General features: G+C 40.1%; 1 protein-coding gene, 1 long non-coding RNA gene and 1 pseudogene across 4 annotated transcripts; 2 read left to right on the top strand and 1 right to left on the bottom strand.

Annotated features, from left to right (window-relative positions):
- The first annotated feature begins 13,490 nt into the window (after positions 1-13,490).
- On the top strand, positions 13,491-16,171 carry LOC148791626 (uncharacterized). The gene is made up of 3 exons (XR_016075932.1): positions 13,491-13,625; positions 13,770-13,910; positions 14,655-16,171. It is a non-coding gene; the product is annotated as an uncharacterized LOC148791626 (long non-coding RNA).
- A 30,114-nt stretch (positions 16,172-46,285) lies between these two features.
- Positions 46,286-50,575, top strand: LOC104596903 (uncharacterized; annotated as a pseudogene). Its single transcript, XR_016076539.1, has 2 exons — positions 46,286-49,449; positions 49,985-50,575. The product of XR_016076539.1 is annotated as an uncharacterized LOC104596903 (transcript).
- Positions 50,576-52,713: 2,138 nt separating this feature from the next.
- On the bottom strand, positions 52,714-66,009 carry LOC104596778 (Mitochondrial transcription termination factor family protein). 2 transcript variants are annotated; one of them, XM_010258064.3, is made up of 3 exons: positions 65,633-66,009; positions 58,812-58,882; positions 52,714-53,585 (listed from the first exon to the last, which is right to left on the bottom strand). In XM_010258064.3, exons 2-3 carry the CDS (start codon positions 58,851-58,853, stop codon positions 52,992-52,994), a joined length of 636 nt encoding a protein of 211 aa, XP_010256366.1. In that variant the 5' UTR covers positions 58,854-58,882; positions 65,633-66,009; the 3' UTR covers positions 52,714-52,991. The 2 variants fall into 2 exon arrangements, with proteins under 2 accessions (XP_010256366.1, XP_010256365.1); XM_010258063.3 differs by having other exon boundaries at positions 58,812-58,885; positions 65,633-66,008.
- Between the last annotated feature and the right edge of the window lie 6,080 nt (positions 66,010-72,089).

The following is a 72,089-nucleotide window of genomic DNA, read 5'->3' as shown; positions in this document are numbered from 1 at the left end:
CTTCATATACAGGGTCAAGACCCGCCAGAAACTTGAAGGCTCTGCCCTCCTCAATCTGCTTATCATGCCCCTCCTTATCATTAGCATTTTCCCAATCCAAAATCAAATGGTGGTCAAGCTCTTCCCAGAGGCCTTCCAGTGTTGCAAAGTAGGTTGCCACGGACATGTCTCCTTGCCTTAGGGCTGCAATGTCTTGGTTCAGCCTGTAAATTCTAGCATTGTTCTTTTTCTGGCCATATGTCTTAGATACTTTCTCCCAAATTTTAGCAGCTGTGGGGAAGTGATGAACAGTTCTGGCCACCCTAGGAGTCATAGAGGCCAGCAACCAAGACATGACTGTGGCATTTTCCTTACGCCACACGGTGTATTCAGGACTGCCAATTTCTGGTTGTTTCTTGTCTCCATCCAAATAGCCTGTGAGGTCACGAGAGGTAATGAACAGCATTGCTGAGACAGACCACTCTCTGAAGTTATACTCATCTAGCAGCACACTTGTAATCTGCAAGCTGTGCAGATTAGGGTTTTCCAGGTTTGAGGACCTTGTAACAGGTCTGTTATCTCTAGAGGAAACTTCACCGGATAGTGAGGACATCTTGACTTCAGTCCAGGAGTTGTTCACAGTGCTGTAGTTGATTCTGTTTAGGACTGGCCGAAGTGGTTACAGTGTTCACCGTGCTGGTAGAAGTGTTCACAGTTCGGGTACTGAACCAGTTCAGTACTGATAACCGAAGTAGCAAGTACAGGGCTGCTAACTGAACCAGTTCACAGTGCTAGTAACTGAAGTTACTTCAGTTAGGGCTTGTTGTGCAACTTGAAGTAACTGTACAGTGCAGTAACTGAATCTGTAACTGAAGTTACCACAGTTCTGCCCAAGTCTTGCTGAGGCACGAAGCTGCAACTGTAGAGAAGGCTAAGTCTTTACCACTTGTTCTGCGCAAGTCTTGCTGGAGCACGAAGCTGCAACTGTAGAGGAAGCTCTCCCTCTTTCGGCTAGTGCTAGGACTGCTGAAATCAGTCCTCAACTAGGTCTGTCCTATACAGACCTCTCTTAGTAGCCCAATAGCTACTCTTTGCTGGAGATAATCTAGTAGGACATCTACTTCTGGGTCTTACTTCTCTTGAGTCCTACAACCAAGAGAAACCCTAGGTTCGAACTTGCTTTACTCTCTTACACTCCTAGGTCTTCACTGCAACAACCCAGAAAAGGAAGAGAGAAGATGAAAAGACAGCAAGAGAAGAGAGTGCGCCTGCTGAAACCAGGAAGGAGCTAATGCTCTGATACCATGTAATCTGAAGTGTTATACTCGAAGTAGCAAGAAAGAAAAGAGAATGACAGAAAAGAATAGAATGTCGAGCAGTACTAGCCAATCGACCAGTTCTTTATTTATAGATGAATATAGTACAAGGTACAAGAAATTACTGGGATGCCCCTGATTAGTGATGGAACACCCAGATGACTTAAATCATTAAACAGGATTAGGTCCATTAACACAAGCCCAGTTACAAGATAAGTTGAACATAAGAATGGACTAATAAGAACTCTTATCAGCCAAACATAACTCTAACATTCTAACATTCTCAAAGGTTCCAATTTGACATTTCAAACCACAAACTTCTGGTCTAGTGCTTCCTTCACTTAACTCCCTTATCTGGAAAATACAGAACAAACCCCAAGTGTTCCCTACCATCTCGTCTCATCCACTCTCAGCCTTCCCTTAAAATATTAGAAAGAGAAGCTAATATTTTTAATTTCAAGTTTTGGTCATTTTTCAAGATCTGAAGTACAAACTCTTGTACTGAGATTGAATAAATGAAGTACAAAAGAAACCATAAATCTTCTTTGAGAGATTGTTGAAAGAGATAGCAGCTAGAATTTTGGCATGGTTGGTGCTTCCATTTTCTAGCTTTTGGTTGGTCTAACATTGTCATTCATTGGGATATATTCCTGTCACATTGTTGCTTTTGTAGGTTCCTGGAAATTTCAGGTAGGACTGAGATTCCATCATCTCCATTTCCTATTAATTCACAATGGAGATCAATGTTTGACTAACTGCTAGACTACTCTGCTTTCAACCAGTCGTGCAGTGTTATACGTCTGCTCTGCTTTCTCAGAATTTACACTCAAATCGTTTGCACTGCCATGGTTTTGCATCAGTACAAATTTATTTACATAGCAACCAAACACAGCCTTGGGAACAACTACAATGCATTAAGGTTTTCATAAGAGTTACACAGTCATCAAAACTCATTAAAATAATCTATATGAACTGCTAATAATGCTTGCAAAACTTTGAGCATAGTGGAGTTGATCTATCTTTATGTGAAGACCTAGTGTTTGTTCAATTAAACACTCAATTCTACTAAAAATGACAATTCAGGATCCATGTTCATTAAAGTTTGGCAATAAGAACTAATGCTTGCTTCCAACCTGACACATCCCTCCAACTTTATCTGGGTTTGGGACAGCAGTGTAAGACAGGCTTAACAATGATGAGTTCTAGTTAAATTAAAAATTTAAACTTGACAAAAAGTACAGGTGTCAAGTGTGCTCCATGTGCAACTAGAAATTTAAAGCCAACAATCGCACTGAGAAACACCTTTCACCATTCTACTTCCAAAACCACTCATCCACCTTGCTTATATCAATTTCCTACCTCTGTAACATGTTCAACAACTCCAAACTTCACCAAACTCCCAGTCAAACAAGTTTCTTCTGAACTGAGGGGCCCAAACTATTGAATCTTCAGAAAAGACATGGGAATCAGCCACTGAGACATCTTGGTTAGTTGCAGAACGGAAGAGGAGAGGGAAGGCCTCAGCCAAGGTACTGTCCATACACCAAGGGTCTTAACCTGTCACCTTTACCTATCGTAAACCCCACCCCTTCATTGAAACAGGGAGAACATTTCAGGATTCCTTTCCAAATAGAACAACCCCAATTTGGAAAGGGGTCTTGAGAACACCAATCACCCCAGTTCACCCCAAACTTGGTCGCAATAAGGCTTCCTTACCAAGAATTCCTTTCAGTGCCAAATTTCCAAATCCACTTACTAAGGAGGGTATTGTTAAATAGTTTTAATTTTGTAATTCCCAGTCCCCCTTCTTCAATAGGAAGACAGGCTTGCTCCTACTTAATGAATAATGAGATGGATTTTCTTTTCTTCTTACCAACCTTTCCATAGGAAATTTCTTTGTAAGCACTCTAGCTTTTTGACAATTTTAGCTAGGATCAGGAAGAGGGAAAGGAAATAAGTTGGAAGGTTAGACAAAGTGCTCTTTATAAGAGTAAACAAAAAAGTTACTGACATCAGTGTGAGATTAGCATGCAGAAAAAACCCTTTAGCAACAAGGAAAACTGAAGTGCATTTGGTGAAAACAAAAGAAAGAAAAGGTAAATTCTTGTCAGCAAGATGAGATCCAGACTTAGCATCATTCCACAGGACCCAACAATGTTCGAGGGAACAGTGAGGAAACTGTGACCATTTAGAGAATTATTCTGACAATGAAGTATGGAAAGTGGTTATTTCTATCTGTGGCACAACATTTAAGTAGAACTCTTAAAAACAAGATGCAGGACACATACATCTTGAAGAGATAACCATACTAGTATATAAGTTGCAAGTAAGTTTGCATGCCTATTTCCTGTACATGATGTGAATTGACCAACATTTGTTGGTCCAAATCAGTGTTTTAAAAGGCGTGGGAGGCGTACGCCTAGAAGTGCACCTCTAGGCAAGGCTCCCAGAATGCCCTGAGGCGTGCTAGAGGCATATGCCTCATGTGCCTTATGCACATCTTATATAAAATAGACAAATACTGGTATCATGAGCAAGAGCATGGAACTTTAAATCAAAGTAGGACAAAATAAAACATGGGATTTGGTGCAAAAAGACAAGAGTACAGATGTGGCTTTGGCTCAATTTTCTGTCTTGTGATTTAAGAGCTCCACTATTAACTCAGCCTGTCATGTGTCTATGTATTGTTGTGCTTAACATATGTGTGACTGCTGACCTTTATGGAAAAAACTGAGATCTTACCCCAGATGTGTATTTTATGAGAACTGTTAGATCTAGCCGAATAAGGGTAGATTAGTCATTTTATTTCTGTTAAGTTATGTGCTTATGTGGCAGTTTTAATAGAGACTTCCTGTCCCATACTTAAGTGGGGGCAGTTTAGTCTTTGTACTACTAATTAGAGGCTAATCCATATTAAGGGTCGGCTGATAGGGTTTAGACTATCAAGTTCGACTGTTCTCTTCATCTTCTTCTTCTTCTTCTTCTTCTTCTTCTTCTTCTCCTTCTCTTCTCCTGGTTCGAACTACTGTAGCTACAGAACAAACATGGTATCAGAGCAGGACGTTGCTCTCTAAATCTCATCACAGATTTGTGACCTGCTCCTTTTTGTTCGTGACCTCATTTTTTTTCTTCTTTCTGGGCTGAAAAATGGATAACATAGATTCGACCTAGGTCTGAGAACACCTCAGTCCTTCTTCCTCTGCGCAGAACTTGACTGTTTTTCAAGATAAAAAACAACTTTAGAAGTGGATGGTCGACTGGAGCTCTCCATCGAAGGTTGGTTACCTCTTTTTATTTGTGTGCTGTTGGTATTTCTGGGTTGAAAGCCTTCAAAATCTGCGGGGACTGATCAGAACCTAGAGAACTAGGTTGTTTGTAGCCTTGGTTCTTGGAAAAAGATCCAAGAACAAGCTGTGTTTGCAGTGGCCGAATGGTGTAAGGGTATGTTTGACCCTTTTATGTTGGTCTGTAGTTGTTTTGAAGCCTTTGTTGGTCACAAGTGACCTGAATTGAATGACAGGTTATTGCAGTGGCAGTAGTTGATGTTTTCTTTGGACTTGTAGTGCCCTCTGAAAAGGTCAGACGGAGCTGTACCATGTGTGACAGCTATGGTTGTGTGGTGGTGCTTGTGATGCTCAATCTCTATTGAGCAGCTTCAAGAGGGCTTGTATGCGGTCATTGAGTTGCTGAATTAATGTCAGTGTAATTCATGGTTTTGTGAAATCAGTAGTGGTGTGAACAAGAACAAAAGTTTGTGTACCTATCAACTATGTTTGGGGACTGTTGTAGTGTCTGGAACATCAAACTCCTGACAACAGTACTTTGTTGGCAACTGGGAATTCAGATTAGAAGTAGCATTGGAAAAACATCATGGCAGCAATTGGAGATGGTCGTAGTGATCAGAAACCTAGTGTGGTGATTCCCTTTGACTATCTGGGTGTGCAGATGACTTCAATTAAACTTAATGGTGAGAACTATGTACCATGGGCCAAGTTAGTGGAAGTTTTTCTCAAGGCAAAGAGGAAAGTGAAGCATGTGAAGGAAGATAAACCACTTGCTAACTCTTCAGGGTTTGATGACTGGGAACAGGAAGATGCCCAAATCATGACATGGTTATGGAATAGTATGGAACCCAAAATAAGTGCCAACTTTATGTTCTTAGATACAGCTAAGGACATATGGAAACATGCCAAGAAGCTTTATCCTGGGTAGGATAATACTACAAGGGTATATCAACTCTATCAGGAGTATTTCGATCTGCAGCAAGGGAATAAAACCCTAGAAGAGTACTATGCCAGTATGAAGAACCTCAGAAATGAACTCAGTGTCTATCATCCCATCACTCTAGATGTTAAGGTTCAGCAACAACAGAGGGAACAACTAGATGTCACTAGGTTCTTAGTGGAGTTGAAATCAGAATATGAACCAGTTAGGGCTCAAATATTAGGAGGCTCTACTCTTTCTACACTTGAGGAAGTGTTTGCACAGCTTTGTAGGATTTCTTTGGGACCTACAAAGAATCCCACACAGTCTGATAGATCAACATTTGTGATAGTCAGAGGAGGTGGACGTGGTACTAAAGGGGGAGGACATGCCTCCCGAGGAGGTCGTGGTGGTTCCGTATTTGGCCATGGTGGTGGATGTGACTTAGGGGGAGGCCGTGGTAAAGGAAAAAGTAACTCTACAAGGAAGTGTATCCATTGTGGCAGGGACGGACATTCGGTGAATTTTTGTTATGATCTCCATGGCCCTCCTTCTACATGGGCCAATCATGCAGTAGCTGGTGGGGTTGATGTCAGTGATAACCAACAGGCAAATCTAACTCCTTCCACATCTACATCTGTTTCTGGGAAGGAGATGGTGAGTGTACCGCGTGATGAGTATGAGAGGTTTCTCCAGACTACTTCACAGCATACTACTGCCACCCTTGCCCACTCAGTATAGCTTGTCGGTCATCCAAACCCTCTCCTTGGATTATTGACTCTAGAGCCTCTGATCACATGATCGGGACTCCAGGTGTGTTCTCTTCCTTCTCTGAAACTTCCACATCTCAAACTGTTACCCTTGCCAACGGTTCCTCTTCTCCCATCTGTGGTGTTGGTAATGTTGACACGACTTCTCTTTCTTTATCATCTGTTCTATATGTCCCCAAGTTTCCATTCAATCTTATGTCTATTAGTAAATTAACCAAGACTCTTAATTGCTCTATTACATTTTTCCCTTCCTTTTGTGTTTTTTAGGATCTCAAGACGGGAAGAAGATTGGTGGGGGGCATGAGGCTGGTGGATTGTATTACCTTGACGGTGGTGGATCATCAGTTGCACTTCAGACTTCACTCACTTCTCTATAGTGGCATTGTCGACTAGGACATCCATCTCTCAAGGCACTTAAGATACTGGTTTCGTCTTTGAGTCATTTGTTGTCTTTACAGTGTGAGTCGTGTCAGTATGGGAAACATCGCCGTGTTCCCTTCAGTCCTAGAGTTGAAAGTCGTATGTTGAGTCATTTTGCTTTGGTTCATTCAGATGTTTGGGGCCCGATTAAAATAGAGTCTTATAATGGTTACAAGTATTTTGTCACTATTATTGATGATTGTTCAAGAATGACATGGATTTATTTAATGAAAGAAATGAGTGAATTATTTTCCATTTTTCAAAAATTTCATGCTGAAATACGTACATAATTTGGTATTCCAATCAAAGTTCTTCGTTCAGATAACGGTCGTGAATACTTTCTTACTTCCTTTCAACAGTATTTAGAATAGCATGGCATCATTCATCAAACTTCATGTGCATGCACTCCTCAACAAAATGGGGTGGCTGAACGAAAGAATCGTCATCTCCTTGAAACTGTTCGGTCTATTCTTCATCATATGAGTGTTCTTAAACGATTTTAGAGTGATGTTGTACTTACTGTGTGTTTCCTTATTAATCGGATGCCCTCCTTCATTCTTCATGGTCGGTCTCCCTTCTCTATTTTGTTCCCCACCTTGTCTCCCTTTCCATTAACACCTCGTATCTTTGGCTGTGTGCTTTGTTCACAATCTAAGTCCTGAAATAGACAAGCTGGATGCACGCTCTATTAAGTGTGTATTTCTTGGCTACTCTCAGACTCAAAAAGGGTACAAGTGTTACAATCCCATTACTCGAAAGTGTTATGTCTGTCCTGATGTCACCTTTTTTGAGTCTGTCCCCTTCTTCTGGGGACCTGAAGCATTCGTGTCTCTACCTTTGCTTCCTCTTCCTCTTCTAGTCAGTGGTCCCGTTCCGGGTGTTCCAGTTAGGGTTGACCCTTCACCTCCTCCAGTGCAGATCCCTATTGAATGACCACCGATCCGGCACGTATATACTCATCGACAAACACCGGCTCCTCCTTTAGCTTCTACCTTGTTTGCAGATCCTGTTGTTGCTCCTGTCCTTGAACCTTCACGACTTGATGTTCCCATTGCTTTATGAAAAGGTAAACGTAGTTGTACCTTCCATCCCATTTCCAATTTTGTTTCAGTCTCTCGCCTTTCCACTTCACATCACCAGTTTGTTTCACTATTTTCATCTATTTTTATACCTAAGAATGTCTGAGAGGCTCTGAGCTCACCTGGGTGGCGGCAGGCAACAGAGGAGGAACTCTCTGCCCTTCAGCATACTCACACGTGGGAGCTCACTACTCTTCCACCTAGTAAGCATGTTGTGGGTTGTAAATGGGTGTATACTGTTAAATACTTGCCAGATGGTAGTGTGGAGCGTTTGAAGGCCAGACTTGTTGCTAAAGGTTATTCACAGTTGTATGGGGTGGACTATATGGAGACCTTCTCTCTAGTGACTAAGATTGGCTCTGTCCGTGTCTTAGTTTCCCTAGCAGCTATGTATGATTGGCCCTTGTTTCAACTTGACATTAAAAATGCCTTCCTTCATGGTGACCTTATGGAGGAGGTATATATGGAGCAACCACCTGTGTTTGTTTCTCAGGGGGAGGATGGTAAGGTGTGCAGACTGAAAAAGGCAATTTATGGGTTGAAACAATCGCCTCGTGCTTGGTTTGGGAAGTTTAGTGAAGTGGTGAAGAATTTTGGAATGAAACAATGCCAGGTTGATCACTCGGTGTTCAGCTATGATTCAGAAGCCGGAAAGATTTTATTAGTGGTCTATGTGGATGATATTGTCATAACTGGTAGTGACAAATTGGGGATTGATAAACTAAAGGTATTTTTGCAAAATCATTTTCAAACAAAAGACCTTGGGACATTGAAGTATTTCTTGGGTATAAAAGTTGCTAGATCAAGACAAGGTGTAACCCTGTGCTAAAGAAATATGTTCTTAATCTGCTGGATGAAATAGGACTGTTAGGTGCAAAACCGACCGAAACTCCCATGGAGCCAAATGCTAAGTTGAGCAGTGATACAGGGGAAATATTTGATGATCCCAGAAGGTATAGATGGTTAGTGGGGAAGCTGAACTATTTGACTATCACGATACTAGACATCTCCTTTGCAGTCAGTGTGGTGAGCCAATTTATGCAGAACCCTTGGATACCTCACTGGGATGCAATTCTTAGAATTGTAAGGTACTTGAAGGGAGCTCCAAGCCGTGGATTATTGTACAAACTAGGAGGAAAACTTGAAGTAATTGGGTATACAGATGCAGATTGGGCAGGCTCTGTGTCTGATAGAAGATCTACTATAGGTTACTGTACATTTCTTGGAGGAAATCTTGTGACATGGAAGAGTAGAAAGCAGACGGTTGTGGCAAGGAGCAGTGCTGAAGCCGAATACAGAACCATGGCACACACTACATGTGAATTAGTATGGCTGAGAAATCTCCTACAAGAAATCGGGTTCTCCATGGATAGACCTATGAAATTGTACTGTGACAATCAAGCTACACTCCACATCTCATCCAACCCTGTTTTTCATGAGAGAACAAAGCACATAGAGATTGATTGCCACTTTGTGAGGGAGAAGGTCCTTACTGGAGAGATAAGCACAGAACATGTGGGCTCAGGTGATCAATGGGTAGATTTGTTTACAAAAGGCTTAAGCTTAGGGAGAGTGAACTATATATGTAACAAGCTAGGATTATATGACATATATTCTCCAGCTTGAGGGGGAGTGTTAGAGCTAGCCGAATAAGGGTAGATTGGTCATTTTATTTCTGTTATGTGCTTATGTGGCAGTTTTAATAGAGACTTCCTGTCCCATACTTAAGTGGGGGCAGTTTAGTCTTTGTACTACTAATTAGAGGCTAATCCATATTAAGGGTCGACTGATAGGGTTTAGACTATCAAGTTCGACTGTTCTCTTCTTCTTCTTCTTCTCTTCTCCTGGTTCGAACTACTATAGCTACAGGACAAACAAGAACTTTCCCTCGACTTTTTGTTTCTCTTATTTTCTATTAAACCAAATACAACCAAAGTATCCAAGTTTTAGCAGGTTAAGGGAACCCCCTTTTTGTGTATGGCTGCACAGGTAGATAAGGTTACCCTTTTGGATATTGGTCAATGTTAGGCTCAAGTTTTATCTAGCTCCTACTGGGGGTTTTGTTGGATCATGCATGGAGTGACTCACTTTCTTCCTCTGCAAGGGATTTGTTAGGATGAACTTGACCTCAAATTAAGTCACTAATCCTTTTTGGATTCAGTAAGCAAGAAGATGAAGCAAGTGTATTACCAAGAGAACAAGCTGAAAAAATGGAAGATTATACACAAATGTTCAAAACTGGTGGTTTGAACATCTTAGGAAGGGAATGAAACCTTTTCTTGATTATGACTGTAAATCCATGATATAAAAAAATATAAATTTGTGCTACTTAAATATATTGATTTAAAATATTAAAATGCCTAGTTAACAAGGACATATTTATGCTTTTGTGGGGTCCTTCAGAAACATTTGATTATATTTTAAGTACATAATACATTTTAGATAAGCTGTCCAATGTGAAATTTACATTCACATTGGCTTTATGTTGTATCTCAATGTGAGGACGAAAGTCTATCTTTTGGCATTAAAATGTCTCTGAAGTGGCATAGCTGAAAAGCTTATTGCTTTGTCTTTTAATAATTAAAAAATATCTGAAGTGGCAGATGGGAAAAGCTTATATTGCTTTGTCTTTTAATGAATTAAAAAAAAATATCTGAAATGGAAGAACAGAAAAGCTTATTGCTTTGTCTTTTAATGGATAACCTAATGGCTTTTCCTGTGTAGAGGTTTCTAAAGGAAAGCAGCTAGCAACCCATTTTGTTTTTAATTTGGTGTTGAAACCCTTCTTCTCATGGAAATTCCAAAACCCAGTCCCCAGTCCCCATCACTGCTAGGTACAGTCTTTTGAAAAGGTTACTGATAGCCCTCTATTCCTCAAAATGATGGTCTAACTTCTAAGCATTCAAAGCTCAAATAAAAATAGAAATTTTGGGGGTTCCAATTCGATAACCACTCTGATATTTCTTTCATTTAGGCTTGGGCCCTCAACAACATCACCATTAATTACTTGACCCACAATTCCCTTTTTTTGTAGCCTTTCATCAGTTTCTAGTTGTATGTAATTGACTCTAGTTAACTACTTAAGATGACCTAATTAATTAAAAAGTTAGATTTCCAATTCCAATCCAATCTTCTCATGACAAAACTGAAAAAGAAAAGAGTAGGAGTGACAAACCCAGCTGTGTTTCTCTTCACTACAAAAGATGAAATATGTAATCAATTCTGTCTTCAGTAGTTTTCATTTTGCCATAAAACATATAAGCCAATGTGTATATGTATATATATATATATATATAACAAGAAGAAAAATACAATACAACAGGGATATAGAATATGGTACATTATTGGGACTCTTTACAATGACTTCACCATTGAAATCAGCCACAAGTCACTCAGAAGAAGAATCAGCAATGTTTCCATTCATATTCGAACTCAAATGACCTTCACATGAAATGATTATTACTTTCATGGTTTCCCTATGCCCTTATTAATCCTGGAATTTCCTCTCTTAACTAAAGAATTATCTACCAAGCATTTCTGCACACCACATGCAATGATTATTTCATTTACATGTGATGATTATTTCTTGCATGGATCTGCCCCAAAGAATGCATCCTTTAGCCTTGAAAAAACTCTGAGATATGTACCAACTACTTCTAGATCCCCTCAATAGCTTGCAAATGTTAGTGCTATTTTCCTTCAATGCGGAGTCTCCCCACATTACTTTAAAGCTTTTACCGCTGGTAACATCACCTGCATTACTCTGATTTGTTCATTTTATTTGACCTGAGTCATTCTCCTTGTTACATTACATTTAAACTAAACTTACTCTCCTTATCTCCTGAACTGCTGCTACCTTTACCAAATCTGATTGAAGCTTCACCTTTCTGTTCTGTAGAGTTAAAATCTAACTGACCTTCCTCTGCAACTGAGATGGACCATCTAACCAGTAGGGCTGCAACTTGGGTGGGGTTGAGTTGAGGGTTTGTTAAAATTTGAATGGGCCAGGTGACCAACTTGCACCTCACTAACCAATAACCAATTTTGAGATCAATTGGAACACACATATTTGCTTAATTAGAGTTCAGAATACCAAGAGTTATAGTTATGATCTTTTTGATATTAGGACCAGTTTGAGTGACTGCCCTAAGTTGTTGGACTGATTCAAGATCTGGTTATGCCTTAAATTAGCTGAACCATCATATTGCTTAGTTGAACTGGCCTTCTCAGCTGGTTGGATTGTTTAACTGACATTTTTTTATGAATATTGTTTAACTGACATTATTAACTCACTAATGGTTAAATATTTTACTTAACGTTTTGTTTCTGAGGTAATCCTATATCACCACTTTACCAGGTTTTCTCTGGACAGTTTTGCCTGTCCATCAAGGTTGAACTGATCCACCCATACACCAGGATGGTCACTGGTCAAGGTTATAAACAGTTAAAGAGATCCACTTAAAAATGATTTTTGGCACTTCGTATTCTAGTTTGCTTTTGTTATTGATTATTTTTCTATTTGGTTACAGGAAATGGAAATCATTGAGAAGTATTGGAGGTCTGACTTGGAAAAAATGCAAGTTACATTGGAGACAGACTGTTCTGCTAAATTACCAGTTGATCCAAGTACAACATTTGAAGCTAAAGATGATACAGAAGCTCCAAAGGCTATTATATTGGACAAGCTAGAAAATAAGAGAAAAGAGATGATTGCTATTTCCTTTCTCAGCCTCACTACAGTAACAATATCTCCCTTTTTTTCTTTTTTCCTTATACATGTTCTTAGGAGTTGGTTTTTTTTCCCTTAGAGTTCCATTGAAGAGAGTTCAAGACTTGGAGAAAAAATGGGCAGTGGTTCAGCATAATTCGCTGAGGCAGCCTTCTCCAGGTAATTAGACTACAAAGTTTGACAACATAATTTGTCAAAATGTACCTTATGTATATATTAGATGAGACCAACAGTAAAGTATATATTAGATGAGATTAATATCAAATCATGTCTTCTCTAGGCCCAAAATGTCAATTACCTAAATGAGAACTAGTTTGCATGTTTATGTACAAAAGTTAGAATTAAATATTTCATCTAACTTATTTTATCAAAGTTATCTAACTTTTCAGTTTTTCCTTTTCAAAGCCACATTTAGTAGTGGTTGGAAACTTATAATTTAGAATGGCACTACAAATGATAATTCAAAGTATCTAATTATACTTTCACAATTTTGAATAAATTCCCAATATCCTTGACAAAAGAAGATGAAGATATAGTCAGCATAACACAAAAGAGATGCCTCCACTTTAAAGTCTCTTAAGTAAACCAAGATTCTATGCTTTGCAACATAGGCCTCCTCAGAACATTACAAATTCATAGAAAGAAGGAAAGCGTGAAAGATTTCCATGCCTGATACCCTTCTGAGCCTAATAGAAACTTTATTCAAATTTCATACAGGTGCCTGGGCAACCTAAGAAAGTTGGTCCAGATGGCACTGAGCAACAAGTCATAAATGAAGAAGGCATTTTTAAGAACCTCTTGATGGAATTTACCAGGGAAGAAACAGTTACAGAGAGCTCTATGGAAGACAAAAAATAGCCCAGTGAAGAGGTCACTTTAGTATAAAATTTAAAATTTAATATGACCTTTTCTTTCTTACTTAATCTCTCTAAGTTGTAAACTGAAAGTTTATTTTCTACTTATTTGAGTTTATTTTCTTCTACTATTTTTTGTTAGGTTGAAGTTGCATTTGTTAAGCAGGTAAATGAGGGACCTGAAACAACTAGTGGTGGTAAGAACACAGGAAGCAATAATGGAGGAGAATAACACTGTTAAGGACCATTCTGCTGCCCTTGTAAAGGGGGGCAAGGTAAGCTTGAATATGATATTTGAAGTTAACTGCTAACTATTCTCTAAATTATGTTCTTCACTAATATTAATCATAACATTCAATTTGCATTATCTCTGTTGCTCTTATTCATCTTCACTTATTCAAGTTTCATCTATTATGCAGATGTCTAGGGAACTTGGCATGGATGGTCTTGGAAAGCACTATGAGGAGCAGATTGCAGAGGAAGATAGCACTGTTGAGGACACTTCCAAGGTATCTACTAAAGAAGCAGTTAGAGAAAGTTCTTGGGAAGATGAAATGGAGGTAAGCAAACTAAATGCAGAGGTCAAATTGAAAATAAAATTGAATCTTAATCTGTCTTTATTCTTCCATAGTTCCATTTAGTTTCTGTTTTAACTTTACTTGACATTATCTGGTTAATAGGTTAAAGACAAGCAGTCACAAAGTCATTTGGACATCAAAGGATGATAGTTTTATATTCTTAATGAAAGTTAACCGTTGTTCATGTCTTCAATATCATTGAGATCAACACTCTTTGCATACCAAGTCAAAGACATTGTCTTTCTTATCAAAGTTTTCATTCAAGTGCAAGGATAACGAGTATTGCAAGCTCCAGTTCTATATCCCCCTTTTAGGTTAATCCTCAAGCACATCTCTTTTCAAATGCATCAAACTTTCCTCTATAGTAAATGAAAATAGATCAGAGAGAATAAAGTAGACCAGATGCTTGACATCAGGGAGCCTACCTGTCATCAAAGGATGGTAACAAAACGCTTCCCTAAATGGTTACAACGTCTTCTTCCTCTAGAGCAACAAAACTGATTGTACAAAATCATGATTATCAAACCCAAACACAATACATCCACATGTTTAGAAATGAGATTTTGTTTTTCTCTCTACATTTTATCATTTAGGAATAAAACCTTGATTCCTTACCTAAAAATATGAAATATTCCTTACTAATAAAGCAGACTGAAACTCCTTGCATTACTTGGATTCCTCTCATGAGTACTTAAATTGATGTCATTTGATAATGCTTTCTTGCAGAGCTTCCTGATTAGTGTCTTGTAGCCACGTCACCAAATGGCAGAGAGCAGGAAATCTAGTCAGAATTTGAAAACACTACATGGGGATTTTCTTCCAATTTCATCAGGACTTCCAATTACCTTCCTCAAGTTCTCCCTGCACAAATGATATGCATACTATGACTTGGGGGCCATTTGATAACATCTGAAATGGATTAACTGAATGACTTGTTGCATCACATCAGCAATAACTAAATCATAACATTTTCAGCTGTCTGTTTCTCACAGCAGACAAGTTGACAGACCATTTAAACACAAAATAGGTAAAGATAACATTTTCACATATTAGCTTTCGGTTGTAAATTGAAAAGTTGGTGCAGTTTTTGGCACAGGTGCCCGAATATGATAATTGGAGGGTCATTTGTGAGGGGGATTTCAGATGGGAAAGAAAAAGGGTCTGCATCGGCAATGAAATCCTGCTCAACCCATCACTTCTTTTCCTAGATGAACCAACTTCTGGTCTAGACTCAACTACATGTCTTAGAATAGTTCAAATGCTACACAATATTGCTAAGTTAATAAACCATGGCATTTCTTATTTTCTTTAATTTATAGAACACCCTTCCTTGAAGTTCAGTGTGGGGTTTTGTAGGCTGGAAAAACAGTAGTGATACAATTCATCAGCAACTTTGTGTCATTTTGCAGTGGGGACTGTTAACAGGTGTATTATATGTGCTGTACACAGGCTTAGTACCCGCAGGGGTATTTTCGTAATTCTGTAGACATATTGTTATGTACGGCCAGAATAGTATAAATAGAAAGCTTCACTCGACTGAAGCTAAGTTTTTGGTTGAGACCTTAACTCAGTTGCCTCTTATTCTTCTTCCTCTTCTCCTTTCTTCTTTTCTCCTTCTTTTTTTCTTCTTCTTCTTGGTCTCCTGCTCAACATGGTATCAGAGCAGGTTCGTCCAGGCCTAGAAAACAACTAGCTGAGGTCTCTCTCCACTGCTGCGAAGGAGCTATAGTACTGATGCTTGAAGACAAGGAAGAGGAAGCTTTTATAGTGCTGTGGTTAGTCTCCACTGCCGAGTAGGGCTCTGCTACAAGTATGCTGACTGTTCAACTTCCTAGCACAGAAGAAGGGTTCGGCTACATGTATTTTTGCTGGTAACTGGGTTGCTTCGGCTAAGAGGACTGTAGAAATCCATCCCAGATGTTCGAAGGAAGGCTCTGACCTGAAGGGAAGTTCGAGTTCATGACTGTACTGCCTATTGCTAGTACTGAACCTTTTTTTTTCCCTGTTTATGGCTTCTTGCATGACTGTTAATGTTTCAGAATCTGAGTAGGGACTGTTCCCCTTCCTCCGATTGCATGTTGCCCTAGTCTGCTCTCTAAGGGGCTGTTGATGAACCCTAGAACTTGAGTGACTGTTCGGCTACCCTGGAAAGTGGATATCTGTTATGGACACACTGCCCGGCAGTGCACTGCGGCGCAGTCATAGGTAGCAGCACGCACGGCGGGCCGCCCAGCAGCACGCACCGCCCGGCAGCGCACCGCACGCACCGCCTGGCAGCGCGCAGCATGCACCGCCCGGCAACGTGCAGCACGCACCGCCTGACAACGCGCAGCACGCACCGCCCGGCAGCGCGTAGCACGCACCGCCCGGCAGCGCGTAGCACGTACTGCCCGTCAGCGTGCAGCACGCACCGCCCGGCAGCGTGCAACACGCACCGCACGGCAACAGCACGCTCTGCACGACAGTAGCACGCTCCTCACGACAGCAGCACTGCGAGACGCGCGCACCACCCAATAGCAGCAGTAGGGCAGGGCCCACATGACAGCTCATCAGGGTGGGCCCACACTTGTCTTACCACATCAGCTCTGCCTGCCAACTCGCCGCCAGCTACACCATTCCTTATCCCTTATCCCTTATCTCTTATCTTATCTTATCCTTATCTTATCTTAAAAGTGTGTTACTATTAGGAGTAGGTAATTAGGAGTTTGAGTTTGAGTTGGATTACCCTAGCCTAGCCGAATCCAACAAGGAATCCCCTTCTGTAATCTCCTATTTAAGGAGCTACGAGTTGAAATAAAGCATTCGGTTTTCTAGTCAAGAAAAGAGTGAGGAGAGTTCGGGTGGTCTCTTGGACAAATCACCCATTCGGAGAGTTAGGGTGGTCTCTTGGACAAATCACCCATTCAGTTTCCGCAATAGGGTCTGCACGCAAGGGAAGGCGCAAGGGAAAGTAGGGCTTTCTCACTATGGACTGACCCGTGACGAGATCCTACGCTCGGGCCCATAACATTTGGTATCAGAGCCAAACGTCACGGGCGATATGGAGCAGCTATCATTCAAGGTCGACGAACTGGGACATAGGCTAGCAGAAACCAGCATGGAGGTTCGTGAAGTCAAGGAAGATGTTCGGGAGATGCGACGCCTGCTGGAAGCATTCCTCTCCAACAAAGAAGGGAGTTCTGAGGGAATCGCCAACACAAACAGTCGCATCCGGACTGGGCGGAGGCATCCAGTGAACAGTAGATCGCTGCCCCGACAGCCGCAGTTATTTCCAAGGATAGCCGTTTGGAGTCTTCCTCATACAGCGGCAGCGGCGACCCATTGGGATGGCTGTACCGCTGTGAGCAATTCTTTCATAACCAGCGCACGGAGGATGGAACTGTAAAGTCTCCTCCTTTGGCTGGGGATGGTAACTATGTAGAAGTCCAAGAAACAGGAGTGCGCAAGAGATATAAGGTGGATGGGCAGGATATGGAGGTAACTTTCTCTCAAGCTTATATTGATGGCATGGATTTTGTGTTCATAGACAGCCCTATGTTCCGCAATATTGAGGAAAATATATATGGGGGAGGCCGAAAGGATATTTTAAAACCCATGGTTCGCTTCGGTAAGGCTGCTCTTAAGGTTCTCTTCTGTAAGTATACCCGGTGCGTTCCTGTGATCCACAACATAGCACACCGGGGTCGTGGTCCAGTACGCGATTTTTGTTATGTGGATCTTTCAGAAAACTACTTCAAACTATATGACCCAGGAGGTGGGGAACACTAAAATGTCCTTGCAGCTGGCCTGAGAGCAGTAGCGCCTAGGAGCTGGAAACTAAAGGAGATGGCTGGGGTCTGCATCAAATAATAAATGAGTTTGATTGGAAGCTGAAGGGCATCGTGAATGGGATTGATGCAAAAGAATAGAACCAGCTTTATGCACTGAGCTATGGGACAACCCCTGTTGTTCATACTGTTGGTGGATTGAGAAATAGTGTGCAGCCGTTTGATCCATTCGCAGAGTTCCAAGCCACGTATCCGGAATTCGAGCTTGAGGACAAGCTCGTAGTCCAGGAGGGGTGTGATGTTATGGACACACCGCCCGGCAACGCACTGCGGCGCAGTCATAGGCAGCAACACGCACAGCGGACCGCCCAGCAACACGCACCGTCCGGCAACGCCGCACAGCAGCCCGGCAGCGCACCGCATGCACCGCCTGGCAGGGCGCAGCACACACCGCCCGACAGCACGCACAACAGCACGCACCGCCCGGCAACGCGCAGCACGCACCACCTGGCAGCACGCAGCACGCACCGCCCGTCAGCGCGCAGCACGCATCGCCCGGCAGCGCGCAGCACGCACCGCACGGCAGCAGCACGCTCCTCACGGCAGCAGCACTACGAGACGCGCGCACCACCCGACAGCAGCAGTAGGGCGGGGCCCACATGACAGCTCATCAAGGTAGGCCCACACTTGTCTTACCACATCAGCTCTGCCCGCCAACTCGCCGCCAGCTACACCATTCCTTATCCCTTATCCCTTATCTTATCTTATCCTTATCTTATCTTAAGAGTGTGTTACTATTAGGAGTAGGTAATTAGGAGTTTGAGTTTGAGTTGGATTACCCTTGCCTAGCCGAATCCAACAAGGAATTCCCTTCTGTAATCTCCTATTTAAGGAGCTACGAGTTGAAATAAAGCATTCAGTTTTCCAGTCAAGAAAAGAGTGAGGAGAGTTCGGGTGGTCTCTTGGACAAATCACCCATTCAGAGAGTTAGGGTGGTTTCTTGGACAAATCACCCATTCGGTTTTCCACAATAGGTTCTGCACGCAAGGGAAAGCAGGGCTTTCTCCCGGTGGACCGACCCGTGACGAGATCCTATGCACGGGCCCATAACAATATCAGCCGATTAGGTGTGGTGAATCACCACTTGTATTGCTGCTCCTACTGTGTTTTTTTTGGGGCTGAGAAGCTGTATCAAAGTTGTGAACTGTAGGTCATTCAGACTTGGTTACACTGCATGTGCAGTTCGTATATTGTTTTGTGGACTCCTACACAATGTAGGTCATAAACCCTAATACTGCAGTTGCAATGTTTGTGCTTGGTTCTCTGTGAGGCCGAAAATCAGCAAGTGTCTAGTTGTGGACTGTTGCAGCTCTGTAAGACTGTGCTTCATGAGTAGTGAAGATTCAGCTACATTCGGAATCTCCACAATGCTGAATGGAATGAGTGGGAACAGTGATCTATCTTTCCCTATGGCTGTTGTTCCTCTTGACGGGTTAAACTACCTAGAGTGGTCAAGGGGGATCAAACTATACATAACTGCAAGGGGAAAAGTAGGCTACATAAATGGAAGAATCAAAGAACCACCTTCTGGAAATGCAGAACATGATAAATGGGATCAGGAGAACAGTATGGTTATGTCATGGCTTTTGATCTCCATGCAACCGCAAATAAGGAAGAACTTCATGTGGGCTGAAACTGCAAATGAGATATGGGATCGGGCAAAGTCCACATATTCTGAACTTCGACACTATGCCAAAATTTATCAACTGCAAGCAGCTTCATCTACTTGTAAACAGGGGGAGAGGAGTTTATCAGTTTATTACTCTGACTTGACAACTGTTTGGAAGGAGCTGGACCATTACCAGAATATTGAGTGGAAGTGTGAAGAAGATGCAAAATTGTATAAGAAGCTTGTCTCACAGCAAAGGGTGTTTGCCTTTTTACATGGTCTCAATCCTATCTATGAACCAATCAGAGTACAAATTCTAAGTTCTAAGGATCTTCCTTCAATTCAGGAGATCTATGCACTTGTCCAGTCTGAAGAGAGCAGAAGGAACTTGATGAACAACACCGGAGGGGATGCAATTGTGTTGGCGGCAAAGGGGGGTCTCTCTACTAGTGGTGGACCTTCTTTCAAGAGAGGGGATCTCCAGAAGAAAGCAGAAGATAAGGAAAAATTGTGGTGTACTAATTGTCAAAAGCCCCGGCACACCAAAGATACTTGTTAGGATCTCCATGAGAAACCGAAGTGGGCTTAGGATTTACCTAAGAAGCAAGGCTCAGATGGTATTAGAAGACCCGGGCAGCAAGGTACCAAGAAACACCACATGGCCAATATGGTTACTCGAGAGAATCAGCCCTCCACCTCCACTGTGACTCGACCACCACATGGCCAACATAACTACTCTGGATCCGACCCAAGGGAGGATATTGTCAACTCCTTTCGTGACCATTTGGAGCTTTATGGTAGAACAATTCGCCAGATGGATGCTCCTCCCACCACCTCTTTTGCATCCACATCTGGTAATCCTGCCACAGCTTTCCATGTTGCTTCTCACGACCTTGACTCTCCATGGATCATTGATTTTGGAGCGTCAAAATACATGATTGGTATGTCCTCTTTCTTCCAAACTTATCACCCTCTTTCCGGAAGAGATAAAGTGAGACTAGCTGATGGATCATACTCTCCCATAGCTGGTCAAGGAACTCTCTCTCTTCCCCTTGGCCTTACTCTTTCTAATGTTCTTCATGTTCCAAAATTTCCTATGAATTTGTTTTCAGTCAGTAGTGTTACAAATTCCTTAAACTGTTCCGTGACCTTTTTCCCTTCCTATTGTGTGATTCAGGATCTGGCCTCGGGGAGGACGATTGGTAGGGGTCGTATGGTTAATGGACTCTATATGCTGGAGAATACGACTGGCCTTCTTGTTACAGAGTCTATGAGTCAGTTCAGAAAGAGAAATGTATTTATGTCACTGTCGTTTGGGTCACTTGTCTTTTGAGTCGTAGAAAGTTGTTTTCCCAGAACTGTGTAAGTCCGTGTCTATTTCCAATTTTTCTTGTCAAACGTGTCAGTTAAGCAAGCATTGTAGAACTCAATTTCCTCAAAGAAATAGTAAATCTGAGTTTCCTTTTCACATTGTGCATTCGGATGTGTGGGGCCCTGTTACTTTACCTTCTGAGAGTGGCTACAAGTACTTTATTACCTTCATTGACGATTATTCCAGATACACTTGGGTATATCCAATGCGAACTTGTGAGGAAGTACCAAAAATTATCCAAGATTTTCAGCGGATGGTCTTCACCCAATTTCAGACTGAAATTCAAATATTTCAATCAAACAATGCAAAAGAATTTTTTCATAGTGACCTCACGGAGTTCTTTGCTTCACATGGCTCACTTCACCGGAGCTCTTGTGCTCACACGCCACAACAAAATGGTGTGGCTGAACGGAAGAACCGTCACCTTCTTGAAGTGGCACGGGGTTTACTACTCCGCATGAATGTTCCCAAACGTTTTTGGCTTGAGGTCGTCCTTTGTTCTACATACCTCATTAACTGAATGCCCTCTCGTTGGTTAGAGTACAAAGCTCCACGTCAGCTTCTCTTTCCTAAGGCCCCTCTTCTTTCTATTCCTCCTCGTGTTTTTGGTTGTCGGTGCTTTGTCCAAAACCTTTCCCCCACTCGGGGAAAATTGGACTCTCGTGCTATACCGTGCATATTTCTTGGCTACTCATTCTCTCAGAAAGGGTATCGTTGCTTTGATCCTGTTTCACGGAAATTCTATGTCTCCATGGATGTTTCCTTCTTTGAGGATGAGCCCTTCTTTCCTGTTTCTCCTCAGGGGGAGTGTAGTATGAGGAGAAACTGGTTCAACTTCCTCCTCTCCCTACTCCTTCCCCTACTCCTTCTCCTTCTCCTTCTCCCCTTTCTCCCTCTGATCCTCCTCCTTTCCGTGTTTTTTCTCGTCGTCGTAAAGGCCAATCAGGTTCAAGAGCTGAGGAGAATCCAGAAGCCATACCTCAAATGCCATCAAATTCCTTGGGGGAATATCATACTCACTCAGGTAACTTGACTCCTAACCTCCCTGTTGCTAATGATCTTGACCTTCCCATTGCCCACAGGAAAGGGGTTAGGTCGTGCACCACCAAACACCCCATTTCCAACTTTGTTTCCTATGAGAACATCTCACCTTCATTTCGTGTTTTTCTTACCTCCATTGACAGTATCCCTATTCCCAAGAATGTGGCAGAAGCTCTCTTAGTTCCAGAATGGATGAAGGCCATGAAGGAAGAAATTGATGCTCTTCATAAGAATGACATATGGGAACTTGTTGATCTCCCTAAGGGAAAGGATCCAGTTGGATGTAAATGGGTGTTCACTGTTAAGCATGGGGCTGATGGAACCGTGGAGAGGTATAAAGCTCATTTAGTGGCAAAGGGTTTCACTCAAGTATATGGGGTTGATTATGCAGAAACCTTTGCTCCTGTTGCCAAAATGAACTCTATTAGAGTCCTTTTCTCTCTTACTGCCAATCTGAATTGGGATCTACATCAGCTCGACATCAAGAATGCCTTCTTGAATGGTGACCTTGAAGAGGAAGTTTATATGGTTCAACCCCCCGTTTTTTTGGCTCAAGGAAGTGAACAAAAGGTGTGTAAGTTGAAGAAGTCTTTATATGGGATGAAGCAATCACCAAGGGCTTGGTTCAGCAGATTTCATACTACAGTTCAGGAGAGGGGATACAAGCAATGTCAGTCAGATCATACACTGTTTGTAAAAAGAGTAGAAGGTAAAATCGCTGCCCTAATAGTATACGTGGATGACATAATTGTTACTGGTGACTGGAAGGATGAAATTCAAAGTTTGAAGGGCTTCCTTGCCACTCAGTTCGAGGTGAAAGATCTAGGACCCGCCAAATACTTCCTTGGGATTGTGGTTGCCCGATCAAAAAGGGGTATCTCCATCTCCCAAAGGAAATATGTCCTAGATTTGCTCAAGGACACGGGAAAGATTGGGGTTAAACCAGCTGACTCTCCCATTGATCCCAACCATAAGTTAAGTGACAGTCAAGGTGAACCACTTAAGGATGTGAAGCAATTTCAGAGGCTTGTAGGGAGATTGTTGTACCTCTCTATGACTCGTCCAGACATAGCATATGCTGTTGGTGTCCTCAGTCAGTTCTTGCATGCACCTAGGTCCACCCATCTTGAAGCAGCGGAGAGAGTACTACGGTATCTTAAGAAGTTCCCGGGTGCTGGTTTATTATTCCAGAAACATGGACACTTGAGGGTTGAAATTTACATAGATGCGGATTGGGCTGGATCTCAAAGTGACAGAAGGTCTACTAGTGGTTACTGCACCTTTGTAGGAGGGAACCTGGTTACTTGGAGGAGTAAGAAGCAAACCGTGGTAGCTAGATCCAGTGCTGAAGTTGAGTATCGTGCAATGGCACACGGAGTAGCCGAAGGTATGTGGATAAAGAATCTATTGGGAGAGTTGGGTTTTCTAGTTGGTAAACCCATAACTCTACTTTGTGACAACAAGGCAGCTATCAGTATTGCTGCCAACCCGGTACTACATGATAAAACAAAGCACATTGAAGTTGACAAGCATTTTATCAGAGAGAAAATCATCACAGGCGAAGTATGCACTCCATACATCAGCTCTGAAGACCAACTTGCAGACTTATTTACAAAAGGGCTAAACTATTCCAGACATCAAGGTCTCTGTGACAAGTTGGCCATGATTAATATCTATGCCCCAACTTGAGGGGGAGTATTAACAGGTGTATTATATATACTGTACACAGGCTTAGTACCCGCAGGGGTATTTTCGTAATTCTGTAGACATATTGTTATGTACGGTCAGAATAGTATAAATAGAAAGCTTCACTCGACTGAAGCTAAGTTTTTGATTGAGGCCTTAACTCAGTTGCCTCTTATTCTTCTTCCTCTTCTCCTTTCTTCTTCTTTTCTCCTTTTTTTCTTCTTCTTCTTGGTCTCCTGCTCAACAGGGACTATGGTGATGCAGTTACTCTAGCAACTTTGAAAGATTTTCATAGGAGAAGGGTTCAAGTTTTAGCAGAATCAGGTGCTGACCTAATTGCATTTGAAACAATTTCGAATAAGCTGGAAGTAGACTAGGACTTTGGTGCTTGTAGCAAATGATAGTGATTGGTTTCTCTCCTGTTTTTTTACTTTACAAAGGGTTAATAGAATTAACTATTGCAATTGCGCAATAAGTGGCATGAGACTTTCCTAAGAACTACAGACTCTCTGATCTAGATCCAAAATCTGGACAGCTGTAGTAAATGGTTCAAGCCATGAAAGAAATGTCAGAATAAATTGGACCATTGATGGTAGGTGGATGTTTAGCATTTTGTTCGTGCAGTTTTGAGGGTCCTATTTATTGAGCCAAACTGATGATTTGGTAGAACATCCAAGCATATTTACCAGTGTATGTTAAGTGGGTAGGGTTTTTCAAAAATGATATTCCCATTGTATTACTTGGTTTGAACTTTTCAGTTTGGTATTGACTTTATCTCTTGGTTTGGTTGGTGGTCATGCAGGCCTATGCTGAACTTCTCGAGGGAGATGGCATAAAGATTCCAACATGGTTTTCATTCAACTATAAGGATAGTGTCAATATAGTTGGTGGAGATTCTTTTCTTGAATGCGCATCTGTTGCTGATTCATGTAATAAGATTGTTGCTGTTGGAATTAACTGCACTCCTCCAAGGTTTATTCTTGATATTGTTTTATTAGTTCATAAGGTATAATCTTCTTCTTCTATGTTGTTCTTTAATCAGGATTAAATATGAAAGAGCTTTTTATTTATTTTCCTTTTCATCTTAGATGACTTTACAATAAATGTGTGAATTCATTCAACAATGCATGTATTTCTCGAAAAAATCCAAAGCTCTGTTATTGCTCACCAGATAGCACTATGCTGAATACTTTTTTGTTTCCTTGTGTTATGTTGGGCGTGACACCTTATCACCTATTCTTTGTGTTAGCTTTTTCTCTTTTAATAAAACATTTTCCTTTAACAAAAAGAATAAACTCTCATTGTTTCACTAGCTAACCCCACGTGTGACATCTAAACCGATACTTATTTATCCAAACATTGGTGAGACTTATGACCCTGATCGCAAGGAGTGGGTAGTAAGTTCCCTCTTTTACCTTTTCTATTAAATTATTACAAGTTACAATATTTTTGATTTGCAACATTCATGATATTGGCTTGGGGGGACCATTGACGTTCTTTGAATAGGACATGAATTGTGCTCCCCATTCCCCAAGTTCACAGTTTGTTTTTTCTTATTATGTAAAACTACCATATTAGTGGACAATTAAGTTTCAGACTTTGTATCTTTTAATGTTTTCTATCCATTTGATGGATAGTATTTGTCATCTACTTCTTTTTGCAGTTGTACACAAGGGCCACCTAGGTTTTGACCTGTAAAATTCACTCAATAAAAAAAGAAAAACCATTTCTCTGTGTAGGCAAGAAATTGAACCTTCTTGCCAAGTCTCCAACCTGGGTACCTACCCTCCTATTGGTGTGAGGTTGAGCTCAAAATCTAGACAATCTGGTCTACAATAACTATCAGCAGTTTTGGGCAATAAGCTTTTCAAGTTGGGGTCCCGTTACGCATACTTGATCATGCCCTTTGTGTATTTTGAATGATAGGAAATTTTGGTGCTTCATTCATTAAGTGCTTTGACAAAAATCTCTATTTTAGTGCTATATAACTCCTCCTACCCTATGCTGCCTTCATTTTTCAGCCATGCATTATCTTCTGGTTCAGAAAATGTGAAATGAAATAAAGATGTTAATTACTAGTCCTTATCATATTGTGACAAACTGGTTTAGATGCTGGTTGTAATTAATCACATCTTATTTGCCTTGCCGTTGCTCTTTTTTCATGCAAGAATCTACTGGAGTGTCAGATAAAGATTTTATTTCATATGTAAGTAAATGGTGCGAGGCCAAGGCTTCCCTCATAGGAGGCTGCTGCAGGACAACACCAAATACCATTAGAGCCATATCTAGAGCACTATCCAAGTATTCTTCTGTCTTACCATCACTATAGTAGTAACAATTCACTGGCTTAGAGTCCTATTTTTAAGAGAGAGAGAGATGCAAATATACATCAAGGCAGAAGTAGACAAGGGCTGGAATCTAAAGTTTTCCTTGTCACTTATTTTTTTTTTTGGGTTGCTTGTAATAAGTAATCAGACTTGATTAATTGTGAGCTTGGAATTTTACAAAAAAATTTCCTAGTCTTTGCTTTTTCTCTTCTTTTTCCTATGCTAGACTAAAAGTATATAATATATTCAAATCTGTATCTTTACCCTTTTACCTTCTTTTAAAAAGCTTATTGTGGTTAGGACTCAATAAATAACTTATTCAAGAGATTTATTATCTAGTGTGGGCAACCATTCTCTTTCCCCCTTCTTACGTAGGGGATAGTTAAAGCTAGAAAGACAAAGATTAAAGAATGGGTCAAATTTCACTGTACTGAATGGATGTACATGGCTAAATATTTATACACAATAATAAAGAATAAATTAGAAATAATTACAAGAGTAGAAATAAGGAAAGGTCTTCAGGAGGAAACTTGCTAAGAAGAGAGTTTCCTTTTTGCTCTGATTGACCTCTTTTCGGTAAGTGTCCTCTGTGTAGTAGCTGGTCCTTCTTTGGCAGGAAGACTAGAGTCTTCTTTGTAGGAGATCTAGGGCTCTCTTTGGTAAGTGGGCTGGAGCTTTCTTTGGTAAAGGTGTAAGAGCTAGGGCTGGCCAACCTAGGGTTAGCCAGCTCCTCAATACGCCCCCTCAAGCGAAAGTGGGCTGGAAACACCTGAAGCTTGGACTGCAGCCATTCAAATTGGGAAGACGAAAGTGGTATTGTGAAAATATCAGCTAGTTAATCCTATGCGGGAAGAAATTGCATGATCAGACACTTCTTAATGATGAGATCCCGAAGGAAGTGAAAATCAACCTCAATGTGTTTAGTACGGGCTCGAAAAATGGGATGAGTTGCAAGATACGTGACCCCGATATTATCGTAGTAGAGAATCGGTGGAGACTGGAGTTTGATCCCCAAATCAGAGAGAAGAGAATTAAGCCACAAGAGTTTGGTGGTGCCATTAGCTAGAGCTCGAAATTTTGCCTTTGTGCCAATTGTAGGTTGCTTCTTAGCGCTCTATAAAATCAAATGAGAACCAAGAAAAATACCGTAGCCGCCAGTAGAACGTCTGTCATTAGGACAACTAGCCCAATTAGCATCAGAGTATGTTGTAAATGTGTGGCGAGTGGACCGAGAAAAACAAACTGGAGCCAATGGTTCCTTTGAGATATCGTAGAATCCTCTTTACTGCACCCCAGTGTTCATGAGTAGGAGCTTGTAAAAACTAACAAACCTTATTTATTGCGAAGGCGACATCAGGTCGTGTCAGAGTGACGTACTAAAGAGCACCTACAATGCTCCGATACTGAGTGGGATCAGGGAGCGGTTCACCAGTAAACCGAGAAAGCTGAGATGAGGTGGCCATTAGACTAGAAACAAGTTTGGCCGCATCAAGATTAGTCTTCAACAGTAGATCCAAAATATACTTATGTTGAGAAAGAAACAATCTGGTTGCATCACGATGAGATTCAACCCTAAGGAAGTAGTGCAACAACCCCAAGTCTTTTAGGGAAAAGGTCTAAGATAAATTGCTGATAAGCTGAAAGACATGAGTAGAGGAGGATCCGGCAATAAAAATATCATCAACATAAACAAGAATGTAAATGGTAATTTGTTCATGGTTGTAAATAAATAGAGAGGGGTCACACTAAGAACTCCTAAAACCAAGGTCATATAGACGATTACTCAATTGGGAAAACCAAGTTCAAGGAGTCTGTTTCAGCCCATAGAGGGCCTTATGAAGTTTGTAGACATTATGGGGATAATTATTGTCCTCAAAGCCTTTCGGTTGTCACATGAAAATACTCTATAATGAAACCATTAAGAAAGGCATTATGAACATCCAGCTGCCAAACGTCCCATCAACGGGGAACTACAAGAGCAAGAGAAGTGCAATAAGACAGGCTTTGTAGCGATCAATGGAACCGTTAGGGTGTCGTTTAATTTTTAAAACACATTTGGAACCAACCACATTCATAGAAGCATCATAGGGAACTAGTTCCCAATTACCATTTTGAAGCAAGGCATGAAATTTGGTGGTTGTTGCCGCACAGATTGGCCAGGGGCAATGAAGTAAATTCACTCTTTAGGTTTTGAGTGTTAGCTAAGGACCCTGAGGCCTCGGAAAAGATGGGCTAAAGCTGAGGACTGCAAGCCAAGGTGAGGTATTCCTTCCGAGGACTATGGTAGCCGAGGACTACAAGATAGGGAATTTCTGAGGCCTCGGGCGAATACTCGAGGCAAAGGCTCCGACGCTCAAATTAGTACAAGGTGTAAAGTAGGAGAGGGTGCAGGAGAGGCCTTGGAGATAGTCCTCGAATGCACCAGATCTCCCTAAATTAATGCTAAGAAGACAAAGTAGGTGCAGGGAGTAAATGAGTGAGTGGTGTTGGAGTTTTCGGTTCCGGATCCCCAAAAGGGGCAATTACCTCTTATTTATACTTGAGCGTGCTGGGGGTAGGTGAAGATGAACGCCTTGGATAAGAGCCGTACGAGGTCAGGCTGCAGGCCCTGGTGGGTACGTCTGACTGTCATGTGGTTGGCTTCGTACAAAGGCAATAGGGCTTCCTCCTACTGTGGCTGATGCTATTAGGCATCAGTGGGCTGGGCCAAGCTAACCCGCATAACTGGCCCCCCACTCTTGAGATCGAGGTGAGGCCTCGGCTTCGGTCATTGGGAATAGTGGTCATTACACCCTTGGATTCGTCAGTCGAGGGATGTCCTGCTGTGGTGTCATTTTCGCTGTTTGCATCATCCCTCTTCAGTTTGGAAACGCGTGCGATGTGGATGCCTCAGCTTGGCAGGGGTATCCCATATCATGCACGAGCAGGTTACGTTAGGGGGGATGCCATGCAGGGGATGGCTGTCCTAGGAATCGTGTGTTTTCCGAGTTGAGCAGTCCACTGGGTGGACCGTGAAGATCGCCCGCGGCAACCCGCCAAGCAAACCACAAGGCCTGCTCATCGCGGACCACCGGGCGGACCGCTCACATACACATAGATAGGTATGTCAATAGGTCGGGTTTGGTATGATTTTGGCTCAATCCGACCCTGAGCTGAAAGCACTCCAACCAACCCTAACTCCAATCTTGACCCCCTAAATGAATTGGGAGTCTGAACATGAGACAACCTACCCCATAACAATAAACTTGTACTCAATCAAGGCTATATTTACAAACACTGCAGTGCTACAATGCAAATGGATTGAATCAGGCATAGGGTGGGCACAACCTGAAAATGATCCAAAACCCAGATAAGGACAACCCGACCCAAATTGTTAGGATCAGTCAATGTTGATTTACTTAAACAGACCCACTAACATAGGGAGGCCAAAGTAACTAATCATCATCTCAACACATTATCAAAACTAGCTTTTGTCACAAAGTTACCAGCCATCGCCTCGACACATCGGCAACACTAGATTTTGTATGAAAAATAATCTATTGCAGTATTTTTGTGCATTGAGAACAAGGTGTTATGCCATAATAATTCGTGACAGAGCTTAACCAAAGTAACAAGTACTTATAAGAATTGCACTGAAAATAGAGAACCAAGCAATATATGATAAAAAGCTCCCCAGACCAACCAAAATGACTTAATCAGCTGGGTTTTAAAAATTGTGACAAAAACCTAATATGGAGTCAAGTGCAAACAAGTCATAATCAAAAACTATACCAAACTGCAACAAAAAAATATCCTCTGGTCATACATGCATTGAATGATTATAATCTAATAGATCATTAGAGTTGCACTAAACTAGTACCAATGACACAAAATTCAAAAATAAAGTAGATAAAAAACCAGTACCAAGTCAAATAAAGATGATGAGGACTTCTTCAAACTAGTGGAAAATGATTGATACAAGAACAAGGAAATTTTAAGCAACAAAAAAAAAACAGATAGGTGCAGAGGCATTCCTCCCAAGAATAAACTGTATGGATGATAAAAAAATTCAAAGACAACATTTAGCGAGCATAGTTCTAAATATACAACAAAGTGTCACTTATGCCCTTTTCGAAGTAAATTATGAGTGGAAATCAGGGTCCTAGCAAGGGTATAAGGGACAGGGGTCCGGCATAGGCCCTTAGCATGTAGGAGAGGCCTGACCTGCCTCTCTCTTGCAAACACATCTGCTAGGATGCTTGTTTAACCCTTTGAAGAATATATTCATTCTTTAAGTCAAAGACTCAACCTCTTTAACATTGTGAAGATTTAACTTAATGGACCTGCACTGCCACCTCTAATCTATACAACAATAAATTTGCAAATCCTATTTGTTTTTTAACATAAATGACAAGGGTTCAGGTCTTGATATATATATATATATATATATATATATATATATATATATATTAAAGATAGACAAAAATTCAAAAAATGAATGGTTGGATACTCTGAAATCCAACCTGGCTACTCTGGGATCCAAGTCTACAGGTTTACCTCTTCTTGGCTACTCTGAAATCCACATTCAAGTCTGGTTGCTGCCGTGAACTGTTGTTTACCACTTTGTCTGGTCAAGTCTTAACTGAATTTCTAGTGTCTTTCTTGGCACCACTAGGCTTGTCATCCTTTCCCCAACCTCTATAGAGAATGACCTATCTGGGATCCTGAGAGATACAACACCTGTTGCTTGCTGCAAATAAGAGAAACAAGGGGTAAACCACCACAATGTCAGATATTATATTTGAGATGGATTAGGAAGCCAAGCAAGAGGTCACTACTCGTATGCACAGACCTCCAGCATGAAAACCACCTCCTGAACCGAGATTCCCTTGGCTCTGCCTTTACTAGACAGCAGTACTTATTCTCTGGTTGTGGCACATTCTAGCAGAATTTTCCATGCACCATGATCTATCACTTTCTGCACACAACATGAGACGATGAATATTGAGTGTTGAGCAAGAACTAGAGAAGAGAGAAGAGGAGAGGAGAATAGAGAGGAGAAGAGAGGAGACTCGAGTGGACTGAGAGCCCTCCTTAACTCAGTGGGCGAGAGTTAGTATTATTATTTATACTGGCCCAGTCGTACAAAGACACGAGAAAAATTATAACAGTACCCTTGCGGTACTAAACCTGAGAACATAAACAACTGTTAACAGTCCCCCTCAAGTTGGAGCATAGATATCAATTATGCCCAACTTGTCACACAGATCATGATGTCTGAAATGGTTTAGACCCTTTGTAAAGATGTCTGCAAGTTGGTTCTCAGAATTGATATAGGGAGTACACACTTCGCCTGTGATGACTTTTTCTCTGATAAAATGATTGTCAACTTCAATGTGTTTTGTTCTATCATGTAGCACCAAATTGGCAGCAATGTTTATAGTTGCTTTGTTATCACAGAATAGAGACAGGTTTATCCACTAAGAAACCCAACTCACTCAACAAATTCTTTATCCACATGCCTTCAGCTACCCCGTGAGCCATAGCACGATATTCAGCTTCAGCACTGGATCTAGCCACCACATTTTGCTTTTTACTCCATGTAACAAGGTTCCTTCCTATAAATGTGTAGTAGCCACTGGTAGACTTTCTGTCACTTTGGGATCTAGCCCAATCTGCATCTGTATAAACCTCAACTTTTAAATGTTCGTGCTTTTGAAATAACAAACCAGCACCCGGATACTTCTTTAGATATCATCTCTTTGGTGCTTCAAGATGAGAGGACTTAGAAGCATGCATGAACTGACTGAGGACACCAATAGCATATGCAATGTCTGGGCGAGTCATAGAAAGGTATAACAACCTCCCTACAAGCCTCTGAAACTATTTCACATCCTTGAGAGGTTCACTTCGACTGTCACCTAATTTATGGTTGGGGTCAATGGGAGAGTCAACTGGCTTCACCCCCATCTTCCCTGTGTCATGAAGTAAATCTAGGACATATTTCCTTTGAGAGATGAAGATACCCTTCTTTGATCGAGCAACTTCAATTCCAATGAAGTATCTAGAAGGTCCTAAATCCTTCACTTCCAACTGAGTGACAAGAAAGAACTTCAACCTCTGAATTTCATCTTCCCAGTCACCAGTAACAATTATGTCATCTACATATACAATTAGGGCAGCAATTTTACCTTCTCCTCTTTTCACAAACAATGTGTGATCTGATTGACATTGCTTGTATCCTTTCTGCTGAACTGCTACATGGAATTTGCTGAACCAAGTTAAAGACTTCTTCAACTTGCACACTTTCTGTTCATTGCCTTGAGCCAGAACTCCAAGGGGTTGAATCATGTAAACTTCCTCTTCAAGGTCACCATTCAGGAAAGCATTTTTGATGTCAAGCTGATGTAAATCCCAGTCCAAATTAGCAGCAAGGGAGAAAAGGACTAATGGAGTTCATCTTGGCAACAGGAGCAAAAGTTTCAGCATAATCAACTCCATACACTTGAGTAAACCCCTTTGCCACTAAGCGAGCTTTGTACCTCTCCACTGTTCCATCAGCCCTATGTTTGATAGTGAACACCCATTTACATCCAACTGGAACCTTTCCCTTAGGAACATCAACAAGATCCCTTAGGAACCTTTCCCTTAGGAACCAGCATCTGACCCCCTCAAGAAGCTGTCTAAGCTGTCCGAGCTAGACATCGGGAGGAAAGGAAAACCAGGAAGAAAGTACTAACTCACCCGGAAAAAGCTAACAGACTACGGAAGGTTGACGCGAGCTCAAGAAGCGAACGCATGAGAATGGCAGTGGAAAGCGACTGGGGGTCCCCCACTATTTATACTCACAGTGACCGAAAACCGACGGTTTTGATCGAGGCAAATCCAACGGCTCACGATCAAGCTGACCGCACGCCTCCTAAGACCGAGACGTGACTGGCCGCACATCTTTGGAAACCGAAGCGGCGCCGGCGCACGTCTCCCAGCATTGAAGGCAGTAGTGGTGCATTTTTTGAATTTGGAATAACGCCCGCCGTCACGTCTCCCAGCATTTAATGATGGATTGGCGCGTTTTCTAACTTTTTGGCGCTCGAGGAATCCGGAAATCTCCTGACGTACGCACACTTCATGCCATCAGTCAACCGGTTTGAAGTACGAGTCAAATCCACCTGTTACCTCGCGAACTCCCCGCGCTAGGGCAAGACCCTTAGCGCGAGGAGTGGGGGGAAATTGATGGAGGAAGATTTGGCCCGACCTCTTGGCCACCCAACACGTGGAAGCAACCAAGGGTGATCTGGCAGGAGCGCCATCTCGGCACGGCAGTGCACTCAAGGCACGAGCTCCGAGAAGAGGAACCCGCGGTCCGAGCTCCCCAAAAAGAGCCCGAACTCTCCCTTTGACCCCGAGCCTTACGAGGAATGCATAGGGCAACCACCCGAACTGGCCCACCTCAGGGCAATTCGGGCCACACTTCTATCCGAACTCAAGACTTCACCTCGCACACCACTCCGTCACTTCGTCTCCAGGCCGCCGAACTAAACAACCGTACCTGACACCAAAGGAGTCCGTATCCTGAGGCGGCGCACCTGACTAACTTAGGATCTGATGCTTGATTGTCGTACTTCAACGGCCACCTGCTAGTGCCACCTCCAGTTACAGAGACGGCTCCGACAAAGAGAGCAGTGGTGGTTGTCTGCCCCAGCAGAGGTGATGACACCCGAGCTGGCAGAAGTGCAGAGGTGATGACACCCGAACTGGCAGAAGTGCACAGGTAATGATATCCGACCTGACAAGAGCTTGGGAGTGAGTATGCAAAGTGGTTATAAAAGGCCCTCTTCCCCCCAAGAATGGAGGTACGTGATAACTTTGCGCCATCTGGTTTTTTATCTTGCCTTTGAGAAAATACTAACTTGAGCTTCGGAGCACTCTCACCGGGTTCCTCCCTGGAGACTACTCACTTTTTTCCCCATTTCAGACACCTTTTGCTCCAGTCAGAGGCAAGATCGTTGACAGTTAGGACCGACCGGATTGCGCTCCATCAATTATAAAAGGCCCTCTTCCCCCCAAGAATGGAGGTATGTGATAACTTTGCGCCATCTGGTTTTTTATCTTGCCTTTGAGAAAATACTAACTTGAGCTTCGGAGCACTCTCACTGGGTTCCTCCCCGAAGACTACTCGCTTTCTTCCCCGTTTCAGGCACCTTTTGCTCTAGTCAGAGGCAAGATCGTTGACAGCTAGGACCGACCGGATTGCGCTCCATCAATTTGCGCCGTCTATGGGATACAAACTCCTTTGGTGTCAGGTACCGTTGTTTAGTTCGGCGGCCTGGAGATGAAGTGTCAGAGTGGTATGCGAGGTGAAGTCTTGAGTTCGGATAGAAGTGTGGCCCGAACTGCCCTGGGGTGGGCCAGTTCGGGTGGTTGCCCTTTGCATTCCTCGTAAGGCCCGGGGTCAAAGGGAGAGTTCGGGCTCTTTTTGGGGAGCTCGGACCGCGGGTTCCTCTTCTTGGAGCTCGTGCCTTGAGCGCACTGCCGTGCCGAGCTGTCGCTCCTGCCAGGTCACCCTCGGTTGCTTCCACGTGTTGGGTGGCCAAGAGGTCGGGCCAAATCTTCCTCCATCAGGAACATTGTCAATGGAAGTAAGAAAAGCACGAAATGAGGTTGAAATGTTCTCATAGGAAACAAAGTTGGAAATGGGATGTTTAGTGCTGCACAATTTAACACCCATCCTATGACCAATAGGACAGTCAAGGTCATTAGCAGCAGAGGGATCATTTTCAATAGATTCAAGGACATCATTGGGAGCCAAAATACCCGAGTGAGTATGATCCTCCCCCGAGGAGTCTGGTGACACTGGAGGTACAGTTTCCGGATTTTCCACAGCTCTTGAATTTGGTTGGCCTTTGTGACAACGAGAAAAAACACAAAAAGGCGGACGGTCAGGAAGAGAAGGGGAAGAAGGATTAGGAAGAGGAGACTGAGCCAAAGGCAAAGAATTAGGAAGAGGAAGAAGCTGAACCAGTTTCTCTTCATGTCTACACTCCCCCTGAGGAGAAACAGGAAAGAAAGGCTCATCTTCAAAGAAAGAAACATCCATGGAGACATAGAATTTTCGAGAAACAGGATCAAAACAACGGTATCCCTTCTGAATAAAGGAGTAACCAAGAAATATGCAAGGGATAGAACGATAATCCAATTTCCCACGGGTGGGAGACAGATTTTGGACAAAACACCGACAACCAAAGACACGAGGAAGAATAGAAAGAAGCGGAGCCTTAGGAAAGAGAAGTTGATGTGGGGATTTTGTACTCTAACCAACGAGAGGGCATACGATTTATAAGGTAATCAGAACAAAGAACAGCTTCAAGCCAAAAATGTTTGGGGACATTCATATGAAGTAATAAACCCCGAGCCACTTCAAGGAGATGTCGGTTCTTCCGTTCGGCCACACCATTTTGTTGTGGCGTGCGGGCACAAGAGCTACGGTGAAGAGAACCACACGAAGCAAAAAATTCTATGAGGTCACTATGAAAAAATTTTTTGGCATTATCTGATTGAAAATTTTGAATTTTATTCTGAAATTGAGTAAAGACCATCCGCTGGAAATTTTGAATGATTTTTGATACTTCCTCCCTGGTTTGCATCGGGTATACCCAAGTATATCTAGAATAATCATCAATGAGGGTAATGAAATACTTGTAGCCACTCTCAGATGGTAAAGTAACAGGGCCCCATACATCAGAATGAACAATGTGAGAAGGATATTCAAATTTACTATTTCTTTTAAGAAACTGAGTTCTACAATGTTTACTTAACTGACACGTTTGACAGGAAAAATCAAAAATAGACATTGACTTAAATAGTTCTGGGAATACAACTTTCAAAGACTGAAAAGACAAATGACCTAGACGACAATGCCATAAATAGATTCTCTTCTTGCAGGGTTGTCTCATAGACTCTATAACATGAAGATCAGCCTTATTCTCCAGCATGTAAAGTCCATCAACCATACGTCCCCTACCAATCGTCCTCCCCGATGCCAGATCCTGAATCACACCATGAGAAGGGAAAAAAGTCACTGAGCAATTCAAGGAATTAGTAACACTACTAACAGAGAACAAATTAATGGGAAATTTTGGAACATGAAGGACATTAGAAAGGGTAAAACTAAGAGGAAGAGATAGGGTTCCTTGACCAGCTATGGAAGTATATGATCCATCGGCTAGTCTCACCTTGTCTCTTCTAGAAAGAAGGTGATAGGTTTAAAAGTAAGAGGACGTACCAGTCATGTGTTTTGACGCTCCAGAATTAATGATCCATGGAGAGTCAGGGGTGTGAGAAGTAACACGGAAAGTTGTGGCAGGGTTACCTGACGTAGATGCGAATGAGGTTGAGGGAGGAGCATCCATCTGACGAAGTGCTCTACCATAGAGCTCTAAGTGGTCACGGAAGGAATTTATAATATCCTCCCTCGGGTCAGATTCAGTGAGATGTGTCTGAGTCACAGTAGAAGTGGAGGGTTGATTCTCCCGAGTAACCATGTTGGCCATTTGATGTTTCTTTGTACCTTGCTGTCCGGGCCTCTTATTCACCTCTGAACCTTGCTTCTTAGTCAGATCTTGAGCCCATTTTGTTCCCATAAAGATCCCAACAGGTATCTTTGGTGTGTCGGGATTTCTGGCAATGAGTGCACCACAATTTATCATTATCTTCTATTTTTTTTTCTGGAGATCTCCTTTCCTAGAAGAAGATCCCACACTAGTAGAAGCACCCCCTTTTGCTACCAACACAACTGCATCCCCACCAGGACTGTTCATCAATTTTTTTCTGCTCTCTTTAGATTGTACAAGGGCATAGACTTCTTGAACTAATGGGAGATCCTTAGAGCTGAGAATCTGAACTCTAATAGATTCATACATAGGATTCAGACCATGTAAGAAGGCAAACACCCTTTGTTGGGAGACAAGTTGCTTGTACATTTTTGCATCCTCATCACACTTTCAATCCACACTTTGGTAATGGTCCAATTCTTTCCAGACAGAGGTCAAGTCAGAGTAATATGCAGATAAATACCTCTCCCCTTGTCTACAAGTGGATAATGTTGCCTGCAGTTGATAAATTTTAGCATAGTGTCGCAATTCTGAGTAAGTGGATTTTTCTTGTTCACAGATCTCATTTGCAGTTTCAGCCCACATGAAGTTTTTTCTTATTTGTGGTTGCATGGAGATCAAGAGCCATGACATAACCATAATGTTCTCTTGAGCCCATCTATCATATTCAGCATTCCTAGAGGGTGGTTCTTTGATTCTTCCATTTATATAGCCTATTTTCCCCCTTGCAGTGATGTATAATTTGATCCCTCTTGACCACTCTAGGTAATTTAAACCATCAATAGGGACAACAGCCATAGAAAAGGATAGGTCACCCCCACCCATTCCATTCAGCATAGAGGAAACTCCAGATGTGGTTGAATCTTCACTACTCATGATATCGGGATTAAAAAAAAAAAAAGAGGAACCAAATGAATATTGTCGTACAAGGCTATTGCTGAAAATAGGTCCTTCTGACCTACGGTTTCACTGGGAGTAAAGGCTGAACCCTGTTGATGCAACACTGGAACAAGTCTGTACGACCTACAATCCTTTTAGGAAACTAAAAAAAATACTGCAGTTGTAGTACATCACCAGGTCTGAATGACCTACAAATGAACCGAGGTCATATGACCTCCCAACATAATGAAAAAAAATGGTGGAGTTCACCACACAATCGGTAGGCCTGATAGCCAAACAGTCACTGAGATTAACAGGGTAGCCAAACAGTCAATCAATAAGATCAATACAACATCAGCTTCAGGGCATCAACAGTCCATCATAGGGTTGAAGGAATAAAAAAAAAAACTCAGTTGAATATAGCAGCTTGTTAAGAAATACAGTCAATCAACAGTCCATCAATCGGCTGAACATTCAATCAATAACCAGTCAATCAGTAGGGCAGCTGAATGGCAGATGACCAGTACCTCTTTTAACTTCAGAAGATAGCTTCTCTGTAAGCTAGAACTCCCTCTACGAACCTCAAGAGATAGCCTCTCTACAGTCAAACAGATGGTGGATGCAACTTTTGGGCTGGAAGATGAAAGGTCTCTATGACTTCTGGGTCGAATTGAGTACACCAGATTAGTAGTTCGATGGAGCCAACTCTAGAAGATGAAAGGTCTCTATGACTTCTGGGTCGAACTGAGTACTCCAGATTAGCAGTTCGATGGAGCCAGCTCTGAGAGATGAAGAGTCTCTATAACTTCTAGACTAGAAGATGAAGAAGACCATATGCTTGACATTGAACAACAGGTTTGCTTGACACCACCCTTCAGGCTTGGACGACTTGCTCTGATACCATGTTGTGCAAGAACTAGAGAAGAGAGAAGAGGAGAAGAGAATAGAGAGGGAGAGAAGAGAAGAGACTCGAGTGGACTGAGAGCCCTCCTTAACTCAGTGGGCGAGAGTTAGTATTATTATTTATACTGGCCCAGTCGTACAACATAAAGACACGAGAAAAATTACAACAGTACCCTTGCGGTACTAAATCTGAGAACATAAACAACTGTTAACATTGAGCAATAATATTTCTGAAGGGATGAGAGATCCATCCTATGGACGCCCAAAGATTGCGGAATAAGGGGCGAATTTCAAAAATTTTATCTCTCCCTTCAACTGGGAATCGTATTCCCTATTTAGAAAATCATATTTTCAATGATCAATCTTGAACCATAAACTGAACCAGATCTGAACCAAAAGGAGTGGGAGAGGATTATACCTGATACGGAGAAATACTATCTCCCAATGGAGGTGTTCACGCCCAAGGAAGGATCCAAAATCTGCTCCCACTGAAGATGGCGCAGTGAATGATGGAGCAGAATCAGCAATGTTCTTCAAAAGAACTTGACCCTTCGCAAGAATCAACTGGACGGCTTGTGAATACAGCTCCAATCAATCTTTTCCCAAAAGATTGAAATCAAGATCCAATCTTGATTGCTCCCAAGAACTGGAGATCGAACTGAAGGAATGGCAATGGCAGGAAGGTGGCGGCAAAAGAGAATTCGCAGTATGCAGGAAATCTCTTAATCTCTCTTTCTTAAAGAGAAGAATGCTATTGATGTTATTGTTTTTTTTCAAGGCTGCCGCCCCCTTCCCCTTTTATAATCTTAAAGGGATCAGCTCCTAATCAGATTAGGAGTTGCTAATTCCAAATCATATTTGGGTTAGAAGTCCCTTGGTGATAAGGGATAATCCTTATCTTATCTACAGATCAGATCAGCTGTCTCCTAATCTAATTAGGAGGTTTTCATATCTAAATCTTATTTAGATCTTGGACTCTTTGAGTGGATAGGGTCTAAGCCCAATCCTTTTAGCTGACCCACTTCAGAATTCGCCCCCTTTAGATGACTGATCAAATCAGCCCAGTTCGAAATGGGCTTAAGGCCCATTAAGGTTATGTACTCAAAAAACCTTCCAAATTGCTGCCCAGTTGGGCTTCCTTGTATGGCGTGGGACCCAAGCATTGATCTACACATCAGCCACATGGGTTCAGCCCAGCCTTTGTTACAAGGCCTGGCCAAATGCACTGCTGAAGACAGTGTACCCCCTGAAACCCATCAAATGAGCTCTATGGGCCCAACACTTACACTAAGTGGTCCCTGGGCCAAGCCACCTTGTAACACCCAGGGACTGTGGGCAGATGCAAGATTAGCCCATCAGGCATTATCCTCAATGGTCTTACACTTAACCTCTCAGCCCATAATGATCATACACTGCCCGACAAGAGAGGACCTCTCCCTCGGCTGCAAGGAACAGTGTTGCACTCTCCACTCACATGGATCCCGGGAATTAAAACCTTCTTGCAAACAATTTAGAAACCATATATATATACTTTTATATCTTATATAAAATATATTTTGCAAAACAAATCTCAACGGTTGAAATCGGCTGCCGGCAGTCTTGGTTTCCATCAGTGAGAGTGCATCCCCGATCATTGCCTTTGTCCGACAAAGGGGCTGATCCTGTCACTATGATCACCTACTCAGATGAATTCTCGAACTGTCCCAACATACCCAGGTTTTGACCCCCACTAAGGATCTCACTGATTGGTACATCAAAGATAGCCCAATCCTGTTAGACAGTTTTGTATGCCCTTAGCTTCAATCATTTTGATGTACTTTTGTTATTTAGTGGAAATAAATAAAGTGCATGTTTGATTCATGTTGTTTGGTTTAATTCTGTGTAAAACCCTAAAACTGGACATTTGTAGAGACTCATGTTAGTTTTAAATGTTCACAGCCGTTGGATAAGTCTGGGGAGATTTATCCTGCCAAGGCTGATACTGGTGTGCCACCAAGTGTTGGGATGGCCTGTCTCAGCCATCAGGGTAAGACCCGAGGCACATACAGCATGGGATTACTTGAATCCTTGAACCGGACCAGATTTCCAGTCTTGCCCTGGACCTTGGAGATAGATGGGCAAAACTGGAAAGTTACACCTGACCCTTAGACTCGATTATGACACTTCACTAGGTGCTGGATCAGGCTGCCTTTGATATGCCAATCAGTGAGATCCTTAGTGGGGATCAAAACCTGGGTATGTTGGGGCAGTTTGAGAATTCATCTGAGTGGGTGGTCATAGTGACAGAATCAGCCACTTTGTCGGACAAAGGGTAATGATCGGGAATGCACTCTCTCTGATGGAAACCAAACTGCCGGCAGTTGATTTCAATCGTTGGAATTTTGTTTTTGCAAAATTAATATATTTACATATATATGTACGGTTTCAAAATGTTTGCAAATGGTTTTAATTCCCGGGATCCATGTGAGAGGAGAGTGCGGCACTGTTCCTTGCAGCCGAGGGAGAGGTCCTCTCTTGTCGGGCAGTGCTTGATCATTAAGGGCTGAGAGGTTAAGTGTAAGACCATTTAGGATAATACCTGATGGGCTAATCTTGCACCTACCCACAGTCCCTGGGTTTTTATAAGATGGCTTGGCCCAGGGACCACTTAATGTAAGTGTTGGGCCCATAGGGTTCATACGATGGACTCAAGGGGTTCATTGAGATTTTCAGTGAATTCGGCTGGGCCTTGTATTAAAGGCTGAGCCGAACCCATGTGGCTGGTGTGTAGATCAATGCTTGGGTCCCACACCATACAAAGAAGCCCAACTGGGCAGCAGATTGGAAACTAATTAAACACTGAATACTTAATGGGCCAAAAGCCCATTTCGAGGTGGGCTGATATGATCACCCATCAATGGGGCGAATTTGAGATTGAAGTTAGCAAAAAGGATTGGGCTCTTAGCCTTATCCACTCTTAGAGACCAAATTCAAATCAGATTTGAATCTGGTAACCTCCTGATAAGATCAGGAGTAAGCTAACTCTATCTGGGAAAGGGATTAAGATTATCCCCTATCCAAATACTGATTTGGATTGGGATAACTCCTAATTAGGAGATTTCTTAATCAAGAAGAAAGGAGGAGATTTCGAATGTACCAAGAGAGAAATCAGATTTTGATCCCAAAAGGTTTTGGTAAGCAAGAAGGGTTCCTGCGATTTGAGATTAGATCTCATACTCTCCAGAAAAGAAAACAGTTCAGCCTTTTCGTTTCTAGAGATCTCCTCCTGCCGCCGCCATCTGCATTATTGCAAGATTTGATCTTTGCAGAAAAGAAAGTCAAGAAACCAGTTCTTGACATCAGTCTTGCAAGAAAGACTGAAAGAATTCAGTGTTTAGTACATCCAGGGGATTCTTGCGAAGGATCCAGTGTGTAGGACGCACCCTGCTGGTTCTGTTCCATCCACAGCTGTGTCATCTTCAGCAGGGACAGATCTTGGAGCATTCTTTGGGCGTGAACACCAACTTTGGGAGATACTGCTTCTCCGGATCAGGTATAATCCTCCCATTTATTTTTGGTACAGATCTGGTTTGATTAGGGTTCAAGTAGATCCTTGAATATTGTATTCTAAATTCAGGGAATATGATTCCCAGTTGGGAGAAGGTAGGAAATTTTTGAAATTCGCCCCACCCATTCCGCAACCTTTATGGCGTCCATTAGATGGATCCTATCATTCTTTCAAATCCGACACCTAGTGCAGTATCATAATCGAGTCTAGGGGTCGGGTGTAACTTTCCAGTTTTGCCCATCAATCTCCAAGGTCTAGGGCAATACTGGAAATCTGGTCCAGTTCAAAGATTCAATTAATCATACACTGTATGTGCCTAGGGTCTCACCCTGGCAGTTGAGACAAGCCACCCCAACCGACTTGGTGGCACTACAGTGTCAGCCTTGTCAGGATAGGTCTCCCCAGACCGACCCATTGGCTGTGAACATTCTAAACTAACACGAGTCTCATTAAGTGTCCAGTTTAAGGGTATTACACAGAAACATACCAAGGGAACATGAATCAAATATGTATCTTTATTCATTTACAATAAACTCATAAAGTACATCATTCTGATTGAAGCTAAGGGCATACAAAACTGTCTAGCAATTTCAACTTAGTAAAAACTAATCAGTCGAGATTACAAATTAAAGAACCTTCACTTGGAAAATGGTAATGTTGAGGAGGTAGACAAGAGACTTACTCTAGCAACATCCTTGATTTTCTGGACAATATAAGGCACATAACTCTGAATCTCTCCTATGGTTTTTCCTTGAAAGAATACATAGTTATAGTCATTCCCTCCAATCTCTCCCACTAGTTATAGTCACCAATACCAAATCGCCCAGATTACATAAGCCACACCCATCAAAGTTCAATTTTCTTTTTCCACATTCCACTGCCACCTACACTCATCTTTTTCTTGTATTTTTCTCTATGTTAATTACTTCAAGGTGTCTCTGTGTTTCTAGATGTGCCAAATTCTAGTCATAAATCGTAATCACAGATTCGACCACCATTGGCAATCTGAACTAACCCATAACCAAACCAATAGTGAAGGATGATTGAAAACCATCAGTAGGGAATTAAAATGTACCAACAAATGAAGCATCAACTTGTATAAGTGGGGCTGGCCTCATCACCAATTTGAGGCAGGACTCAATATCATAGTACAAGGATTCATCTATTAGTTCCTGTCTAGAGGCTAGTAGCTAGCCCAAAGAATAGATTGAAGAATTGAAAAAATTTTAGGATCCTAGTCTATGAAAACTAGGTTTTAATTGTTGCGTTGTCAAGCCACTAGTGCTGCAATAATAGAACCAGGACAGCCTGCTTGAATTTTTAAAATGCAGGTCTTAGATAGCTTACCGTTAACATTGCGCTGGATGTGGACCATCTGGTTGTCACTTGATTGGATTTTTGGGGTAAGATAGGAATTTGATTTCCAGGTAAAATTAAGGTTCGGACCATGACAATGAGAATTTTGACGAAATAACTAAATGGCCAATAATAAAAGAGACAAATTTTCTTTTCACAAACTGTTCATTTCCGGTACTAACACTTCTTCAAATATCTAAAAGGCTTGTTTGATCTGACAATTTAGTCTATTATCTTACAAAACCCACACACTTGAAACTTTTGATGCAGCATATTTCAGGACATTAGAAAGTTTGTAGACTTCTAGATTTTATAAAAAACATAGTTCATGGTTAAGTTCTAAACCATTTAGTACTTCAGTAAATTGAAATAAATTAGTAAATCATTAAAACATACTGTTAACAGCATAGAGTGTGGACCTGGTTCATGTTGGGCTCATGTTGAATTCTACACTCTAGAATATAAGAAAGTCAAAATTTATGACACTAATAAATTTCAATGAATCCAACCTATTTTTCAGTATACATACCAATCATATTAAATGAGGTGGTTCAGCCAACAAAAAAAAAAAAGCTTGAATGAGGTAAGTTACTATGTGAAGTTTCCGCATATGTCACAAATTTCACAAAATTTATGTTTTGTTCATGTAATTTAGGTACTATTTGGATAAGCTTTTAATGTAAGCTTTGGCTATGAAGAACAAAATTGAACCAAAATGACTACCATTTTAACAAAAAACAATATGCAGTGGAAAAAAAAAACAATGAGTTTTCTCTAGTAGATATTCATGGTGAAATCAAAGTATTCTATGATAAGATATTTGTTCATATCTACTTTTTACACCCTTGTACTTAAAGTTGTGTTTGGTTGTAGTGCAATTTTATTTGTACTAGTACAAATGATCGGGAGTGCAAATGAAAATAATGCAAATTTTGGTTTAATTTTGTTTCGGGTTTTACTTTATTTTGTTTGAGGTCTTATTTTAATTTATTTGTACTATAATAAAAAAATAAGGTAAACGTTGAAATAAAAATAAATCAGAATTTGCGTTGAAATCATTTGCACTACCATGACTTTGCATCAGTACAAATAAATTTTCATTGCAATCAAACATAACCTAATCTCTAAAGCTTTCTAGATTACCTTGGAAGATGTGAGTTAGTTGTAAAAGTTACAGATTTTGTCAGATAAGGCATTTAGAATTTTTCCTCAGCACAAAAGTGAATCATCCTCTTGTTTTGTTTTTTCTTTCTTTAGTTTCATGTGTGTCTTTGTTAGTGGATTTAGGAAGTGGTTGCAGATTTTGTTCCGATAGATAGTAGAGTTTTAGCTTATTCAAGAAAAAGACCATCTTATCTTGCCATCAACTAAAATTAGCTCAATCAAATTGATCAAGTCAAACGAGGTTTTGGTTCATCATCTTGATTAAAGTTATACTTGTTTTTGCCTTTATTGCAAACAAGTAACACTCTAAAATTTTTGAAAAGATACAGGTACAAAAAACCGATGGAAAAGCTTTGAGATGTATTTAAAAACATTGTCTTTAGAATATTATTTTCCTCCACTCAATTGACTGAGTTTGTTGTTAGGTTACAAGAAAATTCATTCCCAATAAACAATAAAGCCTTGGGTGAGAGTCTACAACCAGTAAAGTTAAAGAATCTCCAAAGAAATTTTTTGCGAAACAATAACAATTCAGATTGGGAGAGACAAGAGTGTTTGTAATGTGAATTTGAATGAAAATTTGTGTATAAGAACTGACATGACTTACTTTGAATGAAAACTTGTGTATAAGAACTGACATGATTTACATCCTTCTATAGATTCTAGAGAGTCACATTGAAAAGTGAATGAGTGTATCTGTTTGAAGAGGCCCTTTATATTGTTATAAATTCAGATTTAGTGATTTTTCATAGTTAGTTAATAATTAATGTTTGTTAAAATTTGAACAATATCTGTTAATCACACCTGACAAGTTATGACCATAGTTAGTTAATAATTAACGATCATGGCTTAGCTTTTTAAAAGTTCAAATGCATCCTTATGTGAAGTTCATATCATATGTAATTTTCCAAATCACTATTTTGTGAATCGAGAATCACAATTTGGGACTTGAAATTTATGATTTGTGATTTTCAAATCGCTTGCAACTTACAATTTGCGATTTATAAATCCGGATCTATGATTTTTGTGCATACTAATTTTGCACAAATTGCAAGTTGCAAATGATTTTTGTGCTTCTCATCACATCACATTATCAATGCACGCCCCACAATACAACTCCATGTTACTAAAAGTATAGTTCCTTCAAGCAAATAAACACGAACTACAGCAAAATGCACCTTTAAAGTGTCTCATTGCATCGTACATACACACCTATGCATACACATGCGCATTATGCAGTAGCAAGTCTTTATACTCTCCTATCATATTTTTAATGAGTATAAATGAGCTATTATTTATAAATCCATAGCAGGTTTTGTAATTTTCTAGTGTGGAACAACGCTTAAAATGAGAGAAAATAAATCAAAACAAAGAGTTCTAGTGAGAGCTTAAAAACCATTTTCTAAAGTGTATGTGTAGGTATGCTCTATGATATAATTAATCAATCAAACGCCATTGAATGAATTTAATAATCTCTAATGAGATTAAAATCAAATAGTGCCATTGTGCTCATCGTTAGTTATGATGGGGTATTCAATAGTTAGGATTGTAAACGGGTCAAGTCTGGGCTGGAATTAACTAAAATCAGAACCAACTCGACATGAAATGTTGACAATTGGGGCCCAATAGGGTCTATAATTTTTGGACTTGAAACTAAACCAATCGATTCTCGGAATAATCAAGTTTGACCCGATAGACCCGATTATAATAAATAAAAAATAAATATTTATGTTTAATATATATTAAATATTCTCTCTCTCTATATATATTATGTATAGTATATATAATTTATTTAATACATTATACATTATATATATATGATAAGTAGAAATAGTTCCAAACCGATAGTAATTGGGGCCCTATATTAATACCTAGAACCAACCCATCAGTTCCAGTTCTTAGAATCAGAACCGGCCCAATCGGGTCAGACCCGAGCGATTCATAGCCCTACTAATAATTCGGCCATTCAGGTCCAGGTGTCCTCATCCTGCTTGAGAATTGTGACATGTACTAACGTCACCTTCACAACGGAAAAAAGATAAGAGAGAAAGAAGGTTTAGAACAGGGTCAGAATTGATGCCAATTCCCGGTCCGCACTTTGCCGAAAAGATAATGGCCTGCCGGTGTCTCTTAACTTCCCCGAAACTTTGCTACATGTTAATATTTGGCCTTGACCATGTGTTATTTTCTCCAATTGGTCGGCAATCCACCCTGGCCTAATTTATGACCCATCATAATGATTCCATTTGAGTGCGAATATACCTTGTCGCTTTTAGTTATAAAAAAATATCAAGATGCCACAATTGTTATGACTCTCCCCACCCCGTAATAATTACAAGTCCTCAGTGGAATGGTATGCAAATGCAATTACGAGTAGGTTGAGTGAAATTTAATTAGAGATCAGAGTGCCGGATTTTAACAGCTCAAGAGTTTCTGTGGAAAGCCCTTGCTTGCATCATCAATGTTCTAAAACCCGGTTTGGAGATTCAACCGTTTTTACATCTGTGAGTCATCGGTTCAACACGTAACAGCAGCTCCGGTTTGTTCTTTTTCTTTGTTAAGACCATATTTACATTTTCTTTTCCAACACGTAACAGCAGGTCCGGTTTGTTCTGGGTCAGTCTCAAGTCTCGATCCAAACCTGGTTATGGCTGACCCAACCAGAACTCCCAATAGGGTCGGGTCAGTGTGGGGTTACTTTACAATTTAACCCGACCCAACCCATTGAAATTCCTACCCGGCTGTGTATAACCCAATTTTACTACTAAATTTTCACACTAAAGTTTTAGTTTCCTTTTTTTTAAGTATAACGTGTATCATATCTGTGAAGCAAAGATAAAGATAGGTGGGAAGACTAGAAGCTTTCCGCTGGTTAACTTTGAATACAGGAAGACTTTGAAAATAGTCAATTCTTACATCCAATACAATGGCAGGGAATGAATAGTTTTTGTTTTTTTTATTTGTTTTCAGCAATCGTTTTCGAAATTAGTTGCTTCTACTGCATGCATATATTCATGGGACAAGAGTCTCTTGGTAGTTGTTTTTTGATAGATATTACACCATCTTGGTGGTTGGTACCAACACACACACAACAGAGCTAATTAAGCAGTGTTCATGGTCATGGCCTCCTCCTTCCTTCCATCCCTTGATTTGGAAACAGTTGTTTGCATGATTTTGCTGGTTTGGGGGTCTAGTAGTGTGAGTGTAGTAGTTGCATTACCTTCTCTATCATTCCAACAAGAAGCCCAGTCTCTTCTCAACTGGAAAGCCAGCCTTTCAGAGGATTCGCAAAGCTATCTGCTGCTTTCGTGGAACATTACCACACATTCAAGCCCATGTGAATGGAGAGGAATATGTTGCAACGAGGCAGGAAGCATTACAAACATATCTTTAGCAAATTACTACTACTTGGAAGGTACGCTTGACAGATTGAACTTCTCCTCCTTTCCAAATCTTGTACATCTCGACCTCAGAAGCCAAATCCTCAAAGGGAACATCCCAGAGAACATCGGGGCTCTTTCAAAATTAGTCTATTTGGATCTGTCATATAATCAATTTGACGGTACCCTTCCCCTTTCTCTGGCAAATCTCACCCAAATTTCACAATTCCGCATGTCTAGAAATCTGCTAACAGGGGAAATTGATCCCAAGTTATTTGGAAACTGGTCCAAACTAACACATCTTGACCTCCCTTACAATCAGTTCACTGGGAATATTCCTTGTGAAGTGGGTATGTTGACCAATCTAAACTACCTAGACCTCTCAAGAAATAATCTAAGTGGCTCAATTCCAAACCAACTTGCAAACTTCTCTGCTTTGCAGCACCTAGACCTCTCAGGAAATAAACTAAGTGGCTCAATTCCAAACCAACTCGCAAACTTCTCTGCTTTGCAGCACCTAGACCTCTCAAGAAATAAACTAAGTGGCTCACTTCCAAACCAACTTGCAAACTTCTCTGCTTTGCAGCACCTAGACCTCTCAAGAAATAAACTAAGTGGCTCAATTCCAAACCAACTTGCAAACTTCTCTGCTTTGCAGCACCTACACCTCTCAAGAAATAAACTAAGTGGCTCAATTCCAAACCAACTTGCAAACTTCTCTGCTTTGCAGCACCTACACCTCTCAAGAAATAAACTAAGTGGCTCAATTCCAAACCAACTTGCAAACTGCTCTGCTTTGCAGTACCTAGACCTCTCAAGAAATAACTATTTGACTGGTGGAATTCCATTACAGATTGGTTACTTAAAAGCCCTCAAATGTCTAGATTTCTCTCATAATAAACTCTCAGGCACCATTCCATCACATAGTTTATACAACTTGCTTTTCATGGACCTATCTTACAATGATTTGGAGGGTCTTGTACCGAATGACTTGGTCGGTACAGTTTTGCAAATTGATCACAACAAAGGTTAATGCGGTGAAACTTGGAACCTTCCTCCATGCAATTCATCTTTTGTACACCCATCCCCTAGACTTGTAAATGCAACAAGCAAAGAAAACGAATCCTTCATCTCTATAAAAATCTCTCTTTTTGTTTCCACATTACTCATATTTGCAATTGTTGGAGTCATCTTCCTTTTCAAACACAAAGCAAGAAATTTACAAACTGAGACAAGAAGAGCAAGAAATGGAGATCTCTTTTCAATTTGGAATTATGATGGAAAGGTCGCATATGAAGACATCATCCAAATAACAGAAGATTTTGACATCAAATACTGCATTGGGACGGGAGGTTATGGTAGTGTTTGCAAGGCAGAGCTGCCCGGCGGTCACGTAGTAGCCTTGAAAAAGCTGCATAGCTTCGAAAGTGAAGACCCAATTTACGCCAAGAGTTTTAGAAATGAAGTGCAGATGTTAACACATGTTCGGCATCGAAACATCGTAAAACTTCATGGGTTCTGTTTTAACAAAAGATGCATGTTTCTGGTTTACGAGTACATGGAAAGAGGAAGTTTGGCATGTCTTCTGGGGAATGATGCAGAGGCAGTGGAATTGGATTGGGTTAAGCGTGTGGATGCTATCAAGGGGATCGCACAAGCTTTGGAATACATGCATCATCATTGCAATCCAGCAATAGTTCATCGAGATGTATCAACCAATAATGTCTTGTTGAATTCAAAGCTCCAAGCAATTGTCTCCGACTTCGGTACAGCTCGACTGCTATATCCTGATTCATCTAACAGAACTTTATTGGTAGGAACTTATGGATATGTCGCTCCAGGTATGTTATAGATATTTTGTCTTTTATATTTAAAGATTTTTCTCAAATCAGGTCTTTGTTCAGCTTCTTTTTCAATTTAATTAGGAAAGTATATTTACAAATTAAAAGATAAAAAAAGGGAAAAATTAGAGAAATATTGTACATGTGATGATCACAAGTTGAGGTACAAGAAATCGGATAGTTAGGTTATAAATTGGAAGCGTCATATGCTATCCATCTGGTAAGAATGACATTAATGAGTCAAGACCGATTCAATGCTCTATGGTATAGTTATTATCAATAATGTCAAAGCACAAACTTCTGGGCTTATACGATGTCTTACCTTCTAAAATCAAAGAAGAGTAACACTTGCTATGAAAAGAGAAAGGATCTGATCACCCATCTATGATGTATGAAAACCAAAAACATTTTTCCAATTGCCTTTAACATGAGCTTTCTTATGAATTTTCAAGATGACACTCAAAATTCATTAATGAACTTGTTTATTTATTATATTATTTATTTACTTATCCAATTTGCGTACTTATTCATACAGAGTTGGCCTATACTATGGAAGTGACTGAAAAATGTGATGTTTATAGCTTTGGAGTGGTGGCACTAGAAATAATAATGGGAAAGCATCCAAGAGAACTCATCTCCACATTATCATCCTCAACTACAAAGGATATATTGCTGAAAGATGTATTAGATCCACGTCTCCCACCACCTTTAGATGAATTGGTTGTTCGGGATGTGACTTTTGTGACAAGCTTGGCACTTACATGCTTACATTCCAATCCAAGGAACCAACCATGCAAAAGGTTAAGCAGGAACTAAGTGGCCACCAGTATTCATTGCCTACTGCCTAAACCCTTCAATGCAATTTCATTATGGCATTTGACTGACCTTGCAATATAAATTTGTGGTTTGATTGGCAACACGTTGTGACATTCAATATCAATGTCTTTGTGAACACATCCCACCTTAAAAGTCCTCTGTTAAATTAATGGAAATATAGGAATGGTTAAGACTTGATCTGGTTTTATGAACTATGGTTTTCATTTTAGTAATTTTCTTTCTCAATTATCTGTCGGTTTCTTTACATTATAATGGCAATCTCAATAAAATGCCTCTATGGACACTGAGCTTTTAACAGCAAAAAGGAGATAAGTCCTTAAAATAAGAAATGCCAAATGCAGCCTAAATGATGGCTATGAGGTTATTTAACCAGGGTGAACATTTTGTTCAGGTGGTTTTGCTGAGGTCTCGAGAAGTAATCTAGCTTGGAGGATCTGATTAGGGGTCCCCAAAGGTTGTTTCTCATGAATATGAATGGATGAAATAATGCTTCCCTTGTCAAAAGAAAAAAAAAAAAAAAAAAAAAAAAAAAAAAAAAAAACACCTTTAAAGTCAAGTACAGTAATAGAGTTTAATAGCTATCGAGCGAAAAACTACCAAACCTTAGGTGCAACCAAGGTTGGGCCGAATTAGCATTTTACATTGCTTCGGGTTCAGGCCTTCAGATCAGGCCCATTCAGATTTTGACAAGAGCCCAACCCAAGCCTGCCCAAGTTGCACCACTAACCACAGCACCGGGCAAACAGGAAGAGTTCAAAACAAGACACCAAGACAAAGGCCAACAATGAGGCATAAAACAGTTGAGTTCTCCATTCTATTTGAGGTTATCATATCATTTCTATAAGATTAATTATTTGATGGGAATGCTCATATTAATAAACCAGAACCTTAACATTTCTATCATTCAATGGCTTGAACATTCATACTACAAAATTACTTCTTTTCTAGTTTTGAGCCAATTAGTGATGAACATAATAAGATTTTTCATGGGTTATTCAGTGGCAAGCAATACTCACATCTGAACATCACTCCTCAAAATAAACACCACAAATGGGCAAAAAGACATTTAGAACTGACTGGCATGGGTTAACGTCTTTGATATAAAAATGCCACCCTAAAGCTTATTTACATATAATAACAATAAGCATAAGCAGATATTACGAAGTCTCAATCACATGAACCATTTCAGTACCAAACTACAGTATTGATTCTCAACTCTTTCCAAATACGTAAAAAAACACAACTAAACTGAAAAAAGGCCCAAGCAGATAGACAGGTACCAGTTGTTTAATAAGACGCATCCAAAAACTTACCTATTGTCATCAAGCAATATTTTCTTTTGTTCCATTATCATCAAGCAATATTGTCACCCGTAAAGCAATCCTCTATCGTACCACACAGCACACACAATTTCCCCAGTAAAGTAAGATTTTTTTAATTTCATCAGTGCAGAATGTCAATTCCTTCATGTTCATCAGAGTACTGTCTTCCAGAATTAGCTTCAAGTAATAAGAGTTGAAAATGAGAAATAAAGACAGTAAAGGAGAGAAAAAAAAAAAGAAACACTCATAAGCCATCCAGAAGCTACATAGCTTAGTTCGTACCTAGAGCTTGATGGATTTTTCTAATTGGGGCTTGGGGGTGGCATAGAGGGTTTTCTATGTAATCGAGTAGGGAATTGTGCTGTTCTCTAGCTGTTGGATCCCCACTACTTTCTTTTCTTTATTGTTTGTTTCTTTCCCTCTTTAAAATAATCAATCCTACCAATTAAAAAGTTCTAAGTAGCCCCCAAAATCCTCCAGAACAAGCATATACAAGTTTAATTTAAGAGTCCCACCATGATGCCAAAAGGGCATGTACCTAAAAAACTAATAACCAATGAACTAGTACCATAGAAATAACCAGTCAACTGGTATTTATCAAAATTCACCAGGGGTGGGGGTTTTGATTGATCAAAGTTCTTCTAGGATCATAGAAATTGCCTTCATTTAATAGAAAAAATAAGCTTCAATTAAATTTGACATGTCAGTAGAAGTAACCCTCATATGTTTTTTGGAGCCATCTTTTTTTGACAGTGCTATTTTATAGAAGTTAGAAACTACATTAACTAAGAGAACAAATTTCTCTAGCAGAAAAAAGAAACCATTAGGAGCATTTCAAGGGTAGTTTGCCTATAAAGTAGGTTGCAATTATGAAATGAAATGGTCTTTCCTCACTGTACCAGTGAGAAGAGTACACGAAACAAAATGGAGGAATTCCAAGTCACCTAACGAAATGGGTAATACTAAAATTTAAAGCCACATGAAAGAAAATACTACAAAGAGAGGACCTAAAGAGTACAACAAAATTTTTATATATACATTAATGATCAAATATATCAATGACCAACCAATCCATAATCATTTTATGCAGACAACTAAGCAAAAGGAAAAAAAAAAGAAAGGTATTATATCTTTTAGCATATTCACCCAAGAGTGAACACAGAACAAATAATCCCAACTGTATTTTCCATGAGCTAGTTTTTACATAATCAAATGATACAACAATACATACATGGAATAGACAAAAATAGTTTTTTCTGAATTCAACTCAACCCCTAAAAAGTGAATACTTTTATAAATTTAGTTATTTTTCAAATGCATCTTAATTGAATGCATACACAAAAATAGGTTACTCGCCTGGCAATTAAAAAAATAATGAGTTAGCTAAAACCGAACCCAGCAGCGAGTGCATTTGGCCATACAATCACCCTTGCAATCCACGTTATAACCCAAAACTCTGGGATTACGGAGAAGAAGGTTTCGAAGAGATTTCCCCTTAATTCCCCATTCCTCCTCCAGAACCCGAACATTAGTCCTCAGCTCATCCTCAACACTGCAACCAAGAACCTCAGGAAATTTCTTAAGTAATTTGCAAAGATCATCATCTGAAAGGCCTAATGTCCTTAGATAATCCAGTATATCATTTACTAGATCAACTTTTGGAACTTCCTTCTCTCTTTCTTCACCCCAATAAGGTGAATGGACTTGGCCAAATGCTTTTCCTAATATCATGTCTTCCTCTTTGTCACTGAATTTGAATGTAGATAGAGCTTGTTTGCATGACTCCCACATCTTCCTCTCTTCATCACCCAAAACTATTGTTTGAGTTTGTGCAGCAGAACATATCGTCCACTTCTTGGATGGAGAAGAGATCAAACCCCTAAATCTCAAGGCATCTGTTTGAGAATTTGATATTACTCCATGTTCTAGATGCAGTTTCAGTTGTGAATATTTTGGAGCATATGTTCTAACATCTGACTGGCAAATGGGAAAGAATGTATAAAAGTTAAGGACAACTGAAGAAACCATATAGCAGTTGGAAAATGTACTTGTGAAAATGGATACATGCAATATGCAAACATGATCAGTACATATATAGGATGAATTTAGCACATGAGGGTGTAATCACTAATATTCTGGTAAATGATGGTCCAGTCCCAATTACCAGCATTATGGCTGGTTCCTAGCATTGGAGTCTCTAGAAGTGAGCTCCAAGGTAGGAAGCAGCATCTCACAAATTGTGAGGCATGTCTTAGACAGATTAGGTGCCAAGAGCCCACCCCAAATGATGTGCAACTGCTAAAAGGCCTTGCTCCTATGCCAGAATAAGAGGGATAATTTGCACTCCTGTATGAACAAGACTGCATAAAGCCAAATGTATGAAATTGATATCGGGGAATGATAGCACACAGTTCTCAGCAAACTTAGCTTTGGACTCATGAATCAGTCCCTAAGCAAGCCATTAATCAGACCTTTCTCTGGAACTCTTAAGTCACAGTCCATTGTCCAGTCCAAACCCATATTCTAGCACATATCCGTACCCAAGCCCATAGCTAGGCCTATACCCAATCTCAAACTCAATCCAAACTGATATCCATGTCCAAATCCAAATGCATTATTCATATCCAAACCCAGATTCATAAGCTATATACCCATATCCAAAACTATATCCATGATCCACCCAACTCATAAATCTTGGTACAAATAAAGAAGTGAATGCACCTTGGAAACTATAGGTTGGCATTTCTTATGACGTTAGTCACCAAGAAATGTACAGAAAGTTGAAATTGTGTTTTATTAGACAGATTCATTAGGAAGGGTCGGACAAGTATGAGAATGTGGGTTTCAGTCTGCAAGTGACCATTTTCCGCCAAAAAAAAAGAGAGAGGTTAATTGTATCTAATGTACTTTATTATTTACCCCCCCCCCTCTCAAAAAAAAAAAAAAATGGATAGTTGGGACATCATTGGGTGATAGCCCTTGCCCTTAAATATGTAGTACGGATCATAGTTATCAAGGCAATGCCTAGGTGATAAAGTGCCCGTGGAGTGTCATCTTACTTAAGTGCCTAGCTATTTACTAAATGGCACTGCAAAATACTTCCTATTTTTTGAGATTATAATAATAAAATAAACATTATTACATTCAATTATTCATTTGTGGGTTTATATTGTTGGAGGCATAGTTTTCAAGGCACCAAGGCGAGGCTAGGCGACAAGAGGGCACCTTGTCCCCTAGTCACCTAGGCAGATGCCTAGGTGACACCTAGGCAATGGATTTTTAAGTAAAGCCATATATCCTAGGGTAGTTTCCTAGGTTTCATAACCATGTTTCCTTAATAATTATCCATAATTTTCATATGAGAATTATAAATTTCATGTTTAAGTCTAGAAAATCAACATTTTATGAGAAGAAAAAGAACAAAGGAAAGAAAATTATATATATAAATATATATATGCATGTATAGGGGATGAACCCCTACTTCTGTTATAGGAAAAGAAGAAAAGAAAAGGTGGAAGAAGAAAATGTGTTGATTAGACAAAATTTTAAGTTCTTCCCTTGCTTATTGGTTCAGGTTTTGAAATCTTTGAGGGTTCAATCAAGGATCAAATTTTCGATAAGATGTGCCCCATATCGGGTGTATTGTATTTGTTAGACAGTTTTTGTATGCCCTTAGCTTCAATCAGAATGATGTACATTATGAGTTTATTGTAAATGAATAAAGTACATATTTGATTCATGTTCCTTTGGTATGTTTCTGTGTAATACCCTTAAACTGAACACTTAATGAGACTCATGTTAGTTTAGAATGTTCACAGCCAGTGGGTCGGTCTAGGGAGACCTATCCTGATAAGGCTGACATTGATGTGCCACCAAGTCGGTTGGGGTGGCCTGTCTCAGCCGCCAGGGTGAGACCCAAGGCACATGCAGTGTAGGATTAATTGAATCTTTGAACCGGATCAAATTTCCAGTATTGCCTTGGACCTTGGAGATTAATGGGCAAAACTGGAAAGTTACAGCCGACCCCTAGACTCGATTATGATACTGCACTAGGTGTCAGATTGGGCTGTCTTTGATGTACCAATCAGTGAGATCCTTAGCGGAGGTCAAAACCTGGGTATGTTGGGATAGTCTGAGAATTCATCTGAGTGAGTGATCATGGTGACAGGATCAGCCCCTTTGTCGGACAAAGGCAATGATCGGGGATGCACTCACTGATGGAAGCCAAGACTGCCGGCAGCCGATTTCAGTCGTTGAGATTTGTTTTGCAAAATATATTTTATATGAGATATAAAAGTATATATATATATATATATTACGGTTTCCAAAATGTTTGCAAGAAGGTTTTAATTCCTGAGATCCATATAAGCAGAGAGTGCAACACTGTTCCTTGTAGCCGAGGGAGAGGTCCTCTCTTGTCGAGCAGTGTTTGATCATTATAGGCTGAGAGGTTAAGTGTAAGACCATTGAGGATAATGCCTGATGGGCTAATCTTGCATCTGCCCACAGTCCCTGGGTGTTACAAGGTGGCTTGGCCCAGGGACCACTTAGGGTAAGTGTTGGGCCCATAGAGCCCATGTGATGGGTTTCAGGGGTGCACTATCCATAACAGTGTATTCGGCCAGGCCTTATAACAAAGGCTGAGCCGAATCCATGTGGCTGATGTATAGATCAATGCTTGGGTCCCACGCCATACGAGGAAGCCCAACTGGGCAGCAGTTAGAAAGGATAAGTGAGCACATGACCTTAATGGGCCTAAAGCCCATTTCGAACTGGGCTATTTTAATTAGTTAAATTTGGGGCGAATTCTGGGATGGATTAGCAGATATGATAGGGTCTTAACCCTATCCACTCAGAGAATCCAGATCTGAATGTGATTTAGATCTGGAAACCTCCTAATGAGATTAGGAGAAGGCTGATCTAATCTGCAGATAAGATAAGGGTTTATCCTTATCACCTAAAGGGATGTCTGATCCAAATATGATTTGGATCAACAACTCCTAATGGGATTAGGAGCTGATCCTTTAAGGCTACAAGGAAGGGGCGACAGCCTTTAGATCATCACAAGATCATCAGATCACTACAAGTCTTTAGAGCTGAAATCACAGAAGAGAGAATTGAGCATACCTGCGAAAATTCTCTCTTGCCGCCTCCTTCCTGCCGCCGCCTCACCTGCCAGTTCGACCTCCTTTTCAGTGGGAGAAATCAAGATTCGATCTTGATATCAGTTCCTTGTGAAGGGACTGATAGGAAGCTGTGCTCACGTGCCATCCTGCTATTTCTTGCGAAGGACTAGATTCTTGGAGAAGAACACTGCTGATTCTGCTCCATCCTACACTGTCTTCAGTGGGAACAATCTTTGGATCCTTCCTTGGGTGTGAACACCTTCGTTGGGAGATATTATTTCTCCGTATCAGGTATAATCCTCTCCCACTGCTTTTGTTCAGATCTGGTTCAGTTTATGGTTCAAGATTGATCCTTGAAATTCGCCCACCTTATTCCGCAAGATTTGGGCATCCATACGATGGATTTCTCATCCCTTCAGTATTGTATCTTTGGGGACCCATTTTTTAAATTATATATACTTAAAAATGAAATTGAAAACCAAAGAAATAAAAAAAGGGGGGAGTATCGTTATAAGTACCAATACACAGAGGTGTATCAATACTTTGAACAATAGTTAGCAATGTTTGTGTTGATTAAACCCTAACAAATAAGAAAATAATAAAAAGAAACTAGTATATAAACACATAAAATGAATATTCTAGTTTAATAATGTCTATTTTATAATTATAATGTCAAAAAACTAAAAATACAAAAAAGTATTTTATAACACAGTGCACAAAACTGCTTGGCGACTGAGCGAGGCAAGCCTCCAAGGGTGCCTTGTCACTAGAGATGGCAAATTTCCCCACAAAACCAAGTACCCAATCCGACCCGCCCCGAACAGGGCAGATTTTCTCCAATCATAAATGGGAACGGGTCAGGTTCGGGGATTTTTCTTTTGCCCCGGACCGGTTGGTTCTTGTGGCACCACATTCAGGAATCTAGCACTTTGCTTGCAAAAATGAACATCTTGCTCAGATCGTTTCAAAGATCTGAAAACTCATAGGCCTTGTGAGTTTCTTGGGCTTGTCTGATGTACCTCACTTGGCTTTTGAGTCTATTGTTTTTGTCCTGTTGTTGTAAGGCCTGAAGTGGATCCTTTTGCTTTCGAAGGACTAGTTGAACTTTTTTTATCTAGTTTGATTGTTTTTAATAAAGTTTTTCTATCATTATTTACTCAAACAAAATCATATTAAATTAGGATAAACTAAAGGTAAGATAATACCACTACTTTAGAAGTTTGGGAATTAATGAGGCTGACAAATATATCTATACTACTAATAAAAGAGCGAATAGCCCCATTATTTGGACTTTTCATTAGACATTTTTACCCCTTGTCTAAGCAACATACAACGGACATAAAAAAGGGCATATATGTCCTTTACTCTCACTCCAAAAACTGCCCACTTATAATTATTCAAAAACTGTCCACTTACAACAGTTAAAAAACTGATTGCTTATAACTGTTCAAAAACTTCCATGAATTGTAAATAGTTTTGTCTTGGAGATACTGTCACGTGCAAATGCACATACATGTTTACTAGTTATATTCTAGTAACTCAATTTAACCAACTTATTAAGAATTTATAAGGAAAAAGAAAAAAAAATCAAAAAAGAACAAAATCATATACTACATTTATATTTATCATTGCATCTGTATTTTATTACATGTATGGGATTATTGTGTATTTTAATAAATTATATAATAAATAAAAATGATAACCAAATTATATTTAAAAAAACCTATTACCAAATGCATGTCCCTGGCATCCAGGGGTCTTAGGAGTGCAGCAGTAGATATAGACATAACCTCTTGTGTGTTTTGTATGAAATGGCCACTCTCAGACTCAGACCTGCACTTTTATGCTTATCATACCAAGATTTTACCATCACACCAAGCAATGCCCCCAAACCAGCCAAATTTCCTTTGAGAAATGCTATTTATAGAATTTCCCAAAATGAGAACCAAAGTTCTGTTAATGAACATATGAAATTATTCTAGAACATGAAAATGGGTTTGCCATACAACTCAAGTGAAGTGGTAGTAGTAATTAACAAATAATGCAGAGAGATTGTATGTATAAAGAAGAGACATACAATAGAAAAGGAACAGTATGTTGTAGATTCAAAGGTCAGCATAGGTTAACCAAATGATTTACCCAGTACCCCTGCTGCCAGAAAGTACCACAGAAAAAAAAAAGAATGTTAAAAATAAAAGAAACGAAGTACATATTAGAAGAAATAAACAGTCTATGAGGTGAAGAATGAAAGCAAGAGTAAATTATATAAGCATGGTTGTGATTTTCTGAAAATGTAAAGAAGACATCATAGACCTACAGATTTTAAAACTCCATTTCATAAACTTCCATTCACCCCACCCCAAATTCCTTTCTAAATTGTGTCATTTGATAACAGCTGAAATAGATGAACTTGATGAGTTATTGCTTTGTCTTTTAGAGAATGTAGATTTTTTGCCCATTCTAACCCCACATTCTCAGTAAACAACACTGTATCATCAGAAAATTTGAAGGTTAATCTTTGTAGAGATGTAGAACAAGAATGTGGTTCCCAATGCTGCATGTCTATTTATATTGCTGTTAGTATGTTAGATGGATTAGTTGGTAGTTATTTTCTGTTATTTATAGCTTATGTAAGCAGTAGGGGTAATACTGGTCTTTTACCTTGTTTTAAATCATTAATATAAATAGTTGAATGGGGCGACAATCACAGTTATGACCCACACTCTTCTCTGAATCTTTTCTCTTCGTGTTCTCTCTTCTTCTTCTCCTCTTCTTCTCTTCTTCTTCTTTTATTCTCTGCATTATTTCTTGTTTAATTCAGATCTAAACTAAGACTGATTGCAGTCTTACTAGACAAAAGTCAGAGGAATGCACAAACTTACAGAAAACAGGTTGAGACCAATAGGGTTTTAGAATTCCTAGCTAGTCTGAATTTAGAATATGATATTGTGAGGCAACAACTCCTTACCAGAGAAAGTGTGACCATGTCTCAATCATATTCTTTAGTACACAGTGAGGAAAGTAGGAGAAAAGTTATGTTGCAATATCAACCTATGGAATCAGTTTTAGCAGTAGTGAAACCAAAGTTTGGGGATGACAAGGAAAGGGATATGAAGGAGGAGGATAAGAGGGAGTTAGTATGTGAACATTGCAAGAAACCGAAGCATACCAAAGACACATGTTGGAAGTTATATCCACATCTAATTCCAGCAAAGCTTAAAAACAAAAAGGGGAATGTCAGTGTGGCTATCACTACTGATGGTGCACCATCATCTAGCACAAGAGCCACATCCCTAGACACTTTGGCTGTTTTCTGAGCAACTCTGACTCAGTTGGAAAGTGAAGTTGGCACTTCAGCATCCTCATCTCAACCACCAGTTACAACATCTACTACTCCCACTTCAGCATTTGTTCATTTAGGTATAAGGGCTTCAGCATATCATGCCATAGCCCCAGGTAACAATAAACCTTGTTGGGTTATAGATTCAGGTGCATCTGACCACATGACTGGCTTGTCCTCACTGTTTATTACTTATTGTTTATCCTTTGGCAAACACAAAGTGTCTATTGTTGATGGCTCCTTTGTTCCAATTTCTACCAAGGCCACAAGGGAGACATTAAATTGTCTAATGCCATCTCCATGTCTGAGTTGCATGTTCCTAAACTTAGTACTAACCTATTTTCAATTAGTAGTGTCACAAAAAGTCAAAACTATTCAGTGATTTCTTTCTTGATCGATGTGTTTTTCAGGATCTGGAGACGGGGAAGGTAATTGGGATTGGCCGTGAGATGAATGGATTCTACCTATTTGGAGGGAATTCACATGGGGAAGATAGAGAAGTTGGGAGGCTTTGTTTCTCAGTCTATGAGTCAAGTTATGCTTTGGCATAATCGACTAGGTCATTTTTCGTTTAGGTCTTTGAAGAGTTTATTTCCCAGCTTGTTTGAGTCAGTCCAGATGTCTAGTTTAAAATGTGAAAGTTGTGAACTTGCAAAGTATTGTAGAACAACATATTCTTTGAGCAATAAAAGAAGTAGCACTCCTTTTGAAATTGTGCATATTGATGTTTGGGGACCATATCGCATCACTACTATGGGGGGGATACAAATATTTCTTGTTGTTTGTTGATGACTATACACGCTTTTCATGGGTTTACCTTATGCGTTCTCAAGATGAGGTTCCTACCTTCACTTGGATCTTCTATCAGATGGTTTTGACCTAATTTGGGGACAAAATCAAAATTTTCAGATCCGTCAATGCTAAAGAGTGTTTTGCAAAACCATTGGCTTCATATTTCCTTGACCATGGAGTCATTCATCAGAGCACCTGTTCGCATACACCTCAGCAAAATGGGGTTGCTGAGAGGAAGAATAGGCATATATTGGAGGTGGCTAGAAGCATTATGCTCAACTCCAATGTACCTATACATTTTTGGGGAGATGTTATTCATACAGCTATGTATCTCATCAACCGAGTTCCTTCATGGGTCCTAGACATGAAAGTTCCATTTACCCTATTATATCTTGATAAGGAGATGCTTACTATTCTCCTTAAGACTTTTGGATGTACTTTCTTTGTTCAGATCCTTAGGCCTCATCATTCCAAATTTGATCCTAAAGTCTCAAAATGCATTTTCCTTGGGTATGTGCAAACTCAAAAGGGATATTGCTGCTATGAACCTATCTCTGGGAAATTATTTATTTCTATGGATGTCATATTCTTTGAGGATGTACCCTATTATCCTAGAGTTTCATTTCAAGGGAAAAGTAGTGAGATGGGGCCTCATTCATCAAAAATTCTATTACCTATCCCAATCACTGAAGGTGAGTGTAGTGAGGAGGGTTATCAAAGGTGTCAAGATTTAAGGGTGTATCACAAGCGGTGGAGGCAAGTTGATTTCGGTCATCAGCAGTCCAGGTCAACTCCAATTTCCTCTATGGCTCCAGATCCAAGTACCATAGTTCCTTTATCCCCCACTATAGATGAAATACCTTCCATTGTTGAGCCTTTTCCTTCTCCATTGGATGATCTTGATCTTCCAATTGCAGTCCGTAAGGGAAGCGCCATTGCACCTCATCTACAGCTCATTGTATTTCCCAGTTTCTATCTTATGATCATTTGTCTCCATCCTACAAGTCATTTTTGGCATCTATTGCTGCTATTTCCATTCCAAGAACAAAAAGGAAAAATTATACTTGTGCCCAAAACATTGATTCCCTCACAACTCCTTGCTTAGCTAATCCATCCGCAAAGGAGTTAGCTAACATATTCACCCAGCTAACCTTAACTTCCATCTCCTGAACCAGCCACCTAAACTTTCTCCTCTCATTACTGTACATCCATAGACTGCTATTTTCTTTATTCAACCACCCTAACACCACCTCTGAATCCCCTTCAATGAAGGTAAAAATGGATGCTCTTCTAAAAAACAATACATGGGAGTTAGTTGATTAGCCTAAAGGGAAGAAACCAGTTCGGTGTAGATGAGTGTTTATAGTGAAATATAATGTTGACGGTTCCATTGAAAGGTATAAGGTCAAATTAGTTGCAAAGGGGTTACATAGACATATGGCATAGACTATTTGGAGACTTTTGCACCAGTAACAAAGATGAACACCATGAAAGTTTTACTATCCATTGCATCCAATTTCTTATGGCCATTGTTTCAGATGGATGTTAAAAACACCTTCCTCAATGGTGATTTGCAAGAAGAGGTATACATGGAGTTACCTCCTGAATTCTATAGTGTAGAAGCAGGGCAAAAGGTCCATCGACTTAATAAGGCCTTAAATGGACTGAAGTAGTCTCCCAGAGCCTGGTTTGATAGATTTAGATAGGACCTTGAAAAATTCGGTTATGTGCAAGCCCAATCAGGTCACACCCTTTTATTAAGAAAATGGATTCCTCCTTAACTCTACTTGCTGTATATGTGGATGATATTGTAGTGACAAAGAGTGATACCTATGAGATTGACTCTCTTAAGGAGCTACTTCATCAAGAATTTGAGGTCAAAAGACTTGGGAATATTTTGGGCATTGAAGTAGCACGGTCTAAACATGGGATTTTTGTTTCCCAAAGGAAATATGTTCTTGATCTTTTGGAAGAAACTAGGAAGCTAGGTGTTAAACCTGCTGGCACACCTATTGAACAAAATCATAAGATCAGTGCAGAAGATGGAGAGCCACTAAAAGATAAAGTTATGTTTCAATAGTTGGTTGGGAAACTACTCTATCTTTGCCTCACATAACTAGACATTTCTTATGCAATCAATGTTGTTAGCCAGTATATGCATTCCCCCAGAACCACTCACCTACTCTGCAGTTGAAAGGATATTGGCTTATTTGAAGAGATGTCCAGACAGAGGTATACTCTTCAAAGATAATGGAAACATGAAAATAGAAGTTTACAAAGATGCTAATTGGGCTGAGTGTGTTGATAATAGGAGATCTACCTCTTGGTATTGTGCTTTTGTAGGAAGAAATATTGTCTCTTGGAGAAGTAAAAAACAAAATGTTATTGCTCACTAAAGTGCTGAAACTGAATACAGATCCATGGCAAATGGTGTGGATGAACTGTTATGGTTGAGATCTCTATTTGAGAATCTAGGTGTTGCTTATGAGAAGCCCTTGATGTTGAATTGTGATAATCAGGCAGCTACTAACATTGCCCATAATCTAATACAACATGACAAGACTAAGCATATTGAAGCGGATCGACACTTTATCAAAGAGAGAGTTGCTTCCTAAGAAGCATGTCTTCCATATATCACCTCCAATATGCAGCTTGCAGATCTCTTCACTAAGGCGGTTACAAAGACCAAACTAGAGACCGACTTATGCAAGTTGGGAATGAATAATATCTACTCCCAAATTGAGGGGAGTGTAGAGATGTAGAACAATAATGTGGTCCCCATTGTTGCATGTCTATTTATATTGTTGTTAGCATGTTAGCTGGATTAGTTGGTAGTTATTTTCTGTTATTTATAGCTTATGTAAGCAGTAGGGGTAATACTGGTTTTTTACCTTGTTTTAAATCATTAATATAAATAGTCGAGTGGGGTGACAATCTCAGTTATGACCCACACTCTTCTCTGAATCTTTTCTCCTCTTCATGTTCTCTCTTCTTCTTCTCCTCTTCTTCTCTTCTTCTTCTTTTATTCTCTGCATTATTTCTTGTTTAATCCAGATCTAAACTAAGACTGATTGCAGTCTTACTAGACAACTATTGATAAGAGTTGCTTTAAAAGAATAAATTTGAGTTAAGAAGAGATAGGTAAATTTGCTGCAACTTTGGGGTGTTCAACTACTAGGTGCCCAATGAAATATCTAGCACTCCCATTAGGAGGCAACCTAGTGTAGCAGCTTCTGGGGTCCCATCATAGAAAGATGTGCAAAATAAATTAACCACTTGGAAGGGAGAATGTCTCCTTGGGAGGTAGGATTACCTTAATCAATTCAATCTTATCTGGCCTACAATCCTTCAATTTTCAAGATGACAGTTGTAGTATTCAAAAGGTTCGAGAAGATCATGAGTGACTTCTTATGGGAGCATAGAGAATCTAAGAGGGATCATATGTTGGATTGGAGAACTGTGCTCAGGGGGGTCTAGGTATGGGTGGATTGAGGGAAAGGAACTCAACATTCTTAAGTAAACGGTTATGGAGATTTCCAATTGATTTGGATAATCTATGGTTATGAAAAGCTATTTGCAGGTTTACAAAAGCCTATGTTTCTAGCCTAAAGAGGCAATTCTTAACCCCATTGAGGTAAACATGGAAGCAGAATCAAGTTGTTAATAGTATGTTCTCTTAGAAACACTTCATCAAGATTGTACAGGCAGTAACTTATCCACTTGAGCACCAGCACTTTGGTATCATGGCACAGATCTTTTCTGGTGGATCCCTAGCACAACTCTTTTCTCGAAAATATTCCATTGGTCGGATCAGAAAACTTCTGCAGATCTTTCATCAGACATAAGTTTGAACAGGGATGCAAGGATAGCATTGTTATAATGCATATAGGATACACCATATCAATTTGAACAGGGAGGTTAGGTTAGAATTACAATTGTCAGTTGAGATAAAAATTGGGGTTAAAACAAAAGTCAGTTTATCTTTTATCTCTCGTGAATATTCTATTGATATCTTTTGCTATCACTCAATTCAGGTGAGTGCAATCTTTTAGTTCTCTGAAACGTAGCAAGGATCAGTAGACTTAAAACGTTATTTCAAACTTAACTCATAAAAGGAACACTATCAAAAATTCAAAATACAGGTGTCTACTAAACCAACGGAAAAACCTCTGCACCAAAGTTCAAGTTATCAGTTTATCACAAATAAAACCTAGCATAAGTACATCATCTTTGGATGAAATAATGCCCAAAGAAATGAAACCTTGAGACTGAGGAGATTGTGCAAAATCATCCACATCATATAAGAATATCCAGAATTCCTTGAAGCAGATAAAGGCAAAAATATGGCTATATGTACCATAGACATAGATATAGAAATAGTTATTTGTGTACTAGGTGGATAGCGGAAACTCTACCCTCATAAGAATTACTAAAGTCTCCTATAGACTGTAGGAAGTGACAACCTTGCTGCACCACCAGGTGTTATCGGCATTGCCATAGAAAAAAGGTGATTTTTAATCTCCTAGAGAGCTGTGAGCATCACCCAAGACATACAACCAAAGGAAAATAACAGTTCAGGTTTATGTCGAATTGCCATCCCTCCTTTATTGGTGAACAAGGAGCCACTTGTTTTCGAGTTATTCCAGTATTAATTAACAAAGTACTCACAAAAACTAAATTGGGGAAATAAATAAAAATATGATAAAAAGAGAAAGCCAATTAAAGTCATCTACAAATGCAAGTCGAAGGAATAGATAGATCAGTACCTAGATAGACAGTTGTTTCCTGCCACCACCACTGATTACGGAAGAGCGGAAGTAACAGAGAGAGGAATTGGTGAAAAACGAACAAACCCTTTGTTTTTCTGATTTTCTCTTCTTTATATAGAGCAATGAATAGAACGACTGGTTGATTCGTTACCACACCAGATGGGGGCTCTCAGGACCAGGAAGGAGATGGTGGGTCCTACTAATAACTGTCCACTAGCTCAGCTCTTCCAGGAGATGAGGAGGTAAGGAAGAAGCAAGAAACCATTGGAAGCCCGATTCCCGTCCTTTGGATCCACTCAATAGGCAACTGTTTGTCCGTTGGACGGTTGGATACCGCGCCTTCTGTCTTGCGAATTACGCTTCACTACTTTATGCTGTGTTTGGTTCGAAGGAAAAATGTATATAGGTTTCCTACCTTTCCCTACCTTTATCCACTTTATAGGAACTGTTAGTGACACGGGCCGAATTGGATGGGCTTAGTTTGGACCATTAGTACCTGAACTGTTAGATTCGGCCTTGTTTCATGCTTGGGCCAGCTTCCAACTTTCAAGTATATTTGCTTTTAGTGCTTGTTTGGCATTACATGAACTGAGAAATCCAAAAAGCTACGAAGCAATATTTGATAAAAACTGAAAGTGGACCAAAAAATTGACTTTTGGAGAAGTTATCTTAATTCTTAAGTGGCTTCTCCTAAGTGGCTCAATCAACACAAAAGCCCTCCCAAACGGGCTTTTAGACAGCTACCCAGCCTTGCCTAGGTCAAACACCCAACAAGGATAGCCAGTTTATACTCTCTTGCCCAAAGATTCAGGGAAGTGGGAACAACTGTTCAATTGCCTTAATCTAGAGGTTGATTGGGTAAGAAACTATCACCTACAATCCACTAGTTTGAAGGGATTCTTAACCATCCGGACCAACAATTGGCTTGCTTGGGGCATTGACTTGGGCAAATCTTGGGCTTATATTCAACTGAAGTCCAGGACATATAAATGTCCCCCTGTCTTGTAACAATGCCCCAGAATCCAATAAATGACAAAAATATGAATGATTTATATAGGAGCAATAAGGTCAGTTCAGTTCAGCCATCGGCATGACTCTCACTCAAATGATGGAATGGCACCTTTGGTGCTGTCAGTGGGTTGGATTAAGTGGTAAACCCTCACTAGTCCTAACATATAGGATTAGGGTTGGGTTAGATTTAAGGATTTCTAACAGATAAGGACAACTTTTTGTCCTTAATATTAATAAAAAATAATATTTTTATATAATAATTAAAATGAAATAGCTTTTTTGGAAAAAAAAATATCAAGAAAGGGTAGTGGATATTGTTGCTCGTCTTCCTCCTCTACCTTTGTATTCATGCGAATGGAAAATGGTTTCTTGATCACCATGTCCATCTAAACTACCATGGTATGTTAAGGTCATCGGTGGCAACTATGACCGGATCCTTAGGAGAAATCATGTTAGGTAAAATCATAGGTGGCATAATGGAATGTCTTCTTGCTTCTATAGTCAAAGTGACGTCAACAACCTCAGGATCCCAGTCAACCTCAAACCCAAACTCTCTCTCTCTCTCTCCCCCCCCCCCTTGTGTAAAACTTATTTCTATAACTATAATGGCTCCAGCTGCTTTGGTGGACACTGCAATGAAGCAAAAGGAATTCATTTACAAGTCAAGTGATCATGCTTCTATTGCCCAACTCACCTGAGTTCGTCTTCGCCTTCCTCGACATGTCTTACTGCAGTGCTACCAACACAACAGTGAATCCCGTGTACACCTCGGCGGAGATCACCAAACAAGCCAAAGCCTCGAATGTGGCCGCCGGTTTGCTTTCTGGGATGTGAAGAGCATTTCCGGTTATTACTTGGCTGGAATCTTATGATCCATTTGCATGAATACAGAGGCAGAGGTGAAAGACTAGCAATAGTGTTCACTGCCCTTTCTTGATATTTTTCCAAGAAAGCTATCCTATTGTGGTTATTATATAAAAATATTATTTTTTATTGATATTAAGGGCAAAAGGTTGTCCCTATCTGCTTGAAGTACCCATGTTAAATTGACCCATTGACACTACAACATTAAAATATTTAAGATCCATTTGGTTCATAGTCAGAATTAAAATCGAATTTGAAATCAAAATCTCTCAAAATTAAAATCGAATTGGTTTATTCCCATAGTTTAACTGGAATGGGATTTCATTCTCAAGAGAGGGGACCTCAAATGAAAGAATGTCATTCCATAAAAAATGAGAATGGGATTCTGATTCTTTCCAACCAAACAGTTGGAATCGAAATGGCTCATTCCAATTCCAGATGGACCAGACCCCTATTCTTGTGAACCAAATGGACCCTTATATATGTAAGCTTGTCTGAGCATAGATGTATTATATATAGGATTTGTCAGGGTTGGGTTCTACTGCTTCTGCAAGACCTCTCCATTTTGCCGGGTTGGGTCAGGTTTCGGGTTCTCACGCTTTCAAATTGGGTTCAGGGTTGAACCAAATCAGTACCAAAACCGACCTGTTAACATCCCTGTAGCATTCAACAAAGGCGGCTTCACCCTGCTAAAAACGAAAACAAAATAACACAAAATAAAGCATCGGTACCCACATTTGTTTAAGGAGGATCCATGATCCCTAAGAGGTATTTTTCTAAGACTAAATTAAGGATGAATTTCATGATTAATGCCTCATTCCTTTGTAATAGTAGGTAAGGCCAATGCCATTAATTTAGTTGCTATAAAATGCTCAAGCATTGACTCAAAACAACCATACTTCTTGTTATTATTGTCATCTTTGTTCCTGTTGTTGTGGCTGCTGTTGAAAAAAAAAAAGTCGAGATGGATCCTTCAAGAATCTCCCTCCGACCGTTTAAACTCTCCGACGTTGATGATTTTATGGTCTGGGCCGGCGATGATCAGGTGACTAAGCATCTCAGATGGAAGACCTTTACCTCTAGGGAAGATGCTTTGAACTACATCAAGGATGTTTGCATTCCCCACCCTTGGCGTCGATCGATATGTCTTGATGACCGTTCGGTTGGCTTCATTTCTGTCATGCCAGCTTCCGGCGACGACATACACAGGGCTGACATGGGATATGCTCTAGCTGCCAAGTACTGGGGTCAAGGGATTGCTACCATAGCTGTGAAAATGGCTCTTGGCTGTGTATTCAAAGATATTCCACACTTGGTGAGGCTGCAAGCTATGACTAACGTGGAAAACAGGGCTTCTCAGAGAGTTTTAGAGAAAGCTGGGTTCACCAAGGAGGGTGTTTTGAGGAAGTATGGCTTTCTAAAAGGGAAGATCAATGATTTGGTTATCTACAGTTTCATATGTACTGAAACCTTAATCAATTGATGATAATTTTAAGAGACAAATTGGTGAGTTAATTGAAACTAGGGCTGTATTTGGTTGCAGAGCAAATTTCATTTGCAATGGTATATGGGAATGCAAATAGGCTGAGTTCTGATTTACTTTTTGCTTTAGATTTGATCGTGTTGTTTGTTTGAGAAAAGTAAGATGGTACAGTCTCACCTTATATGTAATAGAATGGAGGTAGGAGGGTTGTTTATTTGGGAGTAAGGTAAGAAGCAAGATTATATGATCCCCACTTTAAATAAGAGAGAAATGAGGCATGAGGAAGATGCATGGTGCAAATTTTGCATCAGTTTTTGAGACGCAAAATTTGCATAGAAAGTGCAACGGAGACGAAAAGTAAAATTTGTTATCAAGTAGTAGTGCAAATCATAGTTACAAATAAGTAAATGCAAAGCTAAACCAGTGTAAAATCTGTTTCTAGTTAAATTTTTCACTGCAACCAAATCCAAATGCACCTAATATTTGCCTATTGCCTTAGTTACAAAAGCCAAAGACAAAGAGGAAGCAGCTTTATGTCAGTTTTTTGGAAGACCAGAAACCTTGTTTGGAGGATAAATTGGGATCAGTTTGAGATGGCTTTATACCAATCTAATCTGAATCAGAAACCCTAAAAACATGGCTATTCTCAGATCCAATCCAAGTTTTATCAACCTGAATCCAATCTGAAATGGATTGAAAGTTGAAACTTGAAAAGGATTCCAGTTGAGCCAAATAGAAAAAATGGGTTTGCTACCCACTTTTAATTTTTAAATCAGTAATTAAATGTTCATCATTCAGATGCATTTAAACCCAAAACCACCTCACCCAAGAAGTCCAAAACTAGGTTGAGTCAGTGGGCAGTGGGGTCTGGAATAATCTGGATTGATGATCACCCATGTATTTCTTTATTGATTTTTTTCGAGTCAAAATCCCAACCAATTACGCAACCAAAAATATTCTATTTATAAGTAAAAACGCCTCCATTTGACAAATATCTCATGAAATGTCTCAGATTGTGCCCAAATTAATGTTTTCTAGTGGATCAGGAGGCCCCATCTATATCTGCATATACAAGACTTTGAAAACAGAGACGAGGACCCATATAATAATTTTGCACTGTATATACAGAAGCTCAAACCATGTGCTAAGCATTGACCGACAAGTTTGCAAATGTCATTATGACCTGGCCATCACCTTCCTCATTCTTGTCAGGAGGGAAACCGAGATGAACCCATCGAGAATCTCCCCCCGACCATTTCAACTTTCCGACGCCGACGACGTCATGGTGTGGGCAGGAGACGACAAGGGCATGAGATTTAGCCGATGAAACACCTTCACATCAACACAGGATGCTTTAAACTACATCGAGAAGGATTGCCTCCACCACCCCTGGCGTCGCTCCAAATGCTTAGATGGCTACTCAATTGGATTCATTTCAGTCGTTCCGGCGTCCGGCGGTGACCAATTTAGAGCTGACATGGGGTATGAGATAGCGTCCAAATACTGGGGTCAGGGGATAGCCACCATAGCTGTGAAGATGGCCCTCAATTCTGTGTTCAGAGATTTCCCTCAGCTGGTGAGAGTTCAAGCTATGGCTGATGTAGAGACAAAGCTTCTCAAAGGGTCTTAGAGAAGGCTGGATTCCTCAAGGAGGGAGTCTTAAGCAAAATATCGCTTTATAAAAGGTAGCATTGTAGATTTGGTTGTCTATAGTGTTTTGTCTACAGCTATCAAATTGAATTGATAAAGGGTCACAATTTGTATCCAAGATTGTTAAAATGCCCGAGTCAACTGGGAACCGGCCGGGTCAAGCAAGTTGCTTAAGGGTCAATTAAAACAATCTACATTTATGAGAACTCTGTACCTTTTAGAGCAATTGAATAAACTATAAAGTTCTTTGTGATGACTGAATATTGGTGTATTCTATGAAAATTACTATAATATAATCCAAACTACTAGATAAAGCGATACATTTAATGTAAAAGTTTCGAAATACACCATAGTTGGACTCTTTTTATTGAATCTATATTTTTATCTATTATTCTTGAGGGTAGCCCTAAGGATAAAGTTGCCAAAGGAGTTTATTTGTAAAAAAATACAAGTGGCTTTTAGTAATTTTCTTTTTTAAAAGCTGACATATGTTATGGACAGGTGGCACAAAATCATGATGTGCCTTTCTATCTAAGTAATGCAGAAATCATCATACAATGTTCAAGACTCAAGAGCTCATTTTGACAAAGCCATTTTACTAATTCATGTGAAAGATTTTTTTTTTTTCTTTTCATCTATCTATATACTATTACAAAAGCAGTATAGATCATAAAAGTTAAATTTAAATTTCAGCTTATATTTTCTAATACATATATTTATAATATTATATGAAGTGAACTTGAATTCCATATAATTAATAAAAGTTAAATCCTTCAAATTCTATGATATATGATTAATATTTATATTTTTATGATTATTAATTACATTAGGCTTAGTTTGAAAAGAGTTCAAATATATAATATAAATACATACCAAATAATACAAAATATAAGACTTTACATTTTACATATTTGCATTAATATTCTTTCCAAATGAAGCCTTAACACTAGATAAAGCAAATACTTATTGGGCCAGGTTAAGTCAGGATAAGGGTCGATCCAGGTTCAATTCTAAGATATAAACCTCGATCTTGGACCAGGTTCAATCCAAGGTCCAGCTCGAGTTAAGGAACATAGGTTGAATCTGACACTAACCACTAACCCAATGCAATTCAGGTTGGGAATAGTCAGTTTTGAGAGAAATGCATGTATGTATATGTATATGCACTTATTCGGGGTGGGTTCAAGCTCCCAAAGCCTCAGTCAAGCCCAATCGAAATTAAGATCAGATCTAAATCTTCTGATCCAGGGTCAATTTATCTAAAAGCTCAACTGGGTCGGGTTAGGCTCCCATTGGATCTACCCATGTTGCAGCTTTAACCCAATCCAACTCATAACCACTTCAATCCGATGATGGTTGGATCTCCAACTGATGAGTGGCTCAGTTGTTAGGATTTCTGGTTCATTCCTGTAGATACTTGGGATCAAATCTATTTGCTAAATGTCA

Source organism: Nelumbo nucifera, chromosome 5 (assembly GCF_055504915.1).
Source record: "Nelumbo nucifera cultivar China Antique chromosome 5, China Antique-T2T, whole genome shotgun sequence".
Taxonomy (NCBI): domain Eukaryota; kingdom Viridiplantae; phylum Streptophyta; class Magnoliopsida; order Proteales; family Nelumbonaceae; genus Nelumbo; species Nelumbo nucifera.
This window is presented reverse-complemented; position numbering and strand designations above follow the sequence as displayed.

Bases quoted from the DNA above. Each gene is read 5' to 3' on its own strand.
- LOC104596778 (XM_010258064.3), bottom strand. From the start codon at position 58,853: ATGCTGACCTTTGAATCTACAACATACTGTTCCTTTTCTATT. The intron at 53,586-58,811 runs GTATGTCTCTTC...CCCATTTGCCAG, and splicing joins CATACTGTTCCTTTTCTATT to TCAGATGTTAGAACATATGC.